Raw genomic sequence first — 72,089 nt, 5'->3', positions numbered from 1 at the left:
ACACGAGCACATGCGTACTCAAACACACACATCCGTACTCAAACGCATACTCAAACACAAGCACATACGTACTCAAATGCACACATACGTACTCAAATACACACATACGTACTCAAATGCATACTCAAACACAAGCACATACGTACTCAAATACACACATACGTACTCAAATGCACACATACGTACTCAAACGCATACTCAAACACAAGCACATACGTACTCAAATACACACATACGTACTCAAATGCACACATACGTACTCAAATACACACATACGTACTCAAATGCATACTCAAACACGAGCACATGCTTACTCAAACGCACACATACGTACTCAAACGCATACTCAAACACGAGCACATACGTACTTAAATGCACACATACGTACTCAAACGCACACATACGTACTCAAATGCATACTCAAACACGAGCACATACGTACTCAAATGCATACTCAAACACGAGCACATACATACTCAAATGCATACTCAAACACGAGCACATCCGTACTCAAATGCACACATACGTACTCAAATGCATACTCAAACACGAGCACATGCGTACTCAAACGCACACATCCGTACTCAAACGCATACTCAAACACGAGCACATACGTACTCAAATGCACACATACGTACTCAAATGCACACATACGTACTCAAATGCATACTCAAACACGAGCACATACGTACTCAAACGCACACATACGTACTCAAATGCACACATACGTACTCAAACACGAGCACATACGTACTCAAATGCACACATACGTACTCAAATGCACACATAAATGCACACATACGTACTCAAATGCACACATACGTACTCAAACGCACACATACGTACTCAAACGCATACTCAAACACGAGCACATACGTACTCAAATGCACACATACGTACTCAAATGCACACATACGTACTCAAATGCACACATACGTACTCAAATGCACACATACGTACTCAAATGCATACTCAAACACGAGCACATCCGTACTCAAACACACACATCCGTACTCAAACGCATACTCAAACACGAGCACATACGTACTCAAATGCACACATCCGTACTCAAATGCACACATACGTACTCAAATGCATACTCAAACACGAGCACATCCGTACTCAAACACACACATCCGTACTCAAACGCATACTCAAACACGAGCACATCCGTACTCAAATGCACACATACGTACTCAAATGCACACATACGTACTCAAATACACACATACGTACTCAAATGCATACTCAAACACGAGCACATACGTACTCAAACGCACACATACGTACTCAAATGCACACATACGTACTCAAACGCACACATACGTACTCAAATGCATACTCAAACACGAGCACATACGTACTCAAATGCACACATACGTACTCAAACGCATACTCAAATACGAGCACATACGTACTCAAACGCACACATACGTACTCAAACGCATACTCAAACACGAGCACATACGTACTCAAATGCACACATACGTACTCAAACGCATACTCAAATACGAGCACATACGTACTCAAATGCACACATACGTACTCAAATCCACACATACGTACTCAAATGAGTACTCAAACACGAGCACATACGTACTCATATGCACACATACGTACTCAAATGCATACTCAAACACGAGCACATACGTACTCAAATACACACATACGTACTCTAATGCATACTCAAACACGAGCACATGCTTACTCAAACGCACACATACGTACTCAAATACACACATACGTACTCTAATGCATACTCAAACACGAGCACATGCTTACTCAAACGCACACATACGTACTCAAACGCATACTCAAACACGAGCACATACATACTCAAATGCACACATACGTACTCAAACGCGTACTTAAATGCGCACATACGTACTCAAACGCATACTCAAACACGAGCACATACGTACTCAAACACGAGCACATGCGTACTCATATACATACTAGTCTTGCCTACATACTAAACACGTGATGCTTACGTGCATGCTGTCAGCGTTCTCACAGATTCGCTTTACACAAAGACGGTATCGTTTCAAAACTATTTCAAAGTTTGCGTTCTATAGCCACCAAACAGTTGCCGTGCAAATGAATGTCCAGAACGCATTCAAAGTTTTCTATTTTAGTTAAAAATGGTGTCGTGTAAGTCGCCCCAAAGTAAATAACTAATTTTTACAACAGAAATTAATCAATCAAAAACTGACTTTAGCGTGACAATAACTTTTCTAGAGCTGATGTACAGCCAAAACAATCTCTCTTCCGTTAATCTCCTGCTATCACTGTAAAGATGCGATGAAACTATCTATATTGTAAAAAGCGCTTTATAAATGAAGGTGACTTGACTGAAGAATGTCCCGATTGACTTTCCCTGTATGGAAACAAACAAACAAACGAAAACACTAAGCCATTTTTCATAATTTCATTTACGTTCCACAGAGGAAATAATGCCATACAGGTTTGGAAACACATGCTGTGGTGAGTAAACGATTACTTTAATTTAACTTTAGTTTTGGAGTGAACTGTCACTTTAACACTTTAACATAGGCTACTCAGGCTATCTTGACTAACACTTATTTCTTTATAGTCTATCCAAATATAGTTTACCAATATATTCAGCCATTTAAAATATGATTAATCTGAATAAACTCTGACACCTAGTGTCGATAGTCCATAGTTTGTTTATCACTGAGTCCTTCAAGTTCTCATCATGAGCAGAAAAGCCGTTACTGGGGCGTTGCCTCAGATCAAACCATTTTATAGGTGAATCATAATACTAATGTATATGATGTAGGAGCTGTATAAATGTACACCATGTTTCACAATATGGGAGATTTTACTTTTTCACGTACAGTAAGATCAGCTAAGGGGCTGTTCTAATCTTGGAAACCCGGGAAAACGCTCTGTAGTTTCCCGCCACCGTCGAAAACACCCCCGCCATCTCTTGGATGCGCCTCGTCCAGAGCCTGACGGTCTTCACGTCGAAGTTTCAATATTTTAAAACGTTTCCGCCACCTTGTGGTCATTAGATGTTATTTCTTCATAATGAATAGGACAGAAATCTTGCTAATGTACAAAAAATCTACTGAATTAAAAGTTGTATTTATTTATTAATTAATTAAAACCTTTTTTATGATTAATCCCATAAGTAAATGTTTACATTAGTTTAACATAATGGCTAATAAGCAGGAAGTTGTAATGCTGTTGTGCTGAAGCAACACTTGGACACACGCTGTAGATAACCAGACTATCAAGACATTTATGAAGTCTCTCATGGATGTTCATGTCCCCAGTTAAAACAAAAAATGATGCTACGTGTTAAACACTTGACTTTACTATGTGATCTATTACAGTAGCGTTCTGCAAGAAAACAGAAGTCAAAAATGAAAATGCCCCCATGATTTCCTCTCCCTCAGCTCATCCTAGGTGTGTGTGACATTCTTCTTTCTGACTAACACAATCAGAGTTATATTAATAATGTCCTGACTCTTCCAAGCTTTATAATGACAGTGAATGAAGTCAATAAAAGTGCATCTATCATCATAAAAGTGCATCCATCCATCCATCATAAAAGTGCATCCATCCATCCATCATAAAAGTGCATCTGTCATCATAAAAGTGCATCCATCCATCATAAAAGTGCATCCATCCATCATAAAAGTGCATCTGTCCATCATAAAAGTGCATCTGTCCATCATAAAACTGCATCTATCCATCATAAAAGTGCATCCATCCATCATAAAAGTCAAGTCAAGTCAAGTCAAGTCAACTTTATTTATATAGCGCTTTTAACAATGTAGATTGTTTCAAAGCAGCTTTACAGTGTTAAACAGGAAAATAATGCAGCATAATTTTATTCAGCTGTATAGCCATTCTGGAAAAATTTCAAGTATCATACAGTGACAGTGTGGGCTTTAGATCAATAATTTGATCAGTAATTTAGTTTAAATGGTTAATTTAGTTTATTATTTAGATGTATTTCGATGTTTAGTTGAAAAATTGAGTGTCCCCAACTGAGCACGCCAAGCCAGAGGCAACAGTGGCAAGGAAACCAAAACCCCATCAGGAGCAGAATGGAGAAAAATAAACCTTGGGAGAAACCAGGCTCAGTCGGGGTGCCAGTTCTCCTCTGGCCAATTAACAAACAGCGTATTATTATTATTATTCTGGCAGTTTTACAGGTCAGAGGTCATAATAGATCAGAATATTCGAGGGACCGGAGGCAACATGCTGGAGACGGGTTTATTGAGGATGATGTTGATTAAATAATTATTAAAGTGCAATATTAGAATGATCGGAGGCAACACGCTGGAGACAGGTTTATTGAGGATGACATATCGATTTAAGTATTATTTAATTGTAATATTCGAACAATCGGAGTCAACAGGCCGGAGACGGGTTTATTGAGATGCCGTGTCGATGAGGCAGTTTCAGGAGGAGTCTAATCACGGTCTCTGCAGACACTTCAGGGTCCTGTGTTGGTCTTCTCTGAGCGCAGGTCCACCATCTGAACTGGATCCGGCCCGGATCCGGCTGACTGCAGTAAACCTCGGGATAAAACAGAGAGACTAACATTAGCGTAGATGCCATTCTTCTGATGATGTCACGAGTACATCAGGTGTTATGGGAAGTGTTCCCGGTTCCGGCTGACCTAGTTAATGCAGCCTAACAATCATTTCATTGAAAAGGTGTTTTATTTGTATGCCACAGTAAAGAGATGTGTTTTTAGTCTAGATTTAAACTGACAGAGTGTGTCTGCATCCCGAACAATGTTAGGAAGACTGTTCCAGAGTTTCAGAGATAAATAGGAAAAGGATCGACCGCCTGCAGTTGATTTGGATATTCTCGGTATGATCAACTGGCCAGAGTTTAGAGAGCGCAGTAGACGTGATGGAGTATAATATGTTAAGAGCTCGCTCAAGTATTGGGGAGCTAAACCATTTAGTGCTTTGTAAGTAATAAGTAAGATTTTAAAATTTATGCGATGTTTAATAGGCAGCCAGTGCAGTGTTGACAGAACTGGGCTAATATGGTCACACTTCCTGGTTCTAGTAAGAACTGGAGCTGCTGCGTTTTGGACCAGCTGGAGTTTATTTATTAAGCGAGCAGGGCAACCACCCAGTAGAGCATTACAATAATCTAACCTTGAGGTCATGAACGCATGAACTAACTGTTCAGCATTTTGCATTGAGAGCATGTGCCGTAATTTAGATATATTTTTAAGATGGTAGAAAGCAGTTTTACAGATGCTAGAAACGTGGCTTTCAAATGAAAGATTGGTATCAAAGAGCACACCCAGGTTCCTCACTGACGACGAGGACTTGACAGAACAGCCATCAAGTGTTAGACAGTATTCTAGGGCACTACTTGTGGAGCTTTTTTGTCCAATAATTAAAGATTCAGTTTTTTCTGAATTGAGTTGCAGGAAATTACCAGTCATCCAATGTTTTATATCAGCTATGCATTCCGTTAATCTTGTGAATTGGTAAGTTTCTTCAGGGCGTGAAGAAATATAGAGCTGAGTATCGTCAGCATAATAATGAAAACTAACGCCATGCTTCCTAATGATATCTCCCAGTGGTAGCATGTACAGGGTGAAGAGTAGCGGTCCTAGCACTGAGCCTTGTGGTACTCCATACTGAACTTGCGATCGGTGTGACATATCTTCATTTCTAAAAGTGCATCTATCCATCATAAAAGTGCATCTGTCTATCATAAAAGTGCATCCATCCATCATAAAAGTGAATCCGTCCATCATAAAAGTGCATCTGTCCATCATAAAAGTGCATCCATCCATCATAAAAGTGCATCCATCCATCATAAAAGTGAATCCGTCCATCATAAAAGTGCATCTATCCATCATAAAAGTGCATCTATCCATCATAAAAGTGCATCTGTCCATCATAAAAGTGCATCTGTCCATCATAAAAGTGCATCTATCATCATAAAAGTGCATCTATCCATCATAAAAGTGCATCTGTCCATCATAAAAGTGCATCTATCCATCATAAAAGTGCATCTATCATCATAAAAGTGCATCTATCCATCATAAAAGTGCATCTGTCCATCATAAAAGTGCATCTATCCATCATAAAAGTGCATCTGTCCATCATAAAAGTGCATCTATCCATCATAAAAGTGCATCTATCATCATAAAAGTGCATCTATCCATCATAAAAGTGCATCTGTCCATCATAAAAGTGCATCTATCCATCATAAAAGTGCATCTGTCCATCATAAAAGTGCATCTATCCATCATAAAAGTGCATCTATCATCATAAAAGTGCATCTATCATCATAAAAGTGCATCCGTCCATCATAAAAGTGCATCCGTCCATCATAAAAGTGCATCTATCATCATAAAAGTGCATCTGTCCATCATAAAAGTGCATCTATCATCATAAAAGTGCAACTGTCCATCATAAAAGTGCATCTATCATCATAAAAGTGCATCTGTCCATCATAAAAGTGCATCTGTCCATCATAAAAGTGCATCTGTGTATCATAAAAGTGCATCTGTCCATCATAAAAGTGCATCTATCCATCATAAAAGTGCATCTATCATCATAAAAGTGCATCTATCATCATAAAAGTGAATCTGTCCATCATAAAAGTGCATCTGTCCATCATAAAAGTGCATCTATCATCATAAAAGTGAATCTGTCCATCATAAAAGTGCATCTGTCCATCATAAAAGTGCATCTATCATCATAAAAGTGCAACTGTCCATCATAAAAGTGCATCTATCATCATAAAAGTGAATCTGTCCATCATAAAAGTGCATCTGTCCATCATAAAAGTGCATCTGTCCATCATAAAAGTGCATCTGTCTATCATAAAAGTGCATCTGTCCATCATAAAAGTGCATCTGTCTATCATAAAAGTGCATCTGTCCATCATAAAAGTGCATCTGTCTATCATAAAAGTGAATCTGTCCATCATAAAAGTGCATCTGTCCATCATAAAAGTGCATCTGTCCATCATAAAAGTGCATCTGTCTATCATAAAAGTGCATCTGTCCATCATAAAAGTGCATCTATCATCATAAAAGTGCATCTGTCCATCATAAAAGTGCATCTGTCTATCATAAAAGTGCATCTGTCCATCATAAAAGTGCATCTGTCTATCATAAAAGTGCATCTGTCCATCATAAAAGTGCATCTATCCATCATAAAAGTGCATCTATCCATCATAAAAGTGCATCTGTCCATCATAAAAGTGCATCTATCATCATAAAAGTGCATCTGTCCATCATAAAAGTGCATCTGTCTATCATAAAAGTGCATCTGTCTATCATAAAAGTGCATCTGTCCATCATAAAAGTGCATCTGTCCATCATAAAAGTGCATCTGTCTATCATAAAAGTGCATCTGTCCATCATAAAAGTGCATCTGTCCATCATAAAAGTGCATCTGTCCATCATAAAAGTGCATCTATCATCATAAAAGTGCATCTGTCCATCATAAAAGTGCATCCATCCATCATAAAAGTGCATCTGTCCATCATAAAAGTGCATCTGTCCATCATAAAAGTGCATCTATCATCATAAAAGTGAATCTGTCCATCATAAAAGTGCATCTGTCCATCATAAAAGTGCATCTATCATCATAAAAGTGCATCTGTCCATCATAAAAATGCATCTATCATCATAAAAGTGAATCTGTCCATCATAAAAGTGCATCTGTCCATCATAAAAGTGCATCTATCCATCATAAAAGTGCATCTGTCCATCATAAAAGTGCATCTGTCCATCATAAAAGTGCATCTGTCCATCATAAAAGTGCATCTGTCCATCATAAAAGTGCATCTATCATCATAAAAGTGAATCTGTCCATCATAAAAGTGCATCTGTCCATCATAAAAGTGAATCTGTCCATCATAAAAGTGCATCTGTCCATCATAAAAGTGCATCTGTCCATCATAAAAGTGCATCTGTCCATCATAAAAGTGCATCTATCCATCATAAAAGTGCATCTATCCATCATAAAAGTGCATCTGTCCATCATAAAAGTGCATCTATCATCATAAAAGTGCATCTGTCCATCATAAAAGTGCATCTGTCTATCATAAAAGTGCATCTGTCTATCATAAAAGTGCATCTGTCCATCATAAAAGTGCATCTGTCTATCATAAAAGTGCATCTGTCCATCATAAAAGTGCATCTGTCCATCATAAAAGTGCATCTGTCCATCATAAAAGTGCATCTGTCCATCATAAAAGTGCATCCATCCATCATAAAAGTGCATCTATCCATCATAAAAGTGCATCTATCCATCATAAAAGTGCATCCATCCATCATAAAAGTGCATCTGTCCATCATAAAAGTGCATCTATCATCATAAAAGTGCATCTGTCTATCATAAAAGTGCATCTGTCCATCATAAAAGTGCATCTGTCCATCATAAAAGTGCATCTGTCCATCATAAAAGTGCATCTGTCCATCATAAAAGTGCATCCATCCATCATAAAAGTGCATCTATCCATCATAAAAGTGCATCTGTCCATCATAAAAGTGCATCTATCATCATAAAAGTGAATCTGTCCATCATAAAAGTGCATCTGTCCATCATAAAAGTGCATCTATCATCATAAAAGTGCATCTGTCCATCATAAAAATGCATCTATCATCATAAAAGTGAATCTGTCCATCATAAAAGTGCATCTGTCCATCATAAAAGTGCATCTATCCATCATAAAAGTGCATCTGTCCATCATAAAAGTGCATCTGTCCATCATAAAAGTGTTACAAGTTTTTTTCCGTTTTGTTAAATACACATGCAGTGAAGATAATCCAGGTTTGCATTGCCTGAACCACATTTGTGTGGCTATTAATATGTTTAAGATTTGTTTTAAATGAAAAGAGGCAGAGTGGTGTTTTATGACATATTTAGTTTTATTGAAAAGCGAATACCATGGTAAATGAATAATGTAGTCATTCAGTGCCAAGTGTATCAAACTAGCCTAAAACTAAAACATGATTTCTGCGATCATATTCAAAACAGTGAAGAGTCTTTCTCTACTTATCTGGAAAAATACGGATCAAAAAGCGTAAACAGAATTGAAAAATATTTAAATACATAAAAAGAGGAAAGGAATAATACTCTATTACAATTAGCTGAATACTAAACAACACAAGCACTAGAGATGGTTTTATTATATTTCACCAGTAGACGTCCCAAAAACAGTGCTGTAACTTCAGCAAACATCCAATAAAGATCGCAATGCTGTCATTTGTTGAGTTTGACATGTTTTGATGTTCTCCTGTACACCCTTCGTTGAAAAAGACAATTTATTCTATCACATTCCTCACACTTATTAAAACAGCAGCTAAACATTTACAAAATCTATAACAGTTTAAAAAAAGGCTACATCTCAAAAAATAATGTAACCCGATGCAATAACATCTGAAAAGCAAATGTGAAAGGCTTTCCTAACAAAGGCTGCTTTAATAAAATACCTCGACGGCCAGCTCACTTTTCGACAGACACATGACAGAATTATGGGAATTCTGCATCACTCATTGTCCAAATAAGATCCTCAAAATGGAAAACTTGTTAACTCCGAATCACAGATCCTGCTGTTGTGTCTGTTAAAGCTGCACTATGTAAGTTTTCCGTCCGCTAGAGGTGGCCTGTTCAAAACAAAGGCGTAGTTTGATGACGTCACGTTTGAGCGCAGAATCTTGCTCAATAAAACCGCAAACCGAGGGGAACGCGGATATGATGTCATCGACAGGCCACGCCCTCACTCGTCCCGGTTCCTCGAGTAAAAGAGCATCTCACCATTTACAAATAGTCGGAAACATTTGGGATATTGAGCACTCAACTAAAATATATAACACTGGCCTAGAGGTGTTTGGATATTATACTGAGAAAAATCTTACATAGTGCAGCTTTAAAGGGGGGGGGAAACACTCAGTTTCAGTCAGTCTCATGTCAATCTTGAGTACCTATAGAGTAGCACTGCATCCTGCATATCTCCGAAAAGTCTTTATTTTTATTATAATTATAAAAGAAAGATGCGCTGTTCCGAGTCTTTCCGAAAAAAGCTGTGCGGCTGGGGGCGTATCGTGTGGGCGGAGCTAAAAGAATGTCGAGCGCGCGCCGCTGTTACTGTGTTGAGTGCGTCTGAAAGCTGCGTCATCTCTAAAAGCGGGGAAAAACTTTATTCAACATAAAAAATGGCTTTTAATCAGATACAGCCATACATCTATGATCCGGAATCAGACCCAGAGGCTGAAGTTGAACAGGAGCAGCAGCAAAAACGACTAGAGCAGGACGTCGACTATGTGGTATAAGTTACACTAACTATATAATATGCTTAGCGGCTTGTGTTATTTAGAACACCATGTCAAGCGCGAATGTTACAATGTGTGTGTGTGTGTGTGTGTATGTATGTGTGTGTGTTTACGCGTGGTTTGTGTAGACATGATTTGTAGTAAGCGGACTGGTTTTGCGCGTCAGGCTAGTGTTTACATAGAAAGACATGGAATAGTAGCGCATTTGAATGAAGAAGCGCGCTTATTTAGTTCAACATATTTCCCCATTCTTTGTGTATTGTTGTTTGGAGTGCTTTTACAATACACAAACATACACATATAGTGGCCAGCTAAACAAATGTACACACACTATACATCGCATGCTCCATTGATCAATACGTGATCATGTTTGGGCTAACGTTACTTGATGGGCATAGGCAAAAACAGACATTTGAAGCAGTCAAACCTGCGGTTCCAACGTTGGGACCTTTATCGTTGGGACCGCTCCATCCTTCAGTATTAGGCGATCTGAAAATCCGGCGTCGAACTGGGCCTTGTTTATAAAACAATCGGCACCGAAATGCAGGGAACAGACATAAATATTTGCGCAACTCAGTTGTTGATCCGGAAAAGCAAATTCCATCTGTACGAGCCAGCGCTCTGATGGGCGTAGCCTATTGCTTTCACGCTCTCTCTCTCTCTCTCTCTCGCGCGCGCTCTTCCGGTAGAATTGTCCGTACGGCCCATACAAGGAAATTCCGCCCTGTTGACGTCAAGCGGACCCATGATCGAAAAAAACTTTCCGAAACTTATGACTAACAGGAAGTACTAATTTTGGCAAAGAAATACTCCCATCAAACGTCCACCTTAGCTTATGAAACGGTGTCCATGTTTAGCATGGGAATCCAAGTCTTTAACAGTGCCAAAAGATCAGTATGCATGAAACAGCATTTCACCCCCACTTTAATACAAAAGCAAAATTGCCGAAACGTAAAAATGACCACATTTTATTGGAGATTTTAGTCTTTTTACTATATCAAATTGTATCAAACATATGCAATATACTTAACAGTTCAATATTAGTATAATACTGAAAGTGGAAAAATTCTGTAGGAACAATTTAAGTCAAACTTTCCTAATTAATAACAAATAAATGTCAAATTTAAAGGGTTAGTTCACCCAAAAATGTAAATTGTGTCATTAATGACTGAGCCTCATGTGGTTGGACACCCGTCAGACCTCCGTTCATCTTCAGACACAAATGAAGATATTTTAGTGTAAATCTGATGCTCTGAAAGGCCTCCATTGGCTCAACTTTACACTCTCAAGACCCTTAAAAGACACTAAAGACTAAAGTTACAAAGTCCATCTCACTACAGCGGCTCTACAATAACTTTATGAAGACGAGAATAGTTTCTGTGCGCAAAAAAACCCTAAATAACGACTTATATAGTGATGACGATTTCAAAACACAGATTCATGAAGCTTCGAAGCGTTATGAGTCAGTGAGTCGAATGATGATTCGGATCGCGTGTCAAACTGCTGAAATTTGGCGATTCAAACCGCTGAATTGACTCACTGATTCATAACGCTCTGAACCGCTGAATCGACTCACTGATTCATAACGCTTCGAAGCATCATGAGGCCGTGTTTTGAAATCGTCATCACTATATAAGTCGTTATTTAGGGTTTTTTTGCGCACAGAAACTATTCTCGTCTTCATAAAGTTATTGTAGAGCCGCTGTAGTGAGATGGACTTTGTAACTTTAGTCTTTAGTGTCTTTTAAGGGTCTTGAGAGTGTAAAGTTGAGCCAATGGAGGCCTTTCAGAGCATCAGATTTACACTAAAATATCTTCATTTGTGTCTGAAGATGAACGGAGGTCTGACGGGTGTCCAACCACATGAGGCTCAGTCATTAATGACACAATTTACAGTTTTGGGTGAACTAACCCTTTAATTAAAAAAAAGTAAAAAAGTAAAAAGACTGAAATAGTATTTTCTTGTAACTTACTCCAACAATCTTTGGCACAGAGAAAACTAAACAGGACAGATAGAAAATAAAACACATCCACTAGTCTTGTGTAATCTGCAGTGAATTGGGGACGTTGTTTCCCAGTCCAGCAGTGAGAGATGGGACAGACGCCTGTGGTTCAGTAACCGGGGTTTGGCGGCTGTATGTAGGCGGGGTTATAGGCCGGCTGCTCAAATGTGTCCGGGGGCAGATGAGCGATGCCAGGCTGGGCTGGCGGCATCATGGGGTACGGGGCCATACTTCCGTCATTTGCAGCCTGACCACTGGGATATCCAGGGCTCGCTGAAGATGGAAAAACACACACATTAATCAATATCAGTTCATGGTCTCACTCTGTCCAGTGCTAGGTAACCCGTCAGTTACTCGACAAAACAATGTAGTTTTCGTGGTTTATGTTACCGTTTAAACCGTGTCACCTTTAGTTTGAACCCTAATTAAACGCACCTGATCCAGCTAATCAAGTCCTTCAGGCTTATTTGAAAACTACGTGTGTGTGTTGGAGCAGGGTTACTAAACTAAAATACAGCAATACTGGCGCCAAGCGCAACAGAAGCAAACAAGGAAGCTAGCAAGACATTTGAAGAGTAAAAATAGTAAAAATGTTAAAACCCCACATTAAAGCATTGAGTTGTATAGAGCCAGTCATGTTTTGTTCTATTAAAGCGCCACCAAGAGGCTCAATCCCACCATTTTGCATGTGTCCTCGGAGTGAGCCCATACATGTGTGTCAATTTTGGTGAAAATATCTCATTTCGTTTTGGAGTTATAGACATTTATCTGAAAAAACACGTAAAAAATGACTGACACCTGACTTTGATTGGATTTTACTCCCCCTTACTATCAATATTTTGACATTTGTGCATTAGCGTTTAGCTATCGACCTATGTTTCAGAACTTCTGACGCTGGTTTCGTCTCGATCGGACTAGCGGTTTCGTAGATATCGGCTGATGTTTTTTAAGTGCTAAATTACAACGCTGCACAAACCATACGCCGAAACCTGGCAAATCTGGTATCGTTGGACTCGGCAAGGATTCAGGAGACAAAAAAGTTACTCCCATGAAAATAAGTCAACCACACCCAAAGTTATAAGCGTTTGAAAAATAAAAATTCTCCACTAAGTGGCGCCGTTTCGAAGCTTCTCAGGCTCCTTCAGGGCATCGTGCTGATGACCCATACCGAGTTTCGTAACAATCCGTTCATGTGTTCATAAAATACAGCATTTTAGCACATAATTCAAAATGGCCGATATGGTAAAATTGGATTTCAATGATTTTTGAACAAACGGTTCAGAAGTTATAAGCAAAAATAGCCATTTTTTTGTATCTCCGGACCAGTAGGTGGTGCTGTGCCGAAACGCGTCATGTTGCCTCAGGTCATGCTTGTGATGACATGTACCAAGCTTGATCTGAATATGATAAAGCGTTGCGGAGATATAGCCTTAAGTGTATTTTCGCAACCGTTATATAAAATTCATTTGTGCGTTTATCGAAAACGATTTGACGAATCAACTTAAATTCCATAACGTTTTGTCGGCACCGTCTGAAGATGATCTGGTTAAATTTTCGTGCAAATCGTACAAACCGTCTAGGACATTCAAAATTATGAATTTTGTCTCTATCCCTTTGGGTTCAAAAGTTATAAGCATAAACATGAGTGAAACTTTGGACAGGTGGTGGCGCTAGAGGGATTGAGTTAGAGACTCCAAATTTGCTACAGTGACAGTTGGGACTGTCCTCTATCTGTGTGCCAAATTACACAACTTTCCCACAAGCAGTTCTATGGGCTGCCGTAGACTCAAGAGCGGAAGAAGAAGAAGAAACAGAAGAAGAAATATATCTGCAAGCAGCAATACCGGGGCCGGAAGCGGAAGAAGAAGAAACGGAAGAAGAAGAATAATAAGAACGCTAACGATTTCAACCTTCAGTGCTTGGCCCCTAATAAGTTTTGCACCCATGCTCTCGTACTAGGTCTTCTTACCGGCCACGTGGTATGGAGGTGGGGGTCCTGGTGCGTACGGCTGTCCCTGATATGGCTGCCCGTAGCCCGGTTGGGTTGGCACAGGCTGGTATGCTGGATACTGAGACTGAGGCTGAGGCTGAGGCTGATACTGAGGCTGATACTGAGGCTGATACTGAGGCTGATACTGAGGCTGAGGCTGAGGCTGAGGCTGAACGTGTGTGTTCACGACTGTCGTTACATGCGTTCCTACCACAGCTGTGGGAAAAACAAGACAAATACAGATTATTTTACTACCAGCCTAAATAATGTTATGCATTCTATTAAGACTCAAACACTTACGTCTGGGTTTTTGGCACATTTTATAGATACAGCAGCAGGGGCAGCAGCAGCAGATGAAGAACACAACGATGGTGAACACAACCCCCACGATTGCTGAAACAATGCCGGTGACATCATTGTTTTGGCTGCGGGACAGATCATGAAAATATATTAAGCAACAAGCATTATTAACACTCTTTACCATGTTCTAGTGTATTTACATTCAACCCCAAATCAGAAAAAGTTGGGACAGTATGGAAAACGCAAAAAAAAAGAAAAGAAGTGATTTCTAAATTTACTTTGACTTGTATTTCATTGCAGACAATATGAACACAAAATATTTCATGTTTTGTCTGGTCAACTTCATGTCATTTGTAAATATGCATCCTTTCCTGTCATTCAGACCTGGAACACATTTCAAAAAAAGTTGGGACAGGAGCAATTTAGGGCTACTAATGAGGTAAAATGGTTCAATAATGATGTGATTTGAAACAGGTGATGTCAACAGGTGATTGTAATTATTATTTGGTACAAAAGCAGCATCCAAGAAAGGTCTAATCCTTTAGGAGCAAAGATGGGCCGAGGATCGCCAGTTTGCCAACAAATACGTGAGAAAATTATTGAAATGTTTAAAACAATGTTCCTCAAAGAAAGATAGGAAGAGATTTGGATATTTCACATTCAACAGTGCATAACATAATTAAAAGATTCAAGGAATCTGGAGGAATTTCAGTGCGTAAAGGACAAGGGCGCAAGCCTAAGCTGAACAACCGTGATCTCCGATCCCTCAGGCGGCACTGCATCAAGAATCGTCATCATCTAGAAGCGATATCACCACATGGGCTCAGGACTACTTTGGCAAACCTTTGTCAAGTACCACAATACGTAGTTACATCCACAAATGCCAGTTCAAACTGTACTGTGCCAAAAGGAAGCCCTATGTTAACAGTGTCCAGAAGCGCCGTCGACTTCTCTGGGCTCGAGGCATCTGGGATGGACCATCACACAGTGGAAACGTGTACTGTGCTCAGATGAAGCAGTATTTCAGGTATTTTTTGGGAGGAATGGACGCCGTGTGCTCCGGACCAAAGAAGAAAAGGATCATCCAGACTGTTACCAGCAACAAGTCCAGAAGCCAGGGTCTGTCATGGTATGGGCTTGTGTCAGTGCCCTTGGCAAAGGTAACTTGCACTTCTGTGAAGGCTCCATTAATGCTGAAAAGTACATCGAGATTTTGGAGCATAATATGCTGCCTTCAAGAAGACATCTTTTCCAGGGACGTCCATGCATATTTCAACAAGACAATGCAAAAGCACATTCTGCACACATTCTGCAGTCCTGGCTGTGGAGGAAGAGGGTTCGGGTACTTGACTGGCCTGCCTCAGTCCCGACCTGTCTCCAATAGAGAATGTGTGGAAGACCCCGAACTGTTGCCCACCTTAAGACTTGTTTGCAGGAAGAATGGGACAAAATTACACCTGAAACACTTCATCACTTGGTGTCTTCAGTCCCTAAACGTCTTTTAAGTGTTGTGAAAAGGAATGGCAACATTACAAAGTGGTAAATGCTTTACTGTCCCAACTTTTATGATGATAGATGCACTTTTATGATGATAGATGCACTTTTATGATGGATGGATGCACTTTTATGATGGATGGATGCACTTTTATGATGGATGGATGCACTTTTATGATGGATGGATGCACTTTTATGATGGATGGATGCACTTTCATGATGGATGGATGCAGTTTTATGATGGATAGATGATCTTTTATGATGGATAGATGCACTTTTATGATGATAGATGCACTTTTATGATGGATGGATGCACTTTTATGATGGATGGATGCACTTTTATGATGGATGGATGCACTTTTATGATGGATGGATGCACTTTTATGATGGATGGATGCACTTTCATGATGGATGGATGCAGTTTTATGATGGATGGATGCACTTTTATGATGGATGGATGCACTTTTATGATGATAGATGCACTTTTATGATGGATGGATGCACTTTTATGATGGATGGATGCACTTTTATGATGGATGGATGCCCTTTTATGATGGACAGATGCACTTTTATGATGGATAGATGCACTTTTATGATGGATGGATGCACTTTTATGATGGATGGATGCACTTTTATGATGGATGGATGCAGTTTTATGATGGATAGATGATCTTTTATGATGGATGGATGCACTTTTATGATGGATATATTCACTTTTATGATGGATGGATGCACTTTTATGATGGATAGATGCACTTTTATGACTGATAGGATGAGCTGAGTGAGAGTAAATCATGGGCTAATTTTCACTTTTGGGTGATCTAACATGGGATTTTGAGTCATCTATTGTCAGGAGAAGAGGGTATCTTACCCCGTCTCACCCTATATATTAAAAAAACAAACATTTGTTTAAAAACGTTTTTTGTCCCTTTACCTTGGAAATCCCCTCAACAGCCAAAAATGTGGATGTTGCATCACGCTACTTCTCTCTTGACACACTTTATAAATGTGAACTCTACAGCCTTTCACAACAAGAACTTGAACTATTAATTCTTTGTTCTTTAAACATCAAGCACTAGCACTGTTGTAACGTGTTGTAGCGTGTTCATCTGAGGGATGCATTTTGCAAACTGCAGTAAAGACCATGACCTCTGTCGGAAACCATGGGCGGAAGAGTGACAGAGTGGAAAACCTCAACTAACACATTAAATACAAACACATTACAGAAGACAATGTGATCACACGGTTTCAGATTTAAAATTAACCTCTGAGATTTGATACAGTTTCAGATCGGAGGTTGACCAATTAGATTAAGATAAAGAAGATATTAACACTACTTACCCAGAATATCGCGACGGGGTCGTGGGGGTCAGGCGCTTCCTTAAAAATATAATTAAAAACCACATTGTGTATTGTAAATAATATATTGATATATACTTAAAATAATTGTGCAATAGTAAAACAATAAAATTGCAAACAGGGCAAAAAATGTTTTTTAAGTTTAGAAACATTTTGAATCCCCCCTCTCTTGCCCTACAGTGGTTTGGTCCATCACACAACTCACCTACACACACACACACACACACACACACACACACACACACACACACACACACACACACACACACACACACACACCAAAGTTAGTAGTTGAGGAACTCCAGTTAGTCTGTTTACTTTAAACATCGGATGAAGTGATTATTTTCTCTTTAATACAGATGATGCGGAGTTATTAATAAATTAGCAATGACAAAAAAAGGTCCAAATTATAGTTTGGAAGCTTGTTGTAATTCACAACAGCTAACACTGCGATAAGCCCAACTGATATTAGATATTAGTTTGCTCAGTAATATGTGGAAGAAGCAAGATCATTTAATAACTGTATTACCGTGTAGTGAACCTATGATAACTCATATTTAACCAACTATTGCTTAGTGTTGTTGGCCAGATAAAAGGACATAAGATAATTACACATACCCTTACAAGTACAATTTTGGCTGTACTAATTCAAAAATGGCCTTTGAGATATTTTTTGTTTACTGTCCCCCCAACTGTTAGATGAAATTTACGCCCATGACTACTTACACACCACCCAGTTCAGAAGAAATAATGAACATTTACAATTACAAATCAAAGTTTAAAAAATGACCAAAATGAAAAATATATTATTTTTAAACACTTAGGCGAGTTTGGAACGACATGAGGGTGTGTTAAGGACTTTTGGATCTAAAAGACATGTAATAAGACTTACAGATTGCACATGGTTTGCTCATAGTCGGATATCTTCGAGTATGCACTGGAGCAGCAGTATCTGTAATCGCAGGTCCCACAGCAGTGCTTCCATAGCCCGCAGATCTCCGACGACTTGTACGCGTTACTGCTGGTGTAGTATCTTTTACAGTCATCACCTTCAGTCAGAACACGGGAAATGAGACATGTTTTATAAATGTTTCTAAAATATCTGTTTAAATGATTTATATTGCACTTTACAGTCATGGGTAAACCGCCCAAAAACAGGTTTCTGGATGTTTTAACAGGTCGTGTAACTCACCGAGAGCGCCCGTGAGTAAGCCCGCAGACAGGAGCAGAAACACGGCGGCGGAGGTGGAGGCCATAGCGCTGCTCTTCCTTCTTCTGATCAACTCTACACGGATCTGAATATGCATTAAGTTGGTGGGCGTATAAGGAACAGACTTTCTAATTTTCCTGTTTTTTGATCATCAACCGCACGGGGAAACGAAAGCGAAAGAACTTGAATGTGTAAAACTCACAAATAATTTCTATTAATCTTTTTTATGTAGCATCGATATCATCGATAGGACAGGATAACGTTCAAAATGCATCTTTTAAGAGGGTGTGAAATATATTTAGCCACACGTGGCTATATTAACTTGAGTCAAAATGCAATTTATTAAGCAGGACATAAAATGAATAACGGGTCTCGTTTGCTTATAATTGCTTGGATTATTTCGTTCTTAAAGCTGCACTATGTAAGATTTTTTCAATAAAATATCCAAACACCACTAGGCCAGTGTTATATATTTTGTTGAGTAGCCTACTCAATATCCCAAATGTTTCCGACTATTTGTAAATGGTAGTGATGTGTTGTTCATGAACGATTCGTTAATTTTGAACAAATCTTTAATATGACTCGAGAACAACGAGAGCGATTCGTTCCTTTTGGGTTGACCGCGCATGCGCAACCTCACATATGTTCTGTACAGGAAACAGAAAAGATAAGTTCATCTCTCGAGTCATTCGTTCATCAAGTCCCAGCCCCATAGGCAAGGCTTACCCACATTAAAAAATACTATAGTATATTATAGTAAAATTACTATAGTAAATATACTACAGTAAATTAACAAAGTGTAGTAAATACTATAATATACTACAATTTACTGTAGTATCTTTACTATAGTATGGTTCAAAAACACTATAGTATTTACTAGAGTAATTTTACTATAATATACTATAGTATTTTTTTCATGTGGGTATGCAGTCACCGGAAACAGAAAAGATTAGTTAATATCTCGAGTCTTCTCGTTCGAGTCATTCGTTCAAGTCCCCATAGACTGAATGCAGAAACAGCTCATCTCTCGGGTCTCGTTCTTTTTCACGTGACAGCCGTGTTGGATACAGAAATCAGTTAATTCACAACCTTCCTTATAAACAAGTGTGTAGTTTTTTTGTTGTTTATTTCATTTTTTTAGCTAGTATAATAATTTACTTTCCTATGAAGCCTGGACAGATTGTGTTGTCCAGAACGGATAGGCATAACAAATGTTTATTGCACATATCTTCTGATGATTTTATATTAATAAATATATTACAACATGCAGTCAATAATACGACTGTAATTTCGACTGTATATGTTGCGAGACACTGAACCAGGAAGCGGTCACGTGAAAAAAGAACGAACGACTTGAACGAGAAGACTCGAGAGATGAACTAATCTTTTCTGTTTCCGGCGACTGCATAGCCTTGCCTATGGGGCTGGGACTTGATGAACGAATGACTCAAACCGAGACTCGAGAGATGAACTGATCTTTTCTGTTTCCGGCGACTGCATAGCCTTGCCTATGGGGCTGGGACTTGATGAACGAATGACCCGAGACTCGTGAGATTAACTGATCTTTTCTGTTTCCGGCGACTGCATAGCCTTGACTATGGGGCTGGGACTTGATGAACGAATGACCCGAGACTCGAGAGATGAACTGAACTTTTCTGTTTCCGGCGACTGCATAGCCTTGCCTATGGGGCTGGGACTTAATGAACGAATGACCCGAGACTCGTGAGATTAACTGATCTTTTCTGTTTCCGGCGACTGCATAGCCTTGCCTATGGGGCTGGGACTTGATGAACGAATGACCCGAGACTCGAGAGATGAACTAATCTTTTCTGTTTCCGTCGACTGCATAGCCTTGCCTATGGGGCTGGGACTTGATGAACGAATGACCAGAGACTCGAGAGATGAACTAATCTATTCTGTTTCCGGCGACTGCATAGCCTTGCCAATGGGGCTGGGACTTGATGAACGAATGACCCGAGACTTGAGAGATGAACTAATCTTTTCTGTTTCCAGCGACTGCATAGCCTTGCCTATGGGGCTGGGACTTGATGAACGAATGACTCAAACAGAGACTCGAGAGATGAACTGATCTTTTCTGTTTCTGGTGACTGCATAGCCTTGCCTATGGGGCTGGGACTTGATGAACGAATGACCCGAGACTCGAGAGATGAACTAATCTTTTCTGTTTCCGGCGACTGCATAGCATTGCCTATGGGGCTGGGACTTGATGAACGAATGACTCAAACCGAGACTCGAGAGATGAACTGATCTTTTCTGTTTCTGGCGACTGCATAGCCTTGCCTATGGGGCTGGGACTTGATGAACGAATGACTCAAACCGAGACTCGAGAGATGAACTGATCTTTTCTGTTTCCGGTGACTGCATAGCCTTGCCTATGGGGCTGGGACTTGATGAACGAATGACCCGAGACTCGAGAGATGAACTAATCTTTTTTGTTTCCGGCGACTGCATAGCCTTGCCTATGGGGCTGGGACTTGATGAACGAATGACCCGAGACTCGAGAGATGAACTGATCTTTTCGGTTTCCGGACAATGTATTAATTTACATATGAGGCTGTCACAGTGACAAAACAAAGAACGATTTGCATCGGGAGGTGAGGTGAACGAAAAGACTGCATATATAGCCTGAAGCAAGCTATAGCAATTAATGAATCATTTCTTTCTCAAAGTTTGGCCATGGCTGCATTAGCTTATAGTTTATTTTTTATTCCAAAAGTACTAAATCTGTTGAAAAATTTAACATTTTAATTTGATTCTGCTGAAATGAACGAAATGACTTGAAAAAAGATTTGTTCATTTTGCTGAATGAGATTCAAAGATCCGAGTCAGTAAAATGAATCTGAACTTCCTACTACTAGTAAATGGTGAGATGCTCTTTTCCCAGAGGAACCGGGACGTGTGAGGGCGTGGCCTGTCGATGACATCATATCCGCGTTCCCCTCGGTTTGCGGTTTTATTCTGCAGAAGCGCTTTACTCTCACTGCACCCTCACTCTCTCTCGTAAAGCATGTGCTCCATATCCTCTTATGTTAAAATAATTAACTGTGATTATGGGGTGTTTCAACCATAGACTGTAAACAAATATGGGCGTAGTGTCCATGACATCACTCATAGGATTCTGAAGAGCAGTTTTGAAGCGTAAAGTCGGGTCGAGCTGGCCGTCGCCATCTTGTCGAGTCACTCTCGGATAACAGAAAATGGGCAAAGAGGCGGGACGTGGGCGGAGCTGAGGTGACGACTAACAGACAGCAGACAAACGGCAATCCACCTGTCACTCAAAGTGGCCACGCCCTTAATTATGCAGAACTTTAAGGCTTTATATAATGTAAACGAGTCAGTTATAAATAAATCCCCCCCCTCACAGTCGTCATGAAGGACAACATTAGCCGTACAGACCAAAAGCACAGTTTGTCCCAGACTGTAAACATGTGTTCTTCTGCTGTAAAGTCGGCCATTTTAACATGAGCTCAATGAGATTCTGCTCCTTCTGGAGTCTGTCTCTAGTGGCCAGTCCATGAACTGCAGTTTAACTCACTTCAGTATCGGCTTCAGGAGAAACTGAGGGAGGAGCCGCTTGGTTCAGACCAATGAAATCATCAGGGCGGGCTTTATACGATGATGGACAGATGATCAACAGTAACGTTATCATCACATCACCAAAGAGCGCTTGAGTTGAATTCGGCATAATTAAGGGCGTGGCCAATTTGAGTGACAGGTGGATTGCCGTTTGTCTGCTGTCTGTTAGTCGTCACCTCAGCTCCGCCCATGTCCCGCCTCTTTGCCCATTTTCTGTTATCCAGGAGTGATGCGTTGACAAGATGGCGACGGCTAGTGTTGTTTTCGTCAACGAAAAGTATGACTAAATATCGTCGTCAACGAACCTTTATAACGTGACGAAAACGAGACGAGACGCAACGTAAATGCTGGTCATGTGACGATGACGAATAAAAACGAGACTAAATGTGGTTCACAAAATAAAAACTATGCTAAAATGTCTCTTAACTTTCGTTGACGAAAATGAGACGAGACGAAAAGTCGCGTTTTTATTATTATTTTGCAGTATTTCTGTGCGTCTCATTCAGGGGCTGCATCAGGGCGCACTGCGCAGACGCAGCCGACATCACTCTCTTCAAACCCCACTCGCGCGGCATTTTAGAAGATGCAGCGGGCGGGCAGTCGGGTTTCATAAGCACTATTCGGACGGTAATTGTTTGTCCAGCGGTCTTAAGGTGTCTTTATCATTTACAGGGGCTAGTCAGTGATTTTATTGTCGTCTTAATCCAGAATATCAGTGTTTTTCTCCCACCACCCGTGTAAAAATCTCCGGCCGAATGACCTAACTTACTGTTTGACAAACACCAAGATCGTGTGGTGCCTTCTGAATCCACATCTCTGAGTTTTCAATAATATATAACTTCAGAATTCACGGTTTAGCCTATATCCTTTTTGGCCACTGCAGAGCACCGTGCGGTTGTGCTTCACTGTTATTTGGATGCATTTTAAAGATCTAGACTTGTATTAATGAAATGCTGGCAAGTATTTACAAGAGAAAGATATTTCATCACCGCTCAAAAAAAGAAAGAAAGAAAAGCACGTAAACATTTGAAATGTGCCGTTATAACGGCAGCAATTAGATATGTGAAAATAACCGCAGCATTATGATTACCTCATAAGCGAATAAGAGGCTGTATTCACTTATTTCCGCTCATTTTCATGTGGAATAAAATTACATCCTTTATTTTGAGATAAAATACAAGACAGAAAAAACATTTGAACTATAATGTGGGTCTAATTTTAAACAGATTTAAAGAATTAAATAATAATTTGGATATTATTTTCCTATTATTAAATTAAATATGCATTTATTCTTATTAAGACATTTGGAAAAAACTTTTATTACATTGAAGTGGAAAATAAAACGGGTGTTGTGGAAAAACAAGGGGAGAAATGTGGCCACAAAAATCACAGGAAAAAACACCACGAATCTTAAGAGACATCTCAATGTTTTTATTTATTTTATTTAAATGTATGTGTGTGTACTTCTAACATGTTTAGTTGGTAAAATAAATATGTTGTAACTTCGAATCAGAGCGTCTTCCGTGTTGGGAATAGATGTATTCTTGAGTCATAAGGTAACAATAATATAATAAGATAACATTGTTTGAAATGGGTTTGGCTAAAAGAAGATTTTGGTTTTGTCTATAATATGTACTTATACTATATTGACTGGGTTAAATAGAATTGCATTACTAAAAAGAGACTAAAATACAATTTTCATTGACTAAAACTTGACTAAAATGTCATCAGTTATCGTCGACTAAAACTAGATGAAAATAGTCATAGATAATTCTGACTAAAATAAGACTAAAATGCTCAGACTTTTAGTCGACTAAAACTTGACTAGACTAAAAAGAGTATGACTATGACAAAAACTAATAAAAACTAAAATGACAGCTTGACACAAAGACTAGACTAAAACTAAAATTAAAACAGGCCGCCAAAAACAACACTAGCGACGGCCAGCTCGACCCTAGTCCAAGTCCAGACCGAATTTCCCCAAATCGGGGCTAAATTCAGCTGGCGTCCAGGATAATAATACACAGTACAGTGTTATAAATGTACATACATTAAAACAAAATTTAAAATGTAAAAAACTTTGGTTGTGAAAAGTGTCCATTGTGTTGAGATTTAGGATAAAAGTCGGATAATGTCCTGGCAGAAAAACGATTTGATCTAGTCTCTTACCGACTGTCCTGGCAAATAAAACCGCAAAAGGGAGCAGTAAAACCGCCATATTGCAGCTCTTCCTCTTTAACCGTGCGTTTCCTGGGGAATCTGGGAATGGTGCATTTCCGGACACTGAGGAGTCAATTAAACCCAGTTATGTTTTTCTTGCTGGTGTAACACAAACAATCCTGATGATAAGTGCCTATTCGTGCTCCTCCGAAACTCAAGAGGTCATTTGAAACATTCCTTTTAATGTCTTGATCAATGGAAAATTAGAAAATACAAACAGACAGAGCATGTGTGAGACTAAAGTCACTGCTTTATTACGTACAAACAAAAACAATCAAGACAATCGTGAAAGATTATGTGATCTAACTCTGGATAGTCAACTAGCTGTCCATAATATGAACCCAATTCAACAAGTTTAGTACGATCTCAAAATATCTACAACAATCTACCCATAGTGTCATCCCAGATCCGGCCCAAATCCGGCGTGTGGAATCCGACACGATGTTGCTGTCTGGGTACGACAACAAATTATGGGATGATGGATATTAAAGGGATAGTTCACCCAAAAATGAACATTAGCCCATGATTTCCTCTCCCTCAAGTCATCTGAGGTGTGTGTGACATTCTTCTCTCAGACGAATAAAATCTGAGTTATATTACAAAAGTCCAGGCTAATCCAAGCTTTAGAATTGGATTCATAGTTGCTCTGTTTTTGAAGTGCATCTATCCGTCATATAACTGCTCCAGCGGCTCTGGGGTGTTAATAAAGGCCTTCTGAAGCGAATCAACGCGTTTGTGTAAGAAAAATATCCATATTTAAAACTTTCTCAAGTAAACTTTCGGCCTCCGCCTTCTGTGTAAAAGTGTTGAATGTTGAAAGTGAAACTCCAGATGTGTGTGTGACGTCATGACGAGCGGAGCTGAGCGTTAGTGTGTGTGTGTGTGTGTGTGACGTCATGACGAGCGGAGCTGAGCGTTAGTCTTTCCATCCGCAGGAGAACTTCAACACTTTCTCCATAAAGTGAACAGGGAAGGCCGAAAGTTTACTTGATAAAGTTTTAAATATGGATATTTTTCTTACACTAACGCATCGATTCGCTTCAGAAGGCCTTTATTAACACCCCAGAGCCGCTGGAGCAGTTATATGATGGACAGATGCACTTTTTATGCAACTATTAGTGCAATTCTAATGCTTGGATTAGCCTGGACTTTTGTAATATAACTGTCTGAAAGAAGAATGTCATACACACCTCGGATGACTTGGGGGGAAGAGTAAATCATGGGCTAATTTTCCTTTTTGGGTGAACTATCCCTTTAATCCACTTTAATAGCAAATTATCTGATTAAATCAGTGAGCAAGTGTAGACTTAAAGGGTTAGTTCACCCAAAAATGAAAATTCTGTCATTAATGAATGACAGAATTCTGTCATTAAAGGCCTCCATTGGCTCAACTTTACACTCTCAAGACCCTTAAAAGACACTAAAGACTAAAGTTACAAAGTCCATCTCACTACAGCGGCTCTACAATAACTTTATAAAGAGACGAGAATAGTTTCTGTGCGCAAAAAAACCCTAAATAACGACTTATATAGTGATGACGATTTCAAAACACGGCCTCATGAAGCTTCGAAGCGTTATGAATCAGTGAGTCGATTCAGCGGTTCAGAGTGTTATGAATCAGTGAGTCGATTCAGTGGTTCAGAGCGTTATGAATCAGTGAGTCGATTCAGCGGTTTGAATCGCCAAATTTCAGCAGTTTGGCGGTTTGACACGCGATCCGAATCATGAATCGACTCACTGATTCATAACGCTCTGAACTGCTGAATCGACTCACTGATTCATAACGCTCTGAACTGCTGAATCGACTCACTGATTCATAACGCTCTGAACCGCTGAGTCGACTCACTGATTCATAACGCTTCGAAGCTTCATGATGCCTTGTCTTGAAATCGTCATCACTATATAAGTCGTTATTTAGGGTTTTTTTTGCGCACAGAAACTATTCTCGTCTTCATAAAGTTATTGTAGAGCCGCTGTAGTGAGATGGACTTTGTAACTTTAGTCTTTAGTGTCTTTTAAGGGTCTTGAGAGTGTAAAGTTGAGCCAATGGAGGCCTTTCAGAGCATCAGATTTACACTAAAATATCTTCATTTGTGTCTGAAGATGAACGGAGGTCTGACGGGTGTCCAACCACATGAGGCTCAGTCATTAATGACACAATTTTCATTTTTGGGTGAACTAACCCTTTAACAATAACAAACAAGAGAGTATAAATGTGACCGTATTAACAAACAATGGTAGTGCTTATATTCTCAACACCATCGTGGAAACTTGTAACCCAGTGGATTTGGTTTAGTAACTGGTCTTGACTGACTGAGCGGGTGTAGCTGTAGTTGTTTCCACATAAGCGGGGTTGTACGCAGGTTGAGCTGAGGTGTAGTCTGTGGGCAGCCGTGGTTGAGCTGGCTGTATTGGGTATGTGGCCTGACCACCATCATTTGGAGCCTGGCTGAAGGGAACAGGATACCCTGGACCTGCTGGAAAAAGAAAGCATTATCATTGTTGGGAATCCTGCTCAAATATCCTCGTCGTGTTGTTGCAGACATTACCAGCCTCCTGATATGGTTGTCCCCTAAACGCTCCAGTTGGCATGGGTTGACCTCCATACGATGGGTCGCTTGGCAAAGGCTGGTAAGGGAAGCACTGACCGCCAGGCTGAGGAAGGTATTGGGTCGTCACGACCGTAGTTGTCGCTATCACAGCTGCAAGAAGGTGGAAAACCATTGGAATGGCGTTCTAAAAGCATTCGGCTCTTTTGCCGTACATCATTGACACTTACGTCTCGGACTTCTGAACCTTTTATAGAGACAGCAGCAGGGACAGACCCAGCAGGTGATGAGCACAATGATGAGGGTCACAAGGATGGGCATTATTACTACGGGGACGAATTCACCAGCCGCAGAGTCTCTTCGAGGAGGAGTACCCAAATTCTTCAAACTTTTTCTGGACAGATTATGAAGGACAACAATTCAATTGTGAGTTAAACTGCAGTTCATGGACTGGCCACAGAAGGAGCAGAATCTCATTGAGCTCATGTTAAAATGGCCAACTTTACAGCAGAAGAACACATGTTTACAGTCTGGGACAAACTGTGCTTTTGGTCTGTACGGCTAATGTTGCCCTTCATGACGACTGTGAGGGGGGAAATTATTTATAACTCATTCGTTTACATTATATAAAGCCTTAAAGGGTTAGTTCACCCAAAACTGTAAATTGTGTCATTAATGACTGAGCCTCATGTGGTTGGACACCCGTCAGACCTCCGTTCATCTTCAGACACAAATGAAGATATTTTATTGTAAATCTGATGCTCTGAAAGGCCTCCATTGGCTCAACTTTACACTCTCAAGACCCTTAAAAGACACTAAAGACTAAAGTTACAAAGTCCATCTCACTACAGCGGCTCTACAATAACTTTATGAACACGAGAATAGTTTCTGTGCGCAAAAAAACCCTAAATAACGACTTATATAGTGATGACGATTTCAAAACACGGCCTCATGAAGCTTCGAAGCGTTATGAATCAATTAGCCCAATGATGATTCGGATCGCGTGTCAAACCGCCAAACTGCTGAAATTTGGCGATTCAAACTGCTGAATCGACTCACTGATTCATAACGCTTCAAACCGCTGATTCGACTCACTGATTCATAACGCTTCAAACCGCTGATTCGACTCACTGATTCATAACGCTTCAAACCGCTGATTCAACTCACTGATTCATAACGCTCCAAACCGCTGAATCGACTCACTGATTCATAACGCTCCAAACCGCTGAATCGACTCACTGATTCATAACGCTTTGAAGCTTAATGATGCCGTGTTTTGAAATCGTCATCACTATATAAGTCGTTATTTAGGGTTTTTTTGCGCACAGAAACTATTCTCGTCTTCATAAAGTTATTGTAGAGCCGCTGTAGTGAGATGGACTTTGTAACTTTAGTCTTTAGTGTCTTTTAAGGGTCTTGAGAGTGTAAAGTTGAGCCAATGGAGGCCTTTCAGAGCATCAGATTTACACTAAAATATCTTCATTTGTGTCTGAAGATGAACGGAGGTCTGACGGGTGTCCAACCACATGAGGGTAAGTAATTAATGACAGAATTTTCATTTTTGGGTGAACTAAATCTTTAAAATTCTGCATAATTAAGGGCGTGGCCACTTTGAGTGACAGGTGGATTGCCGTTTGTCTGCTGTCTGTTACTGTGCGTTCACACCAAACGCGAATAGAGCGTCAAAATCACGCCTAGTTTGACGTGTGAACATTTTGAATCCATTCGCACGTCCGCGGCGTATTGGACTGGAGGTCCCGCCACGCGGAAGGCGCGTTTCGCGAATTGGATGCGAATTGAGCGTCTTGTGCGATACGCGCATTACACGCGAGTGGTGCTTTTTGTGCATTCACGCGTTTGAAGCGAATTTGTGTCTGGCACCCGAGTTGAAAAATTGGAAATTTCCCGTCAATTTGCGCCGCGTTAACCAATCAGGAGCCTGCTCGCTGCTGTCACGTGATGAAGTGACGATGAGAAACCCTGCATAAATTAAAAATACTACTATTGTGTCACAAAATGTAGTTTTAAGACTTTTTCAGGTGGGAATGTAGTGGTTTAAAGCTCGAAGGCTGATCTTTGGTTTTCTATAATTTGTTGTCTGCCAAATCGTTTTGACTGAGGGCAAAGAGAAGTTTCTTAACTTTATATTTTAAGGATATTTAAATACACATGCAGTGAAGATAATGTAGGCGTCGCCTGGACCACGTGTGTGTGGCTATTAATGCTTAATATATATTTGTAATGAAAATGAAAAGAGGCAGAGTGGTGTTTTATGACATATTTCTCCTGGAGCGCCTTGAACGCACGTCTATTTCTCTTCAAACGCTCGATTTATACACAAGCGTCCAATTTGCTGTGACACGTGAATGGATTCAAATTTTTCGCGTGTGAAACTAGACGCGATTTTGACGCTCTATTCGGGTTTGGTGTGAACGCAGCATTAGTCGTCACCTCAGCTCCGCCCACGTCCCGCCTCTTTGCCCATTTTCTGTTATTTTCTGTGACTCGACAAGATGGCGACGGCCAGCTCGACCCGACTTTACGCTTCAGAACTGCTCTTCAGAATCCTATAGTGACGTCACGGACACTACGCCCATATTTTTTCACAGTCTATGGCTGGGACTGAAGAGTTCCCTTACGAGAGTACTCTCGTATTGCGTTTTGCTAAAACGCTATGGGGGAATTCCTTTCCTCGAGATATTGAAGCAAATTTTTATCCAAAAATACCTTTTATATGCAGTGCAGCTGCACAACTCTCAGCAGGAAGCAGCTGCGTGCTGATTGTCTGTGCTGCTGCAACTGCAGCAACCTATAGCGAGACCGTGGGGCGGGACGGACCAATCAGGTCCTTCCAAATTCCCGCCACAAGGGGCAACAGAATTTGCATAGCCTAGGGTATATAAGACCCACTCTCGCAAGGTTAGTCAGATGAATTCTTCTTCAGCGACTTGCAATCGTTGAGCTCCGGATCGAAGCCTGCCGTCGACACGCACCCAGCGGAACACGCAGCCTGAGGACGTCGGATTCTCCGCCTTCAGCCTGCCTTCCAGCTGCGCCATCCGGCACCATATCCTTTAATACCTTCTGTTTTTCAAACATTCAAAAAAGAGCCGAGACGTTGTTGCAAATGTCTCGTTCCTGCGCCTCGTGCAGAGGTTTCATCGCGGACGAGGATCGGCACATCATCTGCGTGTCATGTCTCGGACGAGACCACACGCAGGCTGCACTCAACCAGGGCGGCTGCCCTGAGTGCGACGAGCTGGCGCTGCAGACCCTTCGGGCTCGGCTCGCCAGCTTCGACTCGGATCCCGTCCCGTGCTCCCAGCCTCTAGAGCCACGGAAGAAAAAACGTCGCGACCAGAGGCCACCGGAGCGCTCTGACGAGCACACGCCGGGCATGTCCCCGCGTGCCTCGCCATCGTCCGTGTTGTTCGTCGACGAGCAGCACAGCTCCCCTCGCATAGCGGCTGCTGCTGTTTCGTTCGGCGGAAGAGGATGACAGCCTTTCCCTTGCTGCATCCGGGAGCGGGTGGTCGGACGCCGCCTCGGAGCACGCCACTTCGTCGCGGACGGCTAGCGGCGTCATAACCTCAGTCGACGCTGAGCTTATGCGCTTGCTCACCAAGGCCGTGGACGACCTCGGCATTGACTGGTCTCAGCCCGAGGAGCCCACGAGAAGCCGGCTGGATGAGTGGTATTTCGAGAACCGCCGTCAACCTACCGCTCAAAGACCCGCTCCCTTCTTTCCAGAAGTCCACGAGGAGCTAACAAAATCGTGGAAGGCGCCATTTTCTTCTCGCGCCAAATCCTCTTTTTCTCCAGCGCTCTCGGTAGTCGATGGCGCTCAGAAAAAAGGATATCAAGCCCTTCCTCCCCTCGAGGAAGCTGTCGCTGCACACCTTTGCCCGCCCTCCGCCAGAGGATGGCAGTCAAAGACCGTGCACCCTTCCAAAGCCTGCCGCACTACGTCCAGCCTCGCCGGTCGAGCATTCGCCTCCGCCGGCCAGGCGGCGTCAGCGCTGCACTCCATGGCGGTGCTTCAAGTCTTCCAGGCCAAACTCCTCCGTTCCCTGGACGAGTCTGTTCCTGATAACGAGGCTCTGAAGGATCTGCGCGGCGCCACTGACTTGGCCCTGCGCGCCACCAAGGCCAATGCTCAGGCGATCGGCAGATGCATGGCCAGCCTGACGGTGTTGGAGCGCCATTTGTGGCTTAACTTAACGGAGATGAAGGACACGGACAAGACCGCTTTCCTGGACGCGCCCATTTTGCCTTCAGGATTGTTTGGTTCCGCCGTGGTTGGGTTCACGGAGCGCTTCACTGAGGCACAGAAGGCTTCGCAGGCAATGCGACATTTCCTGCCCAAGCGTTCCAGCTCCTCCGCTAGCCGTCAAGCTAAAGCTGTACCAGCCCAGCCCACCAAGGCGCCGCCTTCAGCTCGCCAGCCTCACGCGGCTTCCAAGCCCGGACAGCGTTCCCGCTCTACGAGCCGCAGCAGACCGCCGGAGCGTCGAGGTCCACGACCCAGCAATGTGTCGAAACCTGAGCCTCCGAAGCCGTCCTAGCCAGAGGTATGAAGAGAAGGCGGATAGTGCCCGCTTCGGCCGGTGCACCGCCTCGCTCTCTTCTAAAACGTTCCCCAGCTCCCTTCAAGGCGGCTGGGAACGCCACATTCACAGCCAACGAGCCCGCAAGCAAGCGCGCTCGCCTGTACACAAACGCCGTTTTCACTGCGACCCATATGAGTCACAAAAAGAGCTTTTTCTCTGTAGGCAGTGTGTCAGCATTAAAGCATGTACCCCTACACTCAAGCACTCCCCCATGTTCCCCAGCCCCCTGCACTCAGGTGGCTGGAAACATTATTCTCACAGTCAACGAGCCCGCACTCAAGCGCGCTCGCCTGTACACAAGCACCAATACTCAATGTCCCCCGGCCCCCTACACTCAGGCGGCGGGAAACAATTCCCTCATAAGCGCCAGCTTAGCGCAAGGTTATCGGGCCACCGAGTCCCTGTTACTCAGCGACTCGCCCCACAGATTAATTCAGCCCCTGGCTTCGAAGGCCGAAGCCTGGCGGGCCATTCCCGGCATTTCGAAATGGGTGTTGAACATAATAGAACGAGGTTACTCGCTACAGTTTGCTCGCAGACCACCGCGCTTTCGCGCCGTGGAAGAGACAACGGTGAGAAGCGACAAAAGTCACGTGCCTCGAACCGAGATATCAAAACTGTTAATAAAGGGAGCGGTAGAAGCCGTACACCCCTCACAGAGCGAGTCGGGCTTTTACAGCCGTTACTTCCTTGTACCAAAAAAGGACGGTGGTCTAAGACCCATCCTAGACCTCAGACATTTGAACAAAGCCCTTATGAAGTGCCCGTTCAGAATGTTGAGAATGAAACAAATCCTCGCGCACATTCGCCCGGGAGATTGGTTTTTCACTGTGGATCTAGAGGATGCCTATTTCCACATACAAATAGCCCCCCATCACAGGCCATTCTTGAGATTCGCCTTCGAGGGGAAAGCATACAAGGTGCTACCTTTTTGTCTATCTCTAGCCCCTCGCACGTTTACAAAGTGCATGGAAGCAGCGCTAACCCCGCTGAGGCTTCGGGGAATGAGAATTCTCAACTATCTCGACGACTGGCTCATAATAGCTCAGTCAGAGATACAGTTATTAAACCACAGATCTTGGCTTCTCAACCATTTACAATGCCTGGGACTCAGAATCAACGTGGCAAAGAGTTTATTGTCTCCCACACAGAAAGTTTAGTTTCTGGGAACAGTATTGGACTCACTGCAGATGAGCGCGCGGCTGACGTCACAGCGCGCGCTCTCTGTTCGGAACCGAGCGGTTTCCCTCAGGTCCGGTGCACACATTCCTCTCAAACACTTTCAGAGGATGTTGGGTTTCATGGCCTCGGCGGCGCCAGTTCTCAGACTGGGTCTGTTGCACAGCACTGGCTGAATTGCCGCGTTCCAGCTCACGCATGGCTTTCAGGCCGATTGCTAATCAAGGTAGACCACAGCTGTATGTTAGCTCTGGCTCCTTGGAAAAATCCCGTCTGGTACAAGACGGGCGTGAGTTTGGGCACTGTTACGAAGTGGAAAGTTATCTCGACAGATGCATCCAACCTAGGTTGGGGAGCCCTTCACGAGGGCAGGCCGATCTCCGGTCTCTGGTCAGACTCGGAGAAGAGCCTTCATATAAACTGTCTAGAGATGAAAGCGGTCACGGTATCGCTAAGAGCTTTCCTTCCGTACATAAAATACCACCATGTCCTGATCCGAACAGACAGCAGGTCGGTGGTAGCCTATATAAATCGCCAAGGCGGTCTGAGATCTATCGATCTGCACTCAATGGCGGAAGAAGCCCTAATATGGGCAGAGCACAATCTGAGCTCGCTGAGAGCGACTCACGTGCCAGGCATTCTGAATCTGGGTCCGGACATGCTGTCCAGGGGCAAGTGTCCCCAGCAGAGTGGTCTCTTCACCCAAATATAATTCAGATAATTTGGGGCAAGTTTGGAGAGGCAAAAGTGGATCTTTTCGGCTCACAAGACAATGCTCAATGCCGAATATATTTCTCCAAGCACGAGGATGCGTTGGCCCACGAATGGCCCAACCTTCCTCTTTATGCGTTTCCCCCAATCTCAATGTTACCTCAGGTCATAGAGAGGATCAGGGAGAGCAAATGCGCTGTGCTTTTAATAGCCCCGCTTTGGAGAAATCAACCTTGGTTCTCACTGCTGAGTCAGATGTCAGATGCAGCTCCGTGGCCGATCCCGCTGAGGAGAGATCTCCTCATGCAGGCGGAACGGCAGATCTGGCATCCCCGTCCCGATCTATGGGCGCTTCATGTCTGGCCCATCAACGGGTACATGAGAACCTTTCTGAAAGCGTAATGAATACTATTACTGAAGCTAGAGCCCCCACAACTAGGCGGCTCTATTCAGGCAAATGGTCAGTCTTTTCGGACTGGTGTAAAGCGCGAAGTCTGACCCCACATGATTGTGCAGTGTCAGAGGTGCTTACATTTTTACAAGAGCTTCTGGACGCGGGTCGCTCCCCCTCCACGCTCAAAGTTTATGTGGCTGCTATAGCAGCGTATCACATTCAAGTGAACGGACTGTCACTAGGAAAGAGTGATCTCATTGTTCGCTTCCTTAAAGGGGCTAGAAGGCTTCACCCACCTCGCCCCCCTTCAGTCCCTATATGGGACCTGTCCACGGTCCTGGATGTCATGAAGAGCTCTGCATTTGAGCCTCTGCATTCTGTGAGCTTAAAGCTCCTGTCACTAAAGACCGCTTTTCTGCTAGCGATCGCATCAGTTAAGCGAGTGGGTGATCTGCATGCGCTCTCTGTGAGCGCCTCGTGTCTGGAATTTGGGCCAAACGACTCCAAAGTCGTCCTCAAACCAAGACATGGATATGTACCTAAAGTGCTTTCAACTCCGTTCAGAGCACAGGTCATTTAACTTTCGGCACTTTCATCACAGTCAGATGAAATAGATGCTAATTTGCTCTGTCCTGTCAGAGCGCTGAGAATATACATAGAGCGTTCCGCTGTTTACAGGCAAACTGAACAGCTCTTTGTATGATTTGGCGGCCGCACCCGAGGGTGCGCGGTTACAAAGCAGACCCTGTCACGATGGATAGTGGATGCTATCTCACTGGCCTATGAGTCTAAAGATCTCAGTTGCCCCTTAGGCATTAAAGCCCATTCTACTAGAGGCATGGCCTCTTCGTGGGCTTGGTCTACTGGCATTTCTCTGAACGATATCTGTGCGGCGGCAGGCTGGGCCTCCCCGTCCACTTTTATCAGATTCTATAATTTAGATGTTCCGGCTTTACAAGCTGGGCTTCTTGCTGTATGAACAGATTTAACCCCTTAAAGGGGTGGTAAACCACGATTTCACTATTCTAACTTAAGCTAGTGTGTAATGTTGCTGCTTTAGCATAAACAACATCTGCAAAGTTACAACGTTCAAAGTTTAAAGCAAAGGGAGATATTTGCTTTTAAAGAAATCAGTTTCTAAGAACTACAGCAAACGGCCAGTAGGCGACTACACACATTCCTCCAGGGTTGGTGACATCACCAGGCTCAATATTTACATAAACCCCTCCTCCGAGAATATTAAATAAGGGGGGGTGAGGCCATTTTGTATCGCGGCGCTGTTGAGGTATAGTTAGGCTGGAGTGTTGTTGCCGCGATGCAGAGGAAACGCTGTTATTTTCATCCGGATTGCAGGTCTGGGGTACTTGCTTTGTTCAGCCTTCATAGGGACAGGGGTGCGTTGCAGAGCGTTTAACATACAGCATGTTATATGCACGTGTGTTTGAGACAGAAGGGAACAGGCACTTGCGGGGCTCCCGCAGCACATTTCACGGAGGAAAACTTTCACAATGTTCGCGAGTTCAATGCAGGATATGCACAACGGCTTGACCTGAAAGCTGGATTTACAAACAGAAGCTGTTCACGGGCCACAACCTGTAAGTCTGATTTATATTTCATTGATGTGTTTTCCTGTAATAGGTTGTAGAAAGGAAGTAAACAGATGACAACGCTGTTCTGCAAACCAGTCTGTTAAATGCTCATTCATACTTAACGTTATCCGACGAACACCTATCGTTACAAACACTAACGTTAAAATCTCAACAGCGAACTTGGCATTAGTGTAAATGATTCTTTGATTAGAGCTTTTATGTATTATGTATCTACAGGCATGCTAAACATGGTTCTGTGTGTGATTTGGCTACTATAGTAAAGCCAGTGTTTAGTGTTTTGGGTTAATAGTTCTTGCGACAGATATTTGGCTATAATCGTTCTAAAAATACAAAAGTAACAGTGCCATTCAGTAGCGATCACTATAGATCCGCAGTCTTTACTCATTAGGACTGAACAGGTTCTGCTCGATCATCTTCACTAAAATGTTCTGGGTCTGATTCGGGCTCAGATTGGTGTGGTTTTATTGACGCCATCGTTTCTAATACTGACCACAGTCTACCGGTAAGGTAAGGGGCGTGACGTTTCCGACAAACATATACTGCGGTTAGAGAATCACAACACACTGGGCCAGCTAACCAATCTTAGCCCATTGCATATTTTTGAGGGACTGGCTTCATACAACCCGGAAAGCATCAGACCGTTTTACAAGGAGGGACAGAGCAGTGTAGAATAAATGTCAAATATATGAAAAATAATGATTTTTTTTTTTAAAACAAAGCATTAACACATGTTACAGTGCACCCCACAAACACAATCAAGCCTTCAAAACAATGTGTTTTACCACCCCTTTAAGGCTCGATAAGTCCGGCCTGGGTTGAATATTGTTTAAGTCATAAGCATATTCCTTATACGGCCCGAAGTATCTGGCCACTCATTATTCCTGACCCGATTATGTCTGGTCTATACTTTTTATTGCACGCATATCGTGTTCATTCTCATGAGGGCCCGACTCAGGTCTGGCTCATTCTGAATTATTGATATCATACTACGGGCCCACCTAGGTTGGCCTGGGTTTGGTGTCGTCGGCTTTAGAGCCGTTAAGCAAGCACGGCGTTTTGCATTGGTCCCCCATAGCGTTTTAGCAAAACGCAATACGAGAGTACTCTCGTAAGGGAACGTTTCGGTTACTAACGTTACCTCGGTTCCCTAAGATGAGGGAACGAGTATTGCGTTTTGCTTGCCGTGCTTGCTCACTTGCTCAGGAGTCGCTTCAGTCGATTAACCTGACTAACCTTGCGAGAGTGGGTCTTATATACCCCAGGCTATGCAAATTCTGTTGCCCCTTGTGGCGGGAATTTGGAAGGACCTGATTGGTCCGTCCCGCCCCACGGTCTCGCTATAGGTTGCTGCAGTTGCAGCGGCACAGCCAATCAGCACGCAGCTGCTTCCTGCTGAGAGTTGTGCAGCTGCACTGCATATAAAAGGTATTTTTGGATAAAAATTTGCTTCAATATCTCGAGGAAAGGAATTCCCCCATAGCGTTTTAGCAAAACGCAATACTCGTTCCCTCATCTTAGGGAACCGAGGTTAGGTTAGTAACCAAAACGTTTTGTGCTTGTAGCAAAACGGGAAATGATGGTAAGAAGGTATTTCCTCTTTAGGTTTCCTGTTCTGAAAGCTCTCTGAATCTCACAGTAAAAGGCAGCTGTGCCCAGAACGTATTGCCATTGGTGCTCTTTTATGTTCAACTGCTTAAAAAATTATATATACACAAACATTTTTAATTATATAAATAACCAGAAGGGCAATTCGGTTCACTCTGGAATTGAATTTCCAATATATTTTTAGAATTGTGTTTTAGATTTATGGTTCTTAGATATATTGTTCATGTTCTAACAAAATAATAACGAGGTCTGAAATGATACATTATGACAAAATCTGGGACCATTTCCGCCTGGACTTGGCCGACCCAAATTTCAGCACGGCTAAAAGTGATAAACATGTGAGTATATGTTGTCTGAGCTGTAATAACCCCCGCAAAAAGAGGCGCTTTTAGATTGTTTGGTTATAAATTGATTGTTGAAAGTGTGTAACTCAGGCCCTGTGAGCTCTAGCACCCTGCAGACAGTTCCGGCTGTAAACACTAGATTACAGAAAACACTGGAGAACAGAGTTTAGTCTGGATCATGTGTGCAAGATTTATTCAGATGGATCTGAAGGGAGGAATATTACCTTTATAAATGGAGTATTTTTCAGTGTTTGCTGAGATATGCTGGAAACAGCCCAAACTGTCTGCAGGGTGCTAGAACATTTTGTCAGTTTTTTTTATATATTTTATGTAATTTCAGGGTTTTCTGTAAAATGACACTGGGATATTGCATTCATAACACTGTATATGGGTATGGAGGATGGGGGGGGGGGGGGGGGGGGGGTCTAATATTCCTCCCTTCAGATCCATCTGAATAAATCTTGCACACATGATCCAGACTAAACTCTTTTCTCCAGTGTTTTCTGTAATCTAGTGTTTACAGCCGGAACTGTCTGCAGGGTGCTAGAGCTCACAGGGCCTGAGTTACACACTTTCAACAATCAATTTATAACCAAACAATCTAAAAGCGCCTCTTTTTGGGGGGTTTATTACAGCTCAGACAACATATACTCACATGTTTATCACTTTTAGCAGTGCTTTATGAAACTTCAGAGGGTTTCCTGTAAAATAACACCAGTATTGTGTGTTTAGAGACACTGTAAGTGGGTAAATAAGTGACTTTGTGTAAAACAAATGCCAAAGTGATGCATATCTCCAGAAAGTAGATATTCTAAGCTTTCAAATGATACCACATATGAGGTCAGAGCTCCTCCACAGAAAGACATTTAAAGTATATACTTGATGATGTCACTCCGGACACTGATCAGGGTCTGCAGAGTTTAAGAGGTTAAGAAAGAAAAAAAGCAATTCCTCACAACAAACAGTCGACTCGTCCTTGGATTCTGTTTTGCGGATCGGAGCAGCAGTACGTCTCACCACAGGTCCCACAGCAGAACTTCCCAGAAACACACCATTCATATTTACCCCCGTACATGCTGCAATCCTCATCGCCTAAACGACAGAACAGGAGAAATGTGACCCACTCAGAAAAGGCTGTTGTGAATCCTGTTTGAAGGTTGTAGTAAATATCAGTTCAAGTAAAATGTTCATGCCTGTAGGCAGGGGGGGTTCGAATAAACCACCCCTAACTGCCAAAGGTCCAGAATTTAAGTCAGTTTTTTGTAATAAACAAGTGTTATTTTAAGTAATGACGGCCAATAATTCGAATCCGCACCTCTGTATTTTTCCGATGTGTAGGCTATAAATGTTGTGAAATAATTGCCTAATTATATAGTATTACTTTAATGTCACCGCTCGCAAACGTCAAAACATTTAAGAGACCAATCAAAACAAAGTAGGCGAAGTTGCTGAGCGCGAATTCCAGCGCGACACTTAGTAAACGTTCATAAAGTGCGAGGTAAGATGTACGTAGCTAAACTAAACATTTCATATTTGGCAGCTGTTTTAGGATTGAAATGTTAAACTACCGATAAAAACAATCATAATAAACATTTGTCTAATTTCGCCAATTTTTATTTAAAATCGGTATATAAATAATAATAATAATAATACATTTTATTTATAATGCGCCTTTCTCAGACTCAAAGCGCTACAGCATACAGACAGAGTAATCAAACCTTGCAACAATTAGCACGATTTATACATTATACAACCACTAAATACGTATATAATTTACGTGATTTAATGTAATAATTAGCAACTGTCAATGTGAGAGGACAAGAAACATTAACAAATCCGTTTTCGTCATATAATGAACTTAGTTTTAAAGCAATTTCTAATAATTTTCTTGGCCTTCAAACTTCTTAAAATGCACATATGTAGATCAGAGAAATCTAAATTTACTCGGGGGAGCAATTTACTACATTATGTTTCACAACATGAAACAAACACGTTAGCTTATAACATGTTTCCCATGTTCTGTCACGTGAATTTGTGATTTAAACTTTGTGGGGAAGTTTAGATTGGTTAGTAATTTGACAACATTGTAGTAAATATTTTCTGTGCACCAAAAAACGCTTATTAAGAAAACAGCAGACAAGATAATCCTGTGCAAATTAGTGGGGGGTTGAAAAAGGTCCACTTTTTGGGGAAAAATAACCCCCCCTTTCACAAAGCTGGCAACGGGCCTGAGTTCAAGCAGTATTTTTTTTTTTTTTTTACAGATATTTAAACTTTTCTGTGTTTGCGTGTGGATCAGTTCTTTCAATTAATCTAAAAATAATTAGCATCTGCTTCCATAATGTCCAAATGTGATGGTTCAGTGCATGAGCCATGTGTTCGTTCAGACCAATGAAAACTAACCAATCCCATTTTTTTGTGTGAACATGATACCTAATAACAACTGATTCATTGGGAAAAAACGAAGAAAAAACAAACAAACAAACAAACAAAAAAAAAAAACGGTTCGTAAAGAATCGAACATCTTGGAGCTGATCAGATTACAGTTTAAGCAACATAAACAGCTGGGATCAATTTTATTTTATTTATGACGACATAGAAACAGTTATAACACACGTTTCAACAACTGTACTTGCACACACACACAAACAAAATACTAACTTTAACTTGAGGCGAAAAGACACGTGCTTCCGATGGCGCGAAAAATAGTGCTGAGGAGAAATACGACTCTTGAAAAAGGCGAAAACACAAGCGATTATTGGGATAATTGGCCAGATAAATATTAAATACGCGCACAGCCTCGCACTAAATAATCAAACACGACATTTGTGCTGTATTCATACTTAAAAAATATAAATTCACTACGAAAACAAGGTCGTGTTTAAACCCGTTGAAACGTTTCCTTACCGACTATAGTCGTGAATAAACCCACGAACAGGAGAAGAAACGGGACGCTGGGAGCCATAGCAGCTCTTTCACCTCTCTCCCTCTGAGTGTGTGTGTGTGTGTGTGTGTGTGTTAATGAGAAAGACGCGTAGGTTTCAGGTGGGTTTTTTCTGCTGATGACTAGAGTGAGATATTTCCAATGCCTACTAAAACCAAGACCACGAGTGTAGTTCAAAACATTTATTTTACTGTCTAGACAGTCTTATAAGATAACACAAATACATATGTACAAATGGAACATGAGACAAAACCCACTGGTCTCTTGCTTACCAACAAAAAACATCTTCAAGAAAATGTTGAAGAACAATCATATAGGTATAACCAAAAAACAGTGATGATGAACCAATGACACATTCACAAACCAACTCAAGCATCCTAAAATATCCCAAAGTGACATTACCAATCTTGGATCCTTTGTTGTTTAGTATTCTTATAAACAAAATGACTGATATTTGACGGCTTGAGCACATCTCTAGATTGGCGATTGGTCCATTTGGTAACAGTTTGAGTGAATCTGTAATCTTTGGTAGTACTTTGATTGGATATTTGGGATGTTTGGAGATTAAGATTCCTTGGAATCTTTGGATTTTAAAGTCTGAATCACTCCAGCCCCGATACTCAATCTCAAAATATTACCCGAATAATGGCACTAACAGCTGTTTGCCCAATGATTGTTGGTTTTATGGTTAGCTTGATACAGTACAAAGGCTTCCATGTGGCAACTGATTCATTATCTCTAAATATCTGAGCATCACCAATTTGCTTTGGAAGTGGCGGTTTACAATGAATGTGGACGATGTGAACTCATAAGCTTAAAAAAAACAATATTTGAAGCGATATCATCACTAACACTGTCAATGAGGCGTTTTATTATTGTTGTTTGTCTTCAGAAATGTGTCTGGACCATGTCTCAGAAAGATTGAGTTTTTAGGCTTTATTGGCGTTTGGATTTGTACGGCCGTGAGCGTTTCCGCCGGTCAGGTTTGCGTTGTTTGTGAAGTCGTCCGATGCTTACGCCCTGCCGGCGACGCACAGAAATGTTCTGCTCCACCAGACTCGCTAACATGCCTATAAACAAGCAAAGGGAGAACATTAGCAGAACATTCACGCTGCCGTTTCACCAACACATAACAATAGATTCTCGTCTTTTACCTTCTTGTGCCAGCATTGAGATGAAGGTGCAGATGAACTCGTCGTAGTTGTGAGTCCTCCTCTGGTCATCGATCTGGGGAAGGACAAAAAGCATCACTGTGAGCTCTCAGCCAATCAGATTTCGTTGTTCACAGGACCGTGAAAAGACAAACACTTGCCTTATACTTTTTCCTCTTCTCCACTTCTTCTTTCAGACACACTTCGTAGTTGGTGATGTCTGCTTCCACGTACTTCAGCAAGGCCAGCAATTCCTGTAAGACGGAAGTTCAGGTAACTTTGCATAACAAACCTGTTGAGAAAGCAAGCGATCGCAGAAAGAAAATGGCTGCCGTCTCACTTTAGGGGTGTATTTTTCTCCAGGAGGTTTGGTGCTGGGTTCAGTGGGCGGCAGGTTCTCGGATTTGACGACCATTGACTCTTTGACGTCCTCCTGTTTCATCTCCACTGATGGTCCCTCCTTGACCTCCTCCTCCTCCTCTTCCTCTCCTCCTGGACCGGTCGCCTCTTCTTTCTCTTTCTTCTCCACACTACCGGATTTCTTGAACCCCTCCGATGTTTCTGTCAAATGAGAGTTTAGTTAGTTAGCCGAACCAATATGGGAACAATTGGCCCAAATGGCACTCCAAACACTCGCGGTCTTCCACGAAAAATGGGACAGGGGTCTCCAAACTCGGTCCTGGAGGGCCGCTGTTCTGCAGAGCTTAGCGCCAACCCAAAATAAACACACCTGCACCAGCTAATCAAGGTCTTATGCTGCGTTCACACCAAACGCGAATAGAGCGTCTGGTGCGAGTGATTTCAATGTTAAGTCAATGGAAAGGTGCGTTGACGCGCGTCTGGAGGTCCCGCGGCGAGGAAGGCGCGTTTCGCGCAGCGTGAAGGATGCAAATCCGCCTCATTCGCGCGTCCAGTTCGCGCAAATTGAGCGTCTTGCACGTTAGACGCGAATGGTGCTTCTGTGCATTCACGCGTTTGAAGTGAATTCGCGTCTGACGCCCGAGTTGAAAATTTTTAACTTTGGCGTCAATTCGCGCCGCGTTAACCAATCAGGAGCCTGCTCACTGCGGTCACGTGGTAAAGTGACGATGAGAAACCCTGCATAATTTAAAAATACTACTATTGTGTCACAAAATGTAGTTTTAAGACTTTTTCAGGTGAGAATGTAGTTGTTTAAAGCTTAAATCTGTGGTTTATTTATAAAGAGACCGCCTATTTAATATAAAATAATCTTGTGTTTTTGTAGTTGTGAGATCCAGGCGATCACCGGGTGCTCACCGCTCATAACCCCAGCGAGAGCAGCCTTTCCTCTGCCAGTTCTTCTGCCGTCTGCCGCTGCTCTGATGGCCTGTAGTGGCTCGACTTGTGTGGATCTAACGGCCGATCTTTGCTCTCATTAATCTATAATTTGTTGTCTGCCAAATCGTTTTGACTTTTGAAAATGAAAAGAGGCAGAGTTGTGTTTTATGACATATTTCTCCTGGAGCGCCTTGAATGCGTGTCAATTTCGCTTCAAACGCTCGATTTCTACGCGCGTCCAATTCACTGCGAATGCATTCAAAATGTTTGCGCGTGAAACTAGACGCGATTTTGACGCTCTATTCACGTTTGGAGTGAACGCAGCATTAGGCCCTAGTTAAACACGGATTATCTGGTTCAGGTGTGGATGCACTTTTATGATGGATAGATGCACTTTTATGATGGGTGGATGCACTTTTATGATGGATAGATGCACTTTTATGATGGACGGATGCACTTTTATAATGGATAGATGCACTTCTATGATGGATGGATGCACTTTTATGATGGACGGATGCACTTTTATGATGGATAGATGCTCTTTTATGATGGATAGATGCACTTCTATGATGGATAGATGCTCTTTTATGATGGATAGATGCTCTTTTATGATGGACAGATGCACTTTTATGATGGATAGGTGCACTTCTATGATGGATAGATGCTCTTTTATGATGGATAGATGCACTTTTATGATGGATAGATGCACTTTTATGATGGATGGATGGATGCACTTTTATGATGGGTGGATGCACTTTTATGATGGATGGATGCACTTTTATAATTGATAGATGCACTTTTATGATGGAATCTGGCAGTGATGTCACGTCACTGAACATTCTCTCAGATGCACAGCAATAAAAATCCCAGCTAATCAAGGTCTTAGGCCCTAGTTAGACACAGATTAGCTGGTTCAGGTGTGTTTAATTGGGGTTGGGGTTGAGTTTGGAGACCCTACCCTTGGGTCTCATGGACTTAACGGCCATTGTAAGACTGAAAGTGTGCCATTTGGGACCGGGCCTATTATGAAAGAAAACAGGGTCCAGTTAGATTTCAAAATGTTGCGATCTCATCATTACCTGTAGGTGGCAGGGCAAACATGACGCCGTCGTCTTTCAGCTGCAGCATGGTGGAGCTCACTAGCGCCCCCAAGTCCCGGACGGCTCGATTGTGCCGCGCATCTAACCGGAGCAGCCCCTCCTCTTCCCCGAACAGCACCCGGCTCAAGTGGGCCGCCACGGGGCTGGAGGGGCGCGTGGCGGCCTGCGAGCGCGCGGGTGAGCGGAGCGGGGAGTTGAAGGCGCTGCCGATCTCAGAGGCCGTGTCCGTGCTCTCGTTACTGGGCGTGGGTGAAGGCTGGCAGGCGGAGGTGATGCTGATGCCACCCGTCCGACCCTCAGTACGCACATTCAGAGCTGTGGATCCTGTGGTGGCCATGGAGTCCTTCCTCTGGACCTCTTTCTTGAGTTTCTCAGCTAAAACGCTGAGTGCTAGCGGACCCTCCATCGCCGCAACCCCACCCACTGCACTGCGGCCCATGGTGCGAGCGCGCAGACCCACCTTCCTTCGGGCCCTGCAAATCACACACAAGCAATGAAGGTCATAGGGGTGTAACTACACAAACATTTGGAGCAGCACTTTTATGATGGACAGATGCACTTTTATGATGGACAGATGCACTTTTATGATGGATAGATGCACATTTATGATGGACGGATGCACTTTTATGATGGATGGATGCACTTTTATGATGGACGGATGCACTTTTATGATGGATAGATGCACTTTTATGATGGATAGATGCACTTTTATGATGGACGGATGCACTTTTATGATGGACGGATGCATTTTTATGATGGATAGATGCACTTTTATGATGGATAGATGCACTTTTAGGATGAATAGATGCACTTTTATGATGGATAGATGCACTTTTATGATGGATAGATGCACTTTTATGATGAATAGATGCACTTTTATGATGGATAGATGCACTTTTGTGATGGATAGATGCACTTTTATGATGGATAGATGCACTTTTATGATGGATAGATGCACTTTTATGATGAATGGATGCACTTTTATGATGGATAGATGCACTTTTATGATGAATAGATGCACTTTTATGATGGATAGATGCACTTTTATGATGGATAGATGCACTTTTATGATGAATGGATGCACTTTTATGATGGATAGATGCACTTTTATGATGGATAGATGCACTTTTATGATGAATAGATGCACTTTTATGATGGATAGATGCACTTTTATGATGGATAGATGCACTTTTATGATGGATAGATGCACTTTTAGGATGAATAGATGCACTTTTATGATGGATAGATGCACTTTTATGATGGATAGATGCACTTTTATGATGGATAGATGCACTTTTATGATGAATAGATGCACTTTTATGATGAATGGATGCACTTTTATGATGGATAGATGCACTTTTATGATGGATAGATGCACTTTTATGATGGATAGATGCACTTTTATGATGGATAGATGCACTTTTATGATGGATAGATGCACTTTTATGATGGATAGATGCACTTTTATGATGGATAGATGCACTTTTATGATGGATAGATGCACTTTTATGATGGACGGATGCACTTTTATGATGGATAGATGCACTTTTATGATGGATAGATGCATTTTTATGATGAATAGATGCACTTTTATGATGAATAGATGCACTTTTATGATGAATAGATGCATTTTTATGATGAATAGATGCACTTTTATGATGGATAGATGCACTTTTATGATGGAAAGATGCACTTTTATGATGGACGGATGCACTTTTATGATGGATAGATGCACTTTTATGATGGATAGATGCACTTTTATGATGGATAGATGCACTTTTATGATGAATGGATGCACTTTTATGATGAATGGATGCACTTTTATGATGGATAGATGCACTTTTATGATGGATAGATGCACTTTTATGATGAATAGATGCACTTTTATGATGGATAGATGCACTTTTATGATGGATAGATGCACTTTTATGATGGACAGATGCACTTTTATGATGAATGGATGCACTTTTATGATGGATAGATGCATTTTTATGATGAATAGATGCACTTTTATGATGAATAGATGCACTTTTATGATGAATAGATGCATTTTTATGATGAATAGATGCACTTTTATGATGAATAGATGCACTTTTATGATGGAAAGATGCACTTTTATGATGGACGGATGCACTTTTATGATGGATGGATGCACTTTTATGATGGATAGATGCACTTTTATGATGGATAGATGCACTTTTATGATGAATGGATGCACTTTTATGATGAATGGATGCACTTTTATGATGAATGGATGCACTTTTATGATGAATGGATGCACTTTTATGATGAATAGATGCACTTTTATGATGAATAGATGCACTTTTATGATGAATAGATGCACTTTTATGATGGATAGATGCACTTTTATGATGGATAGATGCACTTTTATGATGGATAGATGCACTTTTATGATGGACAGATGCACTTTTATGATGAATAGATGCACTTTTATGATGAATAGATGCACTTTTATGATGGATAGATGCATTTTTATGATGAATAGATGCACTTTTATGATGAATAGATGCACTTTTATGATGGAAAGATGCACTTTTATGATGGACGGATGCACTTTTATGATGGACAGATGCACTTTTATGATGGATAGATGCACTTTTATGATGAATGGATGCACTTTTATGATGAATGGATGCACTTTTATGATGAATAGATGCACTTTTATGATGAATAGATGCACTTTTATGATGAATAGATGCACTTTTATGATGGATAGATGCACTTTTATGATGGATAGATGCACTTTTATGATGGACAGATGCACTTTTATGATGAATGGATGCACTTTTATGATGGAAAGATGCACTTTTATGATGGACGGATGCACTTTTATGATGGATAGATGCACTTTTATGATGGATAGATGCACTTTTATGATGGATAGATGCACTTTTATGATGAATGGATGCACTTTTATGATGAATGGATGCACTTTTATGATGAATAGATGCACTTTTATGATGAATAGATGCACTTTTATGATGAATAGATGCACTTTTATGATGGATAGATGCACTTTTATGATGGATAGATGCACTTTTATGATGGATAGATGCACTTTTATGATGGACAGATGCACTTTTATGATGAATGGATGCACTTTTATGATGGATAGATGCATTTTTATGATGAATAGATGCACTTTTATGATGGATAGATGCACTTTTATGATGAATAGATGCACTTTTATGATGGATAGATGCACTTTTATGATGGATAGATGCACTTTTATGATGGACAGATGCACTTTTATGATGGACAGATGCACTTTTATGATGGATAGATGCACTTTTATGATGGACAGATGCACTTTTATGATGGACAGATGCACTTTTATGATGGACAGATGCACTTTTATGATGGATAGATGCACTTTTATGATGGACGGATGCACTTTTATGATGGACGGATGCACTTTTATGATGAATGGATGCACTTTTATGATGGACAGATGCACTTTTATGATGGATAGATGCACTTTTATGATGATGGATGCACTTTTATGATGGACGGATGCACTTTTATGATGAATGGATGCACTTTTATGATGGATAGATGCACTTTTATGATGAATGGATGCACTTTTATGATGGACAGATGCACTTTTATGATGAATGGATGCACTTTTATGATGGATAGATGCACTTTTATGATGGATAGATGCACTTTTATGATGGACAGATGCACTTTTATGATGAATGGATGCACTTTTATGATGGATAGATGCACTTTTATGATGGATAGATGCACTTTTATGATGGATAGATGCACTTTTATGATGGACAGATGCACTTTTATGATGGACAGATGCACTTTTATGATGGATAGATGCACTTTTATGATGGACAGATGCACTTTTATGATGGACAGATGCACTTTTATGATGGATAGATGCACTTTTATGATGGACAGATGCACTTTTATGATGGACAGATGCACTTTTATGATGGACAGATGCACTTTTATGATGGATAGATGCACTTTTATGATGGACGGATGCACTTTTATGATGGACGGATGCACTTTTATGATGAATGGATGCACTTTTATGATGGACAGATGCACTTTTATGATGGATAGATGCACTTTTATGATGATGGATGCACTTTTATGATGGACGGATGCACTTTTATGATGAATGGATGCACTTTTATGATGGATAGATGCACTTTTATGATGGATAGATGCACTTTTATGATGGATAGATGCACTTTTATGATGAATGGATGCACTTTTATGATGGATAGCAGTGTTTCCCACAGATTAGAAACCAATTTGTGGTGGCGGGCGGGCGGTCGGGGATTAGGGGTTGGTGATTGGCACAAATATCGATTTATTTCGATTCAGTATCAGTTCATATGTATATAGCCTACTGTACATATAAAAAAAAATAAGTTTGCCTTTTTAGCACTATTTAAAACTATTTTAAATGATATTTGTTCACATTCATTAATATTCACTTGTGTGTGCTTGTATAAATATCATTAAAAATATTAGGATGCAAGTTATTAATGTTTTAAAATTTCACATTTAAAGAAATCTAGTGTTTGATTATGTCTAAATGTATTCAAATGCAAAACCTAAAATTAAGTAAGCAGTTAGGATTTGCAATACTTTTTTTGAGCAACTAGACTAGACACATGTATATTGATTAAAGAGCCACACAGGCACCTATAGTGGATAAACCATGGCATTACAAATGAAATTAATAATTTTTACAGACACATAATGACTCTAATTTGCATTGGATTTCTCCATTTTAACATTAATTACTACACTAATTGTAATATAAATAAGAAAAAATATATTAGAAGTATTTTTTTTTATTTAATTCATTAAATGGTCATTAATGGACCATAATTATTGCACAAATAATAGGCCTATTTAGTACCAAAAGATCTCCTCAAAATATTCAATAAATATTATTAAACTAAAATATAGAACATTTATTTAATTGAAAAATAGTTAAGGTGTATGGTCACATTAGACCACCAATGAGTATAAGTAACCAATAAGTGAGGAATACCTAATGGTTAAATACAATAAAAACATTAACATCAATGTTAAGATGTTGCATCTCCATCACTCTCCATAATAAAATGATACTGTAAATGTGGTAATCAATGCACACTATGCTGTACTGTTTACCAAAACTTGCTGCAAACACCTGAATAGTGAAACTGTCGTCTATCCATTCAAACGTATTGACCCAGCGCTAGAAGTATTGAGCGCTCCGTGAAGCGCGCGACCGTGCGCGCCGCCGCGAGATGAGTGCATGTCGCCTCTGGCTTTAACTGTTATGCCACATTAGCGCCAAAACGCTATTTATTGTTTGAATTCCGTATTAAAACTTTAAAAAAATGAAAAGCTTGGACTTTGCTTCATAACAAAAGCAGGTTTGGCGTTTGAGAGCGAGAGGCGCGCGTGAGTCACAGAGACGGAGGGAGAGCAGGGAAAGAAAGTGCAGCTGCGTGTTTTAAACAGGGTAAAAAAAAACAACTAAAAGAATAACGACGCGCAATATGTGGCGGCCGGTATTGATTCTGTGGCGCACCGCCACAAATTAGTCTATGTGTGGGAAACACTGGATAGTACCGCTCAAAAGATTACATTTAATTTAGAAATTTAACATTTTATACCTGCTTGTGGCACCTGTAGTGCTGCACTCCTCCTCTTCATCATCATAGTCCTCCTCATCATCAGAGTAAGGGGGCTGAGGAGGGCCAGGTAAGCGAGAGCGTCCCACACCTGCAGCGAGATCCTCCTCTTCCTGTCAATCAACCAGCACACGGAGTCAAAGCACGCATGCTAACCAGTGCAGATATCCTGAAGCTTAGCCGGATCTTACCTGCATGGGGGACTTGGCGTAGTTGTGGTTGTCCAGGAAGGCTGGCAGACGCTGGATGGTGGGATTGGGAACAGGTGGTGGAGCGCCCACTGCTGGCACGGAGGCGGGTTTAGCCATGGGTCGGCCTTTTCCAGCGGGACTCGGTAAAGCGGTCGCACCTTCAGTTTCTGAAATATCATGGGACGTGTTTTAGGTTCTTATTCACACAGAACGGAAACTTGTATGATTTGTTTTGAAGCAAAAATCCGACTCCCCTTGAGTTAGAGCGTTTTCTCATCCATTCAGCCGATCTCCGGGTCTGCACTGTTAGCATAGCTTAGCATAGATCATTGAATCTGATTTAGGGGTGCACCGATCCGACTTTTTCAGTCCCGATACCGATACCGATGCCTGGGCTTTGTGTATCTGTCGATACCCGATACCGATCCGATATATTGTTGAATTAATAATAAACTGTATATCTTCCACCTTATACCTTCCTTGAAGAGACTAAAGGCACCAGACTTTACTAACTAAACATAACTAAGACAAAATAACAGATGTATGTAAGGTGTTGAATTCTTATTTATTTAAAAAACAATTGTGCATTCAAATCTAAAATAGAATGTAATCTAACTTCTTTAAATAAATAAAATGTAGCAGTGGAAACAAAAAACAGTGTATTGGTCAAACATACAATAGTAATCTGACAGTTACCAAACATTTTTTACACTACAGATAATTGTTTTGGTATATAATCATATCAATATTAAAAAGTAGCATTACAAATTAACAAATAGTCTAATTTTCTACCATATGCAATTTAATAAAAAATTTCAGCTAGCTAATAACAACTTTGTTCTGGTTTCACCTCACTCCAGATTAAATGATTGTAGGCTAGGCCTATATATTTTACTACACATTGTCAACAGAAATAAGATGAAATACTGTTGATAATTAAAAATAATTCTTACTATCCACTCTTGCTAAAATGGGTAAGCACACTTGTGTTCTCATTTCAGATGCGTTCTGAGTAAATTAATAAACTGATTTCATGAGTTCAGTGTTGGACAGATCAGTTGTTCTGGCCAGTCGTTAAAATGATTCGGTTCAAAGGAGTCATTAGGTCACGAATCGGACATTAGCAGACGCGTTGTGTGCGAATCCCGTCTGTTAGAACATCGCGAAAGATGTCAACACACAGAAAACACTTCATAACTGGATATAATTTGTCTCCCGCTTATTGAAAGTATGCTTTATGTCAGCTGGTCAGAGAAGAGTCAATGTTTTTTGAGCGCAATTCACACCCAGTGATAATTCAAGGACAAAATTGTCCGAATGTGTCACGTGCAACATGGTTTCGGTCTTCCGAGCTTTTGATTTGGATTAATATGTGAAATATGAGAGCGAACACTGATTATTTTGAAGACCCAGAGAGCGCGCGCGGGGGAGGAGCTCTCAGATCGGTCTCTCTGTCACTCAGTCACAAGCGCAGCATCTGTTCTACATCACTCGTAAATCACAATAACTCATCAAATTAGGCTTTGGCCGTCAAAAAAATGTCAATGCAGGAAAGACCCTGACTTTGCAGTAATACCCTCGAAACAGCGACGAACTAGTTGGCGTGGCAAGCGTGAAATATCTCCTCCACACAGCCGAGTCTCTTCTAGCATGCGACACACGTGAAGCTGACGAATGACGTAGGTTCTGCTGCGACGGAAAAAAAACACCTGGATCGGCTTGTGGATCTGTTCATTTTTCCGATCCCCGATCCAGCTATTTTGTCAGTATCGCGGCCGATATCCGATCCTAATATCGGATCGGTGCACCCCTAATCTGATTAGACCGTTAGCATCTCGCTTGATATGATATTCCGCAGCGGCTGAAAATAGTCCCAGCGCTCTCTCTGTCGTCCCATTGGTTATGTTGACTGAAGTTAGCCTAGATGTGTAATATCATTGCGCCGCTGCACTCATGGGGCGGCTCACAGCTCTTGATTATTACTCAGGAATGAGAGAATAGTTCCTGCCATATCGGCCAAGAACATCACAACTTCTCATTTTCCGTCGGTCTTAGCACACGATGGAACGACAGAAGAGTCGAGTTTTAAAGAGGAGAAATATCAACACTCTTTGGTCATTTTTGAGCGAGATGCTAACGGTCTAATCAGATTCAATGATCTATGCTAAGCTATGCTAAAAGTGCAGACCCGGAGATCGGATGAGAAAACGGAAACAAAAACTCTAGGGGAGTTGAAAAATGAGACTATTTTCAAAAATAGTGGCGTGTTCCTTTAATTAACGTTTGTACGACAAATTCGAGGCATTACACAAAGTAAACAGAACGATCTCTGTTTCTGGCGGTAGCACTGTTAGCATAGCTTAGCATAGATCATTGAATCTGATTAGACCGTTAGCATCTCGCTCAAAAATGTTGATATTTCTCCTATTTAAAACTCGACTCTTCTGTCGTTCCGTCGTGTGCTAAGACCGACAGAAAATGAGAAGTTGTGATGTTCTAGGCCGATATGGCAGGAACTATTCTCTCATTCCTGCGTAATAATCAAGAGCTGTGAGCCGCCCCATGAGTGCAGCGGCGCAATGATATTACACATCTAGGCTAACTTCAGTCAACATAACCAACGGGACGACAGAGAGAGCGCTGGGACTATTTTCAGCCGCTGCGTAATATCATATCAAGAGAGATGCTAACGGTCTAATCAGATTCAATGATCTATGCTAAGCTATGCTAACAGTGCAGACCCGGAGATCGGCTGAATGGATGAGAAAACCTCTAGGGAAGTCGGGAAATGAGTCGAAAAATAGTGGCGTGTTCCTTTAAATCAATTTAATTATATTCAAATCGAATTGTGTGGGGAACCTGTGGGTGTGGCCTGCTCTGTACCCAAAGGGATTGGTGTGTCTTGCCCCTCCTCCTTTTTAACAGCAGGGGGCGTGTCTTCTGAAGAGGAGGAGTCTTGCTGCTTCCGATCCGGAGCTGAATCTGGTTGGGTCACCCGAATGACCTGCAGTCAGTAATCAGAAATCATTCACAGATTCTCAAAAATCAGGATTTTAATCATTCAAAGAAGAGTTTATACTCACTTTTTTCTCTCTGACCTGCTGAAGTCCTTCTAGAATAATCTGCCTGTTCCGCTTCAGCACGTCCAGCCTGGACTCGTACTTCATCCGGCGATCCGGAACCACGGCCATGAGGTTGAAGCGGATGTCATGGTAGGGTTCTCTGAGGAAATCACAGGAATAAACACCACACCACTTCAATTATAATAACCACACATACTGATATTAACTACAACTAATAACTGCTTATTAATCATTAGTGGTGTAGTTGTTAAAGGGTTAGTTCAGCCAAAACTGTAAATTGTGTCATTAATGACTGAGCCTCATGTGGTTGGACACCCGTCAGACCTCCGTTCATCTTCAGACACAAATGAAGATATTTTAGTGTAAATCTGATGCTCTGAAAGGCCTCCATTGGCTCAACTTTACACTCTCAAGACCCTTAAAAGACACTAAAGACTAAAGTTACAAAGTCCATCTCACTACAGCGGCTCTACAATAACTTTATGAAGACGAGAATAGTTTCTGTGCGCAAAAAAACCCTAAATAACGACTTATATAGTGATGACGATTTCAAAACACGGCCTCATGAAGCTTCAAAGCGTTATGAATCAGTGAGTCGATTCAGCGGTTTGGAGCGTTATGAATCAGTGAGTCGATTCAGTGGTTTGGAGCGTTATGAGTCAGTGAGTCGATTCAGCGGTTTGGAGCGTTATGAGTCAGTGAGTTGATTCAGCAGTTTGGAGCGTTATGAATCAATGAGTCGATTCAGCGGTTCGGAGCGTTATGAATCAGTGGGTCGATTCAGCGGTTCAGAGCGTTATGAATCAGTGAGTCGAATCAGCGGTTTGGAGCGCTAGGAATCAGTGAGTCGATTCAGCGTTTCGGAGCATTATGAATCAGTGAGTCGATTCAGCGGTTCAGAGCGTTATGAATCAGTGAGTCGATTCACCGGTTCAGAGCGTTATGAGTCAGTGAGTTGATTCAGCAGTTTGGAGCGTTATGAATCAATGAGTCGATTCAGCGGTTCGGAGCGTTATGAATCAGTGAGTCGATTCAGTGTTTCGGAGCATTATGAATCAGTGAGTCGATTCAGCGGTTCAGAGCGTTATGAATCAGTGAGTCGAATCAGCGGTTTGGAGCGATAGGAATCAGTGAGTCGATTCAGCGTTTCGGAGCATTATGAATCAGTGAGTCGATTCAGCGGTTCAGAGCGTTATGAATCAGTGAGTCGAATCAGCGGTTTGGAGCGTTATGAATCAGTGAGTCGATTCAGCGGTTCGGAGCATTATGAATCAGTGAGTCGATTCAGCGGTTCAGAGCGTTATGAATCAGTGAGTCGAATCAGCGGTTTGGAGCGCTAGGAATCAGTGAGTCGATTCAGCGGTTTGGAGCGTTATGAATCAGTGAGTCGATTCAGCGGTTTGAATCGCCAAATTTCAGCAGTTTGACATGCGATCCGAATCATCATTCGACTCACTGACTCATAACGCTTCGAAGCTTCATGATGTGTGTTTTGAAATCGTCATCACTATATAAGTCGTTATTTAGGGTTTTTTTGCGCACAGAAACTATTCTCGTCTTCATAAAGTTATTGTAGAGCCGCTGTAGTGAGATGGACTTTGTAACTTTAGTCTTTAGTGTCTTTTAAGGGTCTTGAGAGTGTAAAGTTGAGCCAATGGAGGCCTTTCAGAGCATCAGATTTACACTAAAATATCTTCATTTGTGTCTGAAGATGAACGGAGGTCTGACGGGTGTCCAACCACATGAGGCTCAGTCATTAATCACACAATTTACATTTTTGGCTGAACTAACCCTTTAAGTTTAGGTACTGGGTCGGATTAAGGGATATGAATATAATCTGAATAAGGCATTAATACATGCTTTATAAATATTAATTAACAGCCTATAATATCCTACTAATATGCATGTTAATAAGACACTAGTTCAGAGTGAGAACTGGACCATAATATTGAATATAAAATACAGTTTATAAACTTTACAGGAAGATTCAAATTAAAAGTGCAAGTCAAGTCCCCTATATCTCTTTAATATCTTAGTGTGTGTTTTGCTCATAATTTAGACTTTTAAAATCTAATTTCAGCTTTTTATCTCATAATTAGGACTTTACATCCAAATGTTTAAAGTCCTAATTTCAACTGTTCATCTCACAATGACTTGGCATGTATTAGTTTTGACTTTTTATCTAATAATGAGGACTTATAAAATCATATTTTCAACATTTTATCTTATTATGACTTGGCATGTCATATTTTTGACTTTTTATCTCCATATTATGACTTTTAAAATCATATTTTTGACATTATCTAATTGTGAGGACATTTAAAATCATATTTTCAACATTTTATTTTATAATTATGACTTAAATATGACATGCTTTGACTTTACTAATAATGAGGACTTTTAAAATCATAATTTTCAACATTTTCTCTTATAATTATGATTTAGAATGTCATATTTTTGACTTTTTATCTCACTATTATGACTTTTAAAATCATATTTTTGACTTTTTATCTAATAATGAGGACATTTAAAATCATATTTTCAACATTTTATCTTATAATTATGACTTAGCATGTCATATTTTTGACTTTATCTAATAATGAGGACTTTTAAAATCATATTTTCAAAATTTTATATTATAATTATGACTTAGCATGTCATATTTTTGACTTTATCTAATAATGAGGACTTAATTATAAGATAAATTGTTGAAAATGATTAAGTCCTCATTATTAGATAAAGTCAAAAATATGACATGCTAAATCATAATTATAAGATAAATTGTTGAAAATTATTTTTATGATTTAGCATGTCATATTTTTGACTTTTTAATCTAATAATGAGGACTTTTAAAATCATATTTTTGACTTTTTATCCAATAATAAGGACTTTTAAAATCATATTTTTGACTTTTTATCCAATAATAAGGACTTTTAAAATCATATTTTCAAAATGTTCTCTTATAATTATGACTTAGCATGTCATATTTTGACTTTATCTAATAATGAGGACTTTTAAAATCATATTTTCAACATTTTATCTTATAATTATGATTTAGCATGTCATATTTTGACTTTATCTAATAATGAGGACTTTTAAAATCATATTTTTGACTTTTTATCCAATAATGAGGACTTTTAAAATCATATTTTCAACATTTTATATTATAATTATGATTTAGCATGTCATATTTTGACTTTATCTAATAATGAGGACTTTTAAAATCATATTTTTGACTTTTTATCCAATAATGAGGACTTTTAAAATCATATTTTCAACATTTTCTCTTATAATTATGACTTAGCATGTCATATTTTGACTTTATCAAATAATGAGGACTTTTAAAATCATATTTTTAACATTTTATATTATAATTATGACTTAGCATGTCATATTTTGACTTTATCAAATAATGAGGACTTTTAAAAACATAATTTTCAACATTTTATCTTATAATTATGATTTAGCATGTCATATTTTGACTTTATCAAATAATGAGGACTTTTAAAATCATAATTTTCAACATTTTATCTTATAATTATGACTTAGCATGTCATATTTTGACTTTATCAAATAATGAGGACTTTTAAAAACATAATTTTCAACATTTTATCTTATAATTATGACTTAGCATGTCATATTTTGACTTTATCAAATAATGAGGACTTTTAAAATCATAATTTTCAACATTTTATCTTATAATTATGATTTAGCATGTCATTTTTGACTTTATCTAATAATGAGGACTTTTAAAATCATATTTTTGACTTTTTATCTCACTGTTCTGACTTTTAAAATCATATTTTTGACTTTTTATCCAATAATGAGGACTTTTAAAATCATATTTTCAACATTTTATCTTATAATTATGACTTAGCATGTCATTTTTGACTTTATCTAATAATGAGGACTTTTAAAATCATATTTTTGACTTTTTATCCAATAATGAGGACTTTTAAAATCATATTTTTGACTTTATCTAATAATGAGGACTTTTAAAATCATATTTTTGACTTTTTATCTCACTGTTATGACTTTTAAAATCATATTTTTGACTTTTTATCTAATAATGAGGACTTTTAAAATCATATTTTCAACATTTTATCTTATAATTATGATACAGCATATCATATTTTGACTTTATCAAATAATGAGGACTTTTAAAATCATATTTTCAACATTTTATCTTATAATTATGATTTAGCATGTCATATTTTCGACTTTTTATCTCACTATTATGACTATGATCATTGAAATGAGCTGATCAGTGATATAGTTGAATATTTAGCGTCCCCGACTGAGCAAAGCCAGAGGCGACAGAGGCGTTCAAAGTGCATTAAAATATTACTTTATTCTTGCTGTTCTATCTTTAATTTCCTCATGCTGTTGGCTAGAGATGTGATATTGATCCGCCTGGCTCTTACCCAGCCGTGGCCAGTCCTATCCGCTCCATAATGACCCGTCTGGCTTTATCGGTCCACTCTTCCTCCTCACCCCACGGCCCTGAGAGAGACAGGCAGATCATTATAACCGCCGGGCTGCCAGTGGAGCTGTGTGTGGTGAGTTCAGGCTCTCACCGTGGTCTATGGGATACGCCTTCAGCCCGTCCAGTTCAAACAGCCGGTCTTTGATTGGCACGTAACTGACGAAGTGAAACGCCTCCATCGTCCGCACGGCGCTGATGCCGTTCTGTTTCTCCGGAAGGTGCCGCGGCTCCGGCCTCCAAGCAAACCAGACGAAAACAATGACTACAAGCTAATCTCAATTGCACAAAATCTACTTATTCTGTGTTAGTGAAGTCTGTGAAGTGATATGGGCGCTGACCCTACCTGGCGTGGCTGTTGTGGGCTTTCGCCAGCTCAGGGGCGTTTCCAATGGCGTAACCTTTACTCTACCACATCAAAGAAATACAGATGTGCTTTATAACACAGGCATTAAAGGGTTAGTTCACCCCAAAATGAAAATTCTGTCATTAATTTCTCACCCTCATGTCGTTCGAGACCCGTCAGTCCTCCGTTCATCTTCAGACACAAAAGATATTTTAGTGTAAAGCTGATGCTGAGAAAGGCTTCAGATAGGCCTCCATTGGCATTCAGTACATTTACACTCACAAGACCCATAAAAGGCACTAAAAACGCCGTTACAAAGTCCATCTCACCACAGTGACTCTACAATAATTTTACGATGCGACGACAATAGTTTTTGTGCGCAAAAAAATAATCAAAACAACACCTTTATCCAGCTTGTTCTTGTCTTCCGTGTGTGTCTCCACGACGCATGCGTGAGAATATGAGCAGATCCGGCGTTCGGACACATGACCCAGAAGAGATTTGTTTACGAGCAGAGGAAGACGCGCGTATCTCAGCTGTTGAATTCTACACTGATCGCGCTTTAGGTCTCGCTGTAGTTCTCAAAATGGGGCTAAAGTGGCATTTCATGGATTCCCGAACGCCGGATCTGCTCATATTCTCGCGCATGCGTCGTGGAGACACACACGGAAGACAAGAAGAGGTTGGATAAAGGTGTTATTTTGATTTTTTTTTTGCGCACAAAAACTATTGTCGTCGCATCGTAAGATTATTGTAGAGTCACTGTGGTGAGATGGACTTTGTAACGACGTTTTTAGTGCCTTTTATGGGTCTTGTGAGTGTAAATGTACTGAATGCCAATGGAGGCCTATCTGAAGCCTTTCTCAGCATCAGCTTTAAGGCCTGTACACACCGGGACGAATATCGCGCGCGCTTATCGCCAGCGTTTTTCGTGCCGTTTTTCGGCGCGTCTTGAGTGTTCACACCCAAGCGATTTTCACTGGCGTTGCGCCGAGTGAACGTGCACATTCAGTAGATGCGCTCCCGGTACACAAGATGGTGCTGCGGCACTTTAAGCCTCTGACACTCGCTTGTCACACAGAAGAAGAAGAGAGACAGTATTTACGTGCTTGCCAAAACCACAGATATATTATGTATATGGACAAAACCATTCACACACTTTTTGCTAACTGGTAAGCAGCATTAGCAGCTCATCTTCTTCTTTGTCTACTTACTACTTCTTCGTCGTATCAGTGTGTGCTCGGCAAGACCGATTTTGTGCTTGAGCGCCACCAAGTCGTGTTTTACTGTCACTTCAGCAGCTCCAGGCACGTGAACAAAAGCGCCGATCTCATTGGTCGGACAGTTTTTTACGCGCCGCGTCAAAATAAAAAAACGAACCCGAGGCGTTTTTTTTAAAATGGCGCTTTTACGCCTGCCGTTTTGCGCGTCGGTGTGAACACTCACATTGGCGCTCATTGTTTAGTCACGAGGCGTTAAACGTCGGCGATAAACGCGCGCGAAAATCGTCCCGGTGTGAACAGGCCTTTAGACTAAAATATCTTCATTTGTGTCTGAAGATGAACGGAGGTCTGACGGTTGTCCAACCACATGAGGCTCAGTCATTAATGACACAATTTACATTTTTGGCTGAACTAACCCTTTAAGAGGATGCAGAGTTTCAGATATTGTTAGGTCTTAATGTGTAACTGACCTCAGGACTGAAGCCCTTGGTGAAAGCCTTCATGCGGCTCAGAGTGTTTCCCAGCTCCACACCACTGCAGTTCAGGAGCACACTCAGAAGAGCGTGAGTCGCGCAGGAGTTCGGGATCAACTGCACACAACAATACACAAACAGACGATAGGAAACTGGGAATTATGTCGGCTACATTAGATTAGATTCAACTTTATTGTCATTACACAAGTACAAGGCATTACACATTACATTATACTTTAGGCTTTGTGCGCGTCTAAACCATCAAATACACAACAAATAGACTGTCAAAATGGCCGGATTGGAGAGTAGTCACTTAAACACAGTTCGTGTCTGAAATGGGCGTAAATGGTTTGGAGAATATTATTAGATCTTAAAGGGCCAGCGTCTAATAAACCTGCTGACGATTGAGCCATTCATGTGAATCAAACAAAAGAGAAAGAGTAAATACTCACAGCTGTAGAAGGAATAACTTCAGCTTTATTAATCTATCAGTTATACAGTGAACACTATGGAGCGTTATTAGGGGCCAAGCACTGAAGATGCGGAGGCTCCTATTGAAACCGTTCGATTTCTTATTATTATTATTCTGTCTTGGAGTCTATGGCAACTCACAGAACTGTTTGCGGGAAAGTTATGAAATTTGGCACACGGATAGAGGACAGTCTGAAATGTCACTATAGCAAATTTGGAGTCTCTAACTCAATCCCTCTAGCGCCACCACCTGTCTAAAGTTTCACTCATGATTATGCTGATAACTTTTGAACCCTAAGGGATAGAGACAAAATTATTTTTTTCCTTTGATTCCTTTGCTCAAGGCGATTCAATTGCACCATATGAAAATCATCCGTCATGAAAATTTTCCCGCCATTTTTAAATAACCGACTTTTACGAACTCGTCCTAGGCCATTGCTCCAATTTTCACAAAAATGTAACCAGATCATCTTCAGGTGGTGCTGACAAAAAGTTATGGAATCCAAGTTGATTCGTCAAATTGTTTTTGATAAACGCGCAAACAAATTTTACGTAGCGGTTGCGAAAATACACTTAAGGCTACATCTCCGCAACGCTTTATCGTATTCAAACCAAACTTGGTACATGTCATCACAAGCATGACCTGAGGCAAAATGCAGCATTTCGGCACAGCGCCACCTACTGGTCCGGAGATACAAAAAATGGCTATTTTGGCTTATAACTTCTGAACCGTTTGTCCAAAAATCATAAAAGTCACATTAGATTCAGGACGGCATGCTGAGCCGTCAGACATCCAATTTAACCATATCGAATTATGTGCTAAAATGCTGTATTTTATGAACGGATTGTTTTACGAAACTCGGTATGGGTCATCAACACGATGCCCTGAAGGAGCCTGAGAAGTTTCTAAACAGCACCACCTAGTGGAGAATTTTTTTTTCCAAACGCTTATAACTTTGGGTGTGATTGACTTATTTTCATGGGAGTAACTTTTTTTTTGTCTCCTGAATCCTCGCCGAGTCCAACTATACCAGATTTGCCAGGTTTCGGTGTATGGTTTGTGCAGCGTTGTAATTTAGCGCTTATAAAACGTTAGCTGATATCTTCGAAACCGCTAGTCCGATCGAGACGAAACCAACGTCAGAAGTTCTGAAACATAGGTCGATAGCTAAACGCTAATGCACAAATGTCAAAATATTGATAGTAAGGGGGAGTAAAATCCATTCAAAGTCAGGTGTCAGTCATTTTTTACGTGTTTTTTTCCATATAAATGTCTAAAACTCCAGAAAGAATTTAGATATTTTCACCAAAATTGACACACATGTATGGGCTCACTCCGAGGACACATAAAAAAATGGTAGGATTGTGCCTCTTGGTGGCGCTTTAATAGAACAAAACATGAAATTCCCATAGACTACAGTGCATTTTTCAGCATTTTTGCCTAAAATCATCTTAAAATGTGTTTAATTGCTCATTGCTGCCGTTTATCTGACACTCACAGCCATTTTGGCATGTCTTGTCTTCTTATTTGCGCTTGCAGATATATTTTACATTTCATTACTTTATTAGATTTCTCTGTAGGCCGTATTACTTAATGTTAGAACTTCCTGAAATCAAAGCACTGTTGAGTTTAATTTGTGTATTTATTTAACATGTGTTTGCGCTTTGTTCTTATCTTGTATCCGGTGCACAGGTCCATTTACCAATAGATGTTTTATATGTGTTTTGTTCAAACATTGCTGTTAAAACCCTAACGATACCCATCCCTAATTATAGGCTAGTTTATAGACAAAGAAATAATACGAGGACGAACCTGGTGAGCAAAAAACATGTCGTTCACGATCTCGTCATCGATAACGGAGGTTTCGTCCACCAGCGTGGAGACTTTACGCCGAGATCTTCGCTCCTCGATCCACTTAAAGAGGAAGATGAAGCCATACACAGGACTGATGAGAAGGGGAAAAGACAACAGCGTCAGAACAAACAAATATATTTGTTTATATACACTCATCGGCCACTTTATTAGGTACACCTGTTCAACGGCTTGTTAATGCAAATATCACATGGCAGCAACTCAAGGCATGATCAACACGACCTGCTGAAGTTCAAGATGAGCATCAGAATAGAGAAGAAAGCTGATATTAGTGACTTTGAGCGTGGAATGTTTGCTGGTCTGAGTGTTTCAGAAACTGCTGATTCACACACAACAGAGAACTGAGAAAGAGCAAATCTCCAGCGAGCGGCGGATCTGTGTGTGCTCATGGGCAGAAGACACACGCTGACCCTCCTGTCAGGACCAATGGGAAACTGAGGACTTCTTTACAATAGACGAGAGTCTGGTGTGATGAGTCTGGGCGTTGGCCCGGTGGCGTTGGCCTGGTGGAGTTGGCCCGGTGGAGTTGGCCTGGTGGAGTTGGCCCGGTGGCGTTGGCCCGGTGGTCTGGTGGAGTTGGCCTGGTGGCGTTGGCCCGGTGGCGTTGGCCCGGTGGCGTTGGCCTGGTGGAGTTGGCCCGGTGGAGTTGGCCCGGTGGAGTTGGCCTGGTGGCGTTGGCCTGGTGGCGTTGGCCCGGTGGCGTTGGCCTGGTGGAGTTGGCCCGGTGGAGTTGGCCCGGTGGAGTTGGCCCGGTGGAGTTGGCCCGGTGGCGTTGGCCTGGTGGAGTTGGCCTGGTGGAGTTGGCCTGGTGGAGTTGGCCCGGTGGAGTTGGCCCGGTGGAGTTGGCCCGGTGGAGTTGGCCCGGTGGAGTTGGCCCGGTGGAGTTGGCCCGGTGGCGTTGGCCTGGTGGCGTTGGCCCGGTGGCGTTGGCCTGGTGGAGTTGGCCTGGTGGAGTTGGCCTGGTGGAGTTGGCCCGGTGGAGTTGGCCCGGTGGAGTTGGCCCGGTGGAGTTGGCCCGGTGGAGTTGGCCCGGTGGCGTTGGCCTGGTGGAGTTGGCCTGGTGGCGTTGGCCTGGTGGCGTTGGCCCGGTGGCGTTGGCCTGGTGGAGTTGGCCCGGTGGAGTTGGCCCGGTGGAGTTGGCCCGGTGGAGTTGGCCCGGTGGCGTTGGCCTGGTGGCGTTGGCCTGGTGGAGTTGGCCTGGTGGAGTTGGCCCGGTGGAGTTGGCCCGGTGGAGTTGGCCTGGTGGAGTTGGCCCGGTGGAGTTGGCCTGGTGGAGTTGGCCTGGTGGAGTTGGCCCGGTGGAGTTGGCCTGGTGGAGTTGGCCTGGTGGAGTTGGCCCGGTGGAGTTGGCCTGGTGGAGTTGGCCTGGTGGAGTTGGCCCGGTGGAGTTGGCCTGGTGGAGTTGGCCTGGTGGCGTTGGCCTGGTGGAGTTGGCCCGGTGGAGTTGGCCCGGTGGAGTTGGCCTGGTGGAGTTGGCCTGGTGGCGTTGGCCTGGTGGAGTTGGCCTGGTGGAGTTGGCCCGGTGGAGTTGGCCCGGTGGAGTTGTGGCCCGGTGGAGTTGGCCTGGTGGAGTTGGCCTGGTGGAGTTGGCCCGGTGGAGTTGGCCTGGTGGAGTTGGCCCGGTGGCGTTGGCCTGGTGGAGTTGGCCCGGTGGAGTTGGCCCGGTGGAGTTGGCCTGGTGGAGTTGGTATTCTCTTAGCACTAATTGAGCATTGTTTAAACGCGACAGTTGTTGTCACATGTTGTTGGGCAGAAATGGAGCGATTGTTAATGAGATGAACGCAACACATGCCTCGCGAGCAGCAGGACTTTTATTATGCCACAGTCGCCACTTCCGCTCATGAGTGTGAGGTAACGCAGCTCTGATGATCATATTACACACATCTGAGTGTGTTGATGATGGGATGGCGTTACTCTGCTATGACACTTGTTCACACTGCAGTGAGAGGAAAGCGTTTCTGCAGAATAAAACCGCGGATATGATGTCATCGACAGGCCACGCCCCCACACGTCCCGGTTCCTCCGGTAAAATACATCTCAACATTTACAAATAGTAAATGGAGTATCACCACTGGCCTAGAGGTGTTTGGATATTTACTGGAAAAATCTTACATACTGCACCTTTAATATAAAAATCATAAATATACAGGCTTAAAATGACAAAAAAGTGATAAATCCACCTTTGACATTTGCTCTGAAGATCATAGATCTCCTCCACCTGAACGCCCGTCACACCTGTCCAAACACAAGACATTTACATCACTCTTCCACATTCATCTATTACTAATAACTAATAATCAATATTTATCACACATAGCTCATATTTAGAGCATAACTGACACCATAAAAGCAATAAATCGTGTTTGCATACTCACCAAAGTCCTCCACCAAGAGTGTGAACAACCCTGAAAGAGCACACTAATGTTAATTATGGGATGTTAATGTTCATATGTATTGTATTTACTGCTGTTCTACTATATAGCGAGATAACGTCAACGTACAGCATATGTTATAAATAATAAAATACTGATTAATAGTTAATAACCTAACTCTATATGCTATACTGTTGTTAGATATGTGTTGATTTAGAGACTCACCCGGGTCACTTTCTAACTCCAGCCAGCCTTTGTTCATTTTTGCAGAAATCAGAGCCCCCAAACCTCCGCTAAACCATCGACCAGCCCATAATATTATAAAGAACTACATCGATCATTTTCTAGTGCGTATTTAATCCATCTTTAGACGATCTGGACGGCTAATAAACACAATAAAGCGCAGCGCCGTCGACTGTGTTTGACGTCATCACGCTGCGCCGTGCGTCAGTGGCGTAACGCCGTGAAGAAGTTCAATTTAACGACATTAAAATGGTTCTAGTTTCGTAACCGTTTATTTATTACTTTATTACTTTATTATATGATTTTTCATATCTCAATCTAAAACGTTTACGTGGGATATTATGTATTTTTAAACATTACATATATTTCAAGTTGTAGTTCGGAATAATTATAGTGTATAATAGCCATGGGAAATTACATTTGGGGCATTTAATAATAATACAATTTTAATCATATGTATATAGTTTAGTATAATAATATTTACAACAATAATATTTGAACTGATACTGTCTTTTTTTAAATTAAAATTTAAAAAATCATCTGGTTGGATTATTTCCTTTTCTTGTGATTTACATAATAAGAGTCTCTGTGCCATAAATTCTGCCTAATTATATAATAAATTACATAACATGAATATCATGCACTTTAAAAATATGAAATATAACTTGTTTTTTACACAAAATATATTCACCTTGTATCATAAACATAAGAAATGTTAATACAATATTTAAAACTATTATAAAAATGTGATAAAATGCAAATAAATACAATAAGTAAAAAAATACATAGTAATATGATTCATTATAAATTAAATTATTAATTACAAAATAATATATAATGATGTAGGTTAAAATGCAAAAACACAATATGTTATAAATGCATTATAAATTGCTAAATAATATCATATGTGTAATAATACAGGCTAAAGTGCATTATATGTATATTAAGAATATATATTATATATTATATAACATATTATTACATGATAAATTATATTATTTTATAATTATATAATATAATTGTTTAACATGCTATACAATATTTCCTAATTATATAATAAATTACATAACATGAAAAGCATGCACTTTAAAAAAAAATGTTTTACACAAAATACTATATTTACCTTGTATCATAAACATACAACATTTTAATACAATATTTAAAATATATAAATATAAAGATATGTGCTAAAATACAAAATAAATACAATAAGTAAAAAAAACATAGTAATATGGTTCATTATTAATTACAAAATAATATATAATGATGCAAACATACAATATGTTAAAAATATATATAAATGCATTATAAATTACAAAATAATATAATATGTGTAATAATACAGGCTAAAGTGCATTATATGTATATTAAGAATATATATGATATTTTATATAACATATTATATTATTTTATAATTATATAACATCATATAATAACAGTATAAAGTCTTCAATATTAATTATTTAAAGAATTTAAGAACCTTTTCTTAAACATTGCTGTTTCATAACACGCTATACAATATTTCCTAATTACATAATAAGAGTCTCTCTGCCTAATCGTATAATAAATTACATAACATGAATATCATGCACTTTAAAAATATGAAATATAACTTATTTTTTACACAAAATCTATTTACCTTGTATCATAAACATAAGAAATGTTAATACAATATTTAAAACTATAATAAATATGTGATAAAAATGCATATAAATACAATAAGTAAAAAATACATAGTAATATGATTCATTATAAATTACATTATTAATTACAAAATAATATATAATGATGCAGGTTAAAATGCAAAAATACAATATGTTATAAATGCCTTATAAATTGCAAAATAATATAATATGTGTAATAATAAAAGCTAAAGTGCAATATATGCATATAAAGAATATATATGATATATTATATAACATATTATTATATCATTTTATAATTATATAATATATATTTTACATTATATAAGACATTTTAATACAATATATAAAATATAAATATTGTAAATATAAATATAAATATAAGTGCATTAAGTATATAGATTATATATTATATAACAAATTATATTATTTTATAATTATGTAACATAATATAATAACAGTATAAAGTCTTCAATATTAATTATTTTAAGAATTTAAGAACCTTTTCTTAAACATTGCTGTTTTATAACACGCTATACAATATTTCCTAATTACATAATAAGAGTCTCTGTGCCATAAATTCTTCCTAATTATATAATAAATTACATAACATGAATAACATGAACTTTAAAAATATGAAATATAGCTTATTTTTTACACAGAATATTATATTTACCTTGTATCATAAACATACGACATGTTAATACAATATTTAAATTATAAAAAATACAAAGAGATGTGCTAAAATGCAAAAAATACAATACGTTGAAAATACATAGTAATATTATTCATTACTAATTACAAATTAATATATAACGATGCAAAAATACAATATGTTAAAAATGCATTATAAATTGCAAAATGTGTAATAATACAGGCTAAAGTGCATTATATGTATATTAAGAATATATATGATATATTATATAACATGATTATATAATATTATAGGCCTTCAATATTGATTATTTTAATAATTTACACAACCTTTTCTTAAACATTGCTGTTTTATAACACGCTATACAATATTTCCTAATTATATAATAAATGACATCAAATATATCATGATATATAACTATATGTGCCATACACACAATATTTTGAATAAGTTACTTTACAAAACATTAAAAATATAACATATAACAGCCATAAAACACTTGCTTATTATATAATATGTATACATAGGCCTATATAATATGTCATTAGATTAGATTAGATTAGATTCAACTTTATTGTCATTACACAAGTACAAGTACAAGGCAACGAAATGCAGTTGTCATGATGCATATATAACATTATTCTGTTTTATATGCAATTATTTAAAATGTTGTACTAGCTAATCAATCAGTGTATACAGTGACTGACAGTCTTTTGTAAGTCATCCGTCTGGATTATTCCAGGCATTTACACAACACCTTGTAGTGTTTACTTTTATGCAACCCTCTCTCTAAGTGCTTATGAAACACTGGAGATATTCAACCCCGGACCGTCTGAAGAGCGGAACCATTTCCCTCAGCCGCTGCGCCTCCACGGGCGTTTGAGGTCGGTGCTCGAGCACAATTACTAGTTAAAATAAAAGAATCAGTGAGCATTACAAACATTTATATTAACACTTTAATGAATCACAGCACAACCACAGGCTCCTAAAAAGGGTGTAAAAAGGTAAGACGTTGATTCAACACCGCTCACGCGTGTCTATGTGGCGATAATGTGTTTTAATCGTTGTATTTGAGCGGAGTTAGCGCGGAAGCTAACGTCAACAAAAGAGAGCATCGCGCGCTCGTGCTAATGCGCTAACAGCTAGCGGGCTCGTCAGACTCGAAATGAGCAGTTTCTCACACAGAACCGATTTAAATCAATACAAAACAGATATACGTGTCAGCCAAAGCGTGTTTTCTCCCTCAGATTGTGAGTGTTATGCGAGTTTTCCGGCGGGTTGTTCTACGTTAGCGACGCCGCTGCTCTCCAAGTACAGTTATGTAAATGTGCCTCATTCACTTCAGTCCACGGAAGCGACACTTTTGTGTGATTATACAGTAGCAAAATCGGTTTATATACACCCAGTGTGATGAAATATGATGTGTTTTATTCGATGACTGCGATTTGTGTCAAGCGCAGGTGCAGAATCATCATTTCACACAGTCGCTCTCATAATCGATACGATTATTTATTTAAGGGACATTTAATCAAATGTGTGTTTTTTTATGTACATTAGATATAGTCGAGGTCTGTAATGGGGGGATTTGTGTGTATTTAGATGAGTATATATGTAATACAGCTTATTAATACTCGAGAGTCGTATTTTTGTTGGAACAACGCAGAGATTGACATTTAAAGCAATAGTTTTGTTCACTAGATATTAATTTACTCTATGACATTTCGCCTTCTGTGGAGCACAAATGAAGATCTTTTATGTGGGATAATCATGCAAATATTGCTTAAATATGTGTAATTATACATATGTTATGTAAACACACTTTTATTTTGGATGCGATTAATCGTTTGACATACATACAAATATTGCACTTTAGCCTATATTATATTAAATGTTATATTTGTAATTTATAATGGTATATTTTTATTATATAATGGTATATATAATATATAATATTATAATGGTATGGTAATGGTAAATATATAATGGTATATTTTTAGACTATGACTTGGAGACATGAGCATATGCATTTAAAAATCTATCAATACTTGCATTTTGTTGTATAATAAAGTGCTATAAACATAGTGTGTATGACTTTTTTGTCAGTTTTGATGTGGGATGGACGGAAGTACATGAGACAATATTCATAATTTCTTGCGTTTGGTTCTCAGGAAAGGGTTTATAATGAGCGCTTTATTGGACGCAGAAGCGGATGGAGCGGTTGTTGTGGAACAGGCTGTGCTTGAGCTGTGTGTGTGTGTGTGTGTGTGTGAATGTGTCAGTGTGTCACGGGCAGCGTGGCCTACATTCACACACACACACACACACACACACACACACACCGCTCCCTGGCTGGGAAACGCAGCCTTCTCTTACATAACCCTTCTTATGTAAGCAGGCCTGAGTCTCTTGCTCCTTCTAGCTCTTTCTGTTTCTTCTCTCAACACTTTTTTTTTAGTTCTTTGGTCGCTCTTTGTTCTTCTGTTCCCGAACTGCGTTTGTGTTTTGTTTTGTGAGTTGCGATTTCGAAACGCAGATTAAACATGAATTACATAACCCCGAGTTCTGTGTTAACTTTCATCTACTAGTTCGGTTGGAAGGGAAGCATCAGGTGTAGTGGGTGTCCATCTTGTTTTTTTGGTTGATGATGGCAATAATCCACAAGTCAGTTCTGCATTGCTACTGACATTTGTATCTAATACAAATTTTAGACGTAATCTTTACGTCTAAAAACGTCTTTCCAGTAAAGCAAAAAAACATTTAGATGCACTTTTATGATGGATAGATGCACTTTTATGATGGATAGATGCACTTTTATGATGGATAGATGCACTTTTATGATGGATAGATGCACTTTTATGATGGACAGATGCAGTTTTATGATGGATGGATGCACTTTTATGATGGATAGATGCACTTTTATGATGGACAGATGCAGTTTTATGATGGATGGATGCACTTTTATGATGGATAGATGCACTTTTATGATGGATAGATGCACTTTTATGATGGACAGATGCACTTTTATGATGGACAGATGCACTTTTATGATGGACAGATGCAGTTTTATGATGGATGGATGCACTTTTATGATGGACAGATGCACTTTTATGATGGACAGATGCAGTTTTATGATGGACAGATGCACTTTTATGAGGATAGATGCACTTTTATGATGGACAGATGCACTTTTATGATGGATAGATGCACTTTTATGATGGATAGATGCACTTTTATGATGGATAGATGCACTTTTATGATGGATAGATGCACTTTTATGATGGATAGATGCACTTTTATGATGGACAGATGCAGTTTTATGATGGATGGATGCACTTTTATGATGGATAGATGCACTTTTATGATGGACAGATGCAGTTTTATGATGGATGGATGCACTTTTATGATGGATAGATGCACTTTTATGATGGATAGATGCACTTTTATGATGGACAGATGCACTTTTATGATGGACAGATGCACTTTTATGATGGACAGATGCAGTTTTATGATGGATGGATGCACTTTTATGATGGATAGATGCACTTTTATGATGGACAGATGCACTTTTATGATGGACAGATGCACTTTTATGATGGATAGATGCACTTTTAGGATGGATAGATGCACTTTTATGATGGACAGATGCACTTTTATGATGGACAGATGCAGTTTTATGATGGACGGATGCACTTTTATGATGGATAGATGCACTTTTATGATGGACAGATGCACTTTTATGATGGACAGATGCACTTTTATGATGGATAGATGCACTTTTAGGATGGACAGATGCACTTTTATGATGGACAGATGCACTTTTATGATGGATAGATGCACTTTTATGATGGACAGATGCACTTTTATGATGGACAGATGCACTTTTATGATGGACAGATGCACTTTTATGATGGACAGATGCAGTTTTATGATGGATGGATGCACTTTTATGATGGATAGATGCACTTTTATGATGGACAGATGTACTTTTATGATGGACAGATGCACTTTTATGATGGACAGATGCACTTTTATGATGGATAGATGCACTTTTATGATGGATAGATGCACTTTTATGATGGATAGATGCACTTTTATGATGGACAGATGCACTTTTATGATGGATAGATGCACTTTTATGATGGACAGATGCACTTTTATGATGGACAGATGCAGTTTTATGATGGACAGATGCACTTTAATGATCGACAGATGCACTTTAATGATGGACAGATGCACTTTTATGATGGACAGATGCAGTTTTATGATGGACAGATGCACTTTAATGATCGACAGATGCACTTTAATGATGGACAGGTTCTGTAATCTAGTGTTTACAGCCGGAACTGTCTGCAGGGTGCTAGAGCTCACAGGGCCTGAGTTACACACTTTCAACAATTAATTTATGACCAAACTTTTTTGGGGGGTTATTACAGCTCAGACAACATATACTCACATGTTTATCACTTTTAGCAGTGCTTTATGAAACTTCAGAGGGTTTCCTGTAAAATGACACCACATTTGTGTATTTATTTTAAATTTAGGGAGGCCAAATCCAGATGGAAATGGTCCCACAGCTAAGGAGGTTAACAAACCATAAATACATTTAGTAAATATAACTATACATTGCTAACAATTGCCTTGATTTTACAGTATTTTCTTAATTTAATCAGAAAACAAAGTTTGAAATTAAAAATCCGTCAGAAATCATCCTAATCCTCGATTATTATCATTCTGATTAATGACAACGTTTGTGCTGCTTCATATTTATGAATAAATAGAAATCTTTTGTAGCATTATAAATGTATTCTCACTTTCTCTTTCGGTCCATTTAATGCGTCATAGCTGAATATAAACGTGTGAATTCCTCTTGAAGTAATGATATTGTGTGTTTGTTGTTCAGGTGGTCTGGATATGATGTGTAAGTAATGCTCTTGGAGACCCAGGGGACGCCATGTCAGAAGAGGCGATCTCAGGGAGCGACCTGGAGCCCAGCCTTAACAGCGAAGAGGAAGAGGAGATGGAGGAGGAGGAGGAGGAGGAGGATGGAGAGAATGATGGGGATGATGAGGAAGATGCAGGCGGTGAGTCTTTTTATCATGCAGTGTAGTGTTAGACCGAAATATCGGCCGATATTTGTGATTTTTACGTGTATCAGCCGATATAAGGCTGCTGCGTTCGCCGATATTTGTGATTTTTACGTGTATCGGCCGATATAAGGCTGCTGGGTTCGCCGATATTTGTGATTTTTACGTGTATCGGCCGATATAAAGCTGCTGGGTTCGCCGATATTTGTGATTTTTACGTGTATCGGCTGATATAAGGCTGCTGGGTTCGCCAATATTTGTGATTTTTACGTGTATCTGCCGATATAAGGCTGCTGCGT

At 40.3% G+C, this 72,089-nt stretch overlaps 4 protein-coding genes across 11 annotated transcripts in view; 1 reads left to right on the top strand and 3 right to left on the bottom strand.

Moving 5' to 3' along the window:
• Window positions 1–8,876: 8,876 nt before the first annotated feature.
• On the bottom strand, window positions 8,877–18,746 carry LOC307120886 (protein shisa-5-like). Of its 6 annotated transcripts, none has more exons than XM_079808108.1 (8): window positions 18,642–18,746; window positions 18,342–18,498; window positions 17,432–17,470; window positions 14,597–14,721; window positions 14,276–14,512; window positions 12,030–12,579; window positions 11,227–11,637; window positions 8,877–9,898 (listed from the first exon to the last, which is right to left on the bottom strand). In XM_079808108.1, exons 1-6 carry the CDS (start codon window positions 18,703–18,705, stop codon window positions 12,416–12,418), a joined length of 786 nt encoding a protein of 261 aa, XP_079664234.1. In that variant the 5' UTR covers window positions 18,706–18,746; the 3' UTR covers window positions 8,877–9,898; window positions 11,227–11,637; window positions 12,030–12,415. The 6 variants fall into 6 exon arrangements, with proteins under 6 accessions (XP_079664234.1, XP_079664235.1, XP_079664236.1 ...); XM_079808109.1 differs by having other exon boundaries at window positions 11,227–11,503; window positions 12,191–12,579; XM_079808110.1 differs by lacking the exon at window positions 8,877–9,898 and having other exon boundaries at window positions 11,257–11,477; window positions 12,164–12,579.
• Window positions 18,747–26,656: 7,910 nt separating this feature from the next.
• On the bottom strand, window positions 26,657–40,462 carry LOC307120207 (protein shisa-5-like). Its single transcript, XM_079807092.1, has 5 exons — window positions 40,386–40,462; window positions 38,435–38,570; window positions 27,256–27,419; window positions 27,026–27,178; window positions 26,657–26,953 (listed from the first exon to the last, which is right to left on the bottom strand). Exons 1-5 carry the CDS (start codon window positions 40,441–40,443, stop codon window positions 26,769–26,771), a joined length of 696 nt encoding a protein of 231 aa, XP_079663218.1. The 5' UTR covers window positions 40,444–40,462; the 3' UTR covers window positions 26,657–26,768.
• Window positions 40,463–40,590: 128 nt separating this feature from the next.
• On the bottom strand, window positions 40,591–64,618 carry bap1 (BRCA1 associated deubiquitinase 1). 3 transcript variants are annotated; one of them, XM_079808062.1, is made up of 17 exons: window positions 64,391–64,618; window positions 64,169–64,198; window positions 63,974–64,028; window positions 61,734–61,866; window positions 59,447–59,566; window positions 57,754–57,815; window positions 57,502–57,644; window positions 57,349–57,427; window positions 52,925–53,063; window positions 52,725–52,845; window positions 49,842–50,008; window positions 49,633–49,763; window positions 43,952–44,445; window positions 41,914–42,134; window positions 41,735–41,827; window positions 41,577–41,649; window positions 40,591–41,492 (listed from the first exon to the last, which is right to left on the bottom strand). In XM_079808062.1, the coding sequence occupies exons 1-17, from the start codon at window positions 64,425–64,427 to the stop codon at window positions 41,359–41,361; spliced, it is 2,232 nt and encodes a 743-aa protein (XP_079664188.1). In that variant the 5' UTR covers window positions 64,428–64,618; the 3' UTR covers window positions 40,591–41,358. The 3 variants fall into 3 exon arrangements, with proteins under 3 accessions (XP_079664188.1, XP_079664187.1, XP_079664189.1); XM_079808061.1 differs by having other exon boundaries at window positions 52,701–52,845; window positions 64,391–64,617; XM_079808063.1 differs by having other exon boundaries at window positions 49,842–49,999; window positions 64,391–64,617.
• Window positions 64,619–67,577: 2,959 nt separating this feature from the next.
• The window catches only part of rad54l2 (RAD54 like 2), a 54,747-nt gene continuing 50,235 nt past the window's right edge, over window positions 67,578–72,089 (top strand). The window contains exons 1-2 of the mRNA XM_079808058.1: window positions 67,578–67,710; window positions 71,607–71,787. Coding sequence (XP_079664184.1) covers window positions 71,658–71,787 — 130 coding nt within the window. The 5' untranslated portion in view covers window positions 67,578–67,710; window positions 71,607–71,657. The remainder of the gene's footprint in view (window positions 67,711–71,606; window positions 71,788–72,089) is intronic.

This window comes from Gobio gobio (assembly GCF_949357685.1).
Source record: "Gobio gobio genome assembly, chromosome: 24".
In the NCBI taxonomy this organism is placed as follows: domain Eukaryota; kingdom Metazoa; phylum Chordata; class Actinopteri; order Cypriniformes; family Gobionidae; genus Gobio; species Gobio gobio.
The sequence above is the reverse complement of the archived record's forward strand: the minus strand, read 5'-3'. Positions and strand labels throughout refer to the sequence as shown.

What these genes read in the sequence shown, in the direction of transcription:
- LOC307120207 (XM_079807092.1), bottom strand. Translation starts at nt 40,443, where the DNA reads ATGGCTCCCAGCGTCCCGTTTCTTCTCCTGTTCGTGGGTTTATTCACG. An exon ending in TTTATTCACGACTATAGTCG is followed by an intron (nt 38,571 to 40,385) that starts GTAAGGAAACGT and finishes TCTGTCGTTTAG; the next exon opens with GCGATGAGGATTGCAGCATG. An exon ending in AAGGTTCAGAAGTCCGAGAC is followed by an intron (nt 27,179 to 27,255) that starts GTAAGTGTCAAT and finishes ACCTTCTTGCAG; the next exon opens with CTGTGATAGCGACAACTACG.
- LOC307120886 (XM_079808108.1), bottom strand. Translation starts at nt 18,705, where the DNA reads ATGGCCTCCACCTCCGCCGCCGTGTTTCTGCTCCTGTCTGCGGGCTTA. An exon ending in CTTACTCACGGGCGCTCTCG is followed by an intron (nt 18,499 to 18,641) that starts GTGAGTTACACG and finishes TTCTGACTGAAG; the next exon opens with GTGATGACTGTAAAAGATAC. An exon ending in GAGCAAACCATGTGCAATCT is followed by an intron (nt 17,471 to 18,341) that starts GTAAGTCTTATT and finishes TATATTTTTAAG; the next exon opens with GAAGCGCCTGACCCCCACGA.
- bap1 (XM_079808061.1), bottom strand. Translation starts at nt 64,427, where the DNA reads ATGAACAAAGGCTGGCTGGAGTTAGAAAGTGACCCGG. An exon ending in CCAAGGGCTTCAGTCCTGAG is followed by an intron (nt 57,816 to 59,446) that starts GTCAGTTACACA and finishes TTGATGTGGTAG; the next exon opens with AGTAAAGGTTACGCCATTGG. An exon ending in CTCAATGCTGGCACAAGAAG is followed by an intron (nt 41,493 to 41,576) that starts GTAAAAGACGAG and finishes GCTTGTTTATAG; the next exon opens with GCATGTTAGCGAGTCTGGTG.